General features: G+C 39.8%; 2 protein-coding genes and 1 long non-coding RNA gene across 26 annotated transcripts in view; 1 reads left to right on the top strand and 2 right to left on the bottom strand.

The window, feature by feature from the left end:
- Positions 1-1,338: 1,338 nt before the first annotated feature.
- On the bottom strand, positions 1,339-3,488 carry LOC115520777. The gene is made up of 3 exons (XR_003970864.1): positions 3,424-3,488; positions 2,696-2,869; positions 1,339-1,651 (listed from the first exon to the last, which is right to left on the bottom strand). It is a non-coding gene; the product is annotated as an uncharacterized LOC115520777 (long non-coding RNA).
- A 90-nt stretch (positions 3,489-3,578) lies between these two features.
- On the top strand, positions 3,579-51,255 carry ERAP1 (endoplasmic reticulum aminopeptidase 1). Of its 3 annotated transcripts, none has more exons than XM_030325280.1 (19): positions 3,579-3,659; positions 9,960-10,503; positions 12,262-12,400; positions 15,045-15,179; positions 21,992-22,112; positions 22,840-22,994; positions 23,342-23,455; positions 24,778-24,909; positions 29,784-29,915; positions 30,068-30,139; positions 31,931-32,085; positions 38,799-38,878; positions 40,015-40,198; positions 41,972-42,128; positions 42,778-42,962; positions 43,903-44,064; positions 44,548-44,688; positions 45,255-45,336; positions 49,597-51,255. In XM_030325280.1, exons 2-19 carry the CDS (start codon positions 9,977-9,979, stop codon positions 49,750-49,752), a joined length of 2,829 nt encoding a protein of 942 aa, XP_030181140.1. In that variant the 5' UTR covers positions 3,579-3,659; positions 9,960-9,976; the 3' UTR covers positions 49,753-51,255. The 3 variants fall into 3 exon arrangements, with proteins under 3 accessions (XP_030181140.1, XP_030181147.1, XP_030181157.1); XM_030325287.1 differs by having other exon boundaries at positions 3,580-3,631; XM_030325297.1 differs by having other exon boundaries at positions 3,616-3,659; positions 9,964-10,503.
- A 1,246-nt stretch (positions 51,256-52,501) lies between these two features.
- The window catches only part of CAST (calpastatin), a 107,157-nt gene continuing 97,708 nt past the window's right edge, over positions 52,502-61,950 (bottom strand). For all 22 annotated transcript variants that reach the window (XM_030325349.1, XM_030325393.1, XM_030325426.1 and 19 more), the window contains 6 exons: positions 61,013-61,105; positions 59,502-59,546; positions 58,983-59,078; positions 57,747-57,818; positions 54,026-54,091; positions 52,502-53,083 (listed from right to left, as the gene is read on the bottom strand). In XM_030325349.1, the coding sequence (XP_030181209.1) occupies positions 54,041-54,091; positions 57,747-57,818; positions 58,983-59,078; positions 59,502-59,546; positions 61,013-61,105 (357 nt within the window). In that variant the 3' untranslated portion in view covers positions 52,502-53,083; positions 54,026-54,040. The remainder of the gene's footprint in view (positions 53,084-54,025; positions 54,092-57,746; positions 57,819-58,982; positions 59,079-59,501; positions 59,547-61,012; positions 61,106-61,950) is intronic.

The raw sequence follows: 61,950 nt of genomic DNA, 5'->3' as shown, positions 1-61,950 counted from the left end.
GCTTCATTGGAATTTGGATTAATCAACTTCAAACAATGTATGGGAAGCAAAGAAAAAAAAAAAAAAATCTCACGTTTCCCACGGGACACAAAAGACACTACGCTACCTTCCTTCAAGTGAGTAGTGGAGTTAGTGGGTTATAAAATTGAGACTATGATTTGTTTGCTGTCTTAAAATTGCATGCAGCTGATACCCAATTCAACCAACCTTAATCCAAAACGGCTGCTTTATTGGAAAGATGTGGGATGGCCCACAAAACTGAAGAACTAGCCTCAGGAAGGAGGTAGTTTCATGCCAAGAGGGTGAAATCAGAAAATCTGCACAACAAAGGAATCTCTCAAACTCTGCCTCTAATTTCTTCTTTCCCTCTTTTGTGTGGGTTTCATATTCATAGGCAATGCCCCACAGTGGGAATTTGGCCAGGAACTCTAAGGCCATATTCTTACAGCATTGGGCTCACAAAGAAAAAGGGAAAAAAAGAGGCTTCTCGGCTAGCATCAGCCAGAATAATGCTGGGCAAAGCCTCTGAATGTCCTGGCTTTTGTCATGTGCTAATCCTTGTGAGACAGGGAAACTATAGGACTCCATGAAGAACTGCTGTTTTTGCTCCTTTTCCTGCTTTTCTTCCTGCACCCCCACCTTACATATGCCTTATAGTAAGTACAGTGTATCTCCTCCTTGTAAGGGTCAAGGAGTTAATGATTTTTTTTTTTTTTTTTGGAGTCTTCCAGCACAATAGATAGCATCTAAGGAGTGACTAGGTGAGGTCATCATTTATGTTTTCCAGACACCTTGACGCCAAGACCCTTGGCTCCAGGGGGTAAATGATTCGTGTAGGACACTTGAGCACTTGCAACCTTGTTTTGACCAGTTCCTAGGTGCCTGAGAGGACACCTACACCAGACCACAATTCTCAATAAAAACCCTAGACCTCAAGCAAAGACGAGACTCACTCTTCTTTCCTTTCTGAATCTTCAAAATGCTCTGTCTGTATCTATACCCTCTCCATATCCTCAGTAAACTCTGCTCTCACTTCCTCCTGGCTTGCATTTGATTTCTATTCTGCATGAAGACAAGGACTCTGTTGGCTCGTCCTGTGGGATGCCCTCTGGGTTCTCAGACCCAGCCAGCCTCGGTCACTTGGACCAGTCACTGTGGCCAGAGAATGGGGTTGCTATGTTCATCCTAGACTAAGACGGAGTCATGTGACTATGAATTTACCAGAAGGAGGAAAAGAATGGGTGCTGAACAGACAAAAGTGGGAAAGAAAAGCCCCTAGAGACATTTCAAAGGTAGCAAAGTGTAATACTTGATGCTTGGCAAAGTGTTTGTCACAGAGGCAAACATACATCACACTTCCAAGTGCTCCATGCCTCTTATAAGTTAGATTTACAATCAATTTTACAATTATTATTTTTTTGTCCATAAAATATTCAAAATTACTTGAGGCTTCCTCATAATTATTTTTTTATTTGCTCAGCTTCAATACAGTTTAATATTCGTGGTGAATATTGTGATTGGCTTACTCAGTACATCTTCCAACCTTGTTTCAGAATTCCTCACTCCATTGCAGTCTGGAAAGCAAATACTTCTTTGCCCAGATCTTGCTCCAGAGCTCTGGGTGTACATTAGGCTCCGCCAAACAGAAGCACTGGCAGGAGAGTAGAATTTGAAACTGAGTTTTAATTGGAAAGAGAGGCCAGGCTTGAGAGGTTGATTTTGCTGGGCAGACTGTAACATCATGACATGATTCTGAAGCCATCGGCTGGGCTAACAACTGCCCAGTTTAGCAGATGGCTTCTGAGTTGTGACAAGAGAACCAGTTTCAATGGTGGCCAGGTTCTACATTGTGGTTTTGGAATTTGTTCTTGGAAGCTCCTCCTAGTGTGTGTTCTTTAAGCCTTCCCACTGATTAGGTGCCTCATGTAAAAGCCTGCAACAAATCCTTTTTAAATTAAATACCTTGAATAGATTCTCTTCTCTGTGATTGAACCCTGACTGATACAACATACAAATTAGTCTTTAAAATGTCACTGGTCATTTTAGTTATTTTTCCTTTCTGCCTTTTTAATTACGTGCATACAAAACACAAAATGAGGTTGGCATTATTTGTTGCTTTCAATGAACAGGTGAATTGGGAAGTGATCACAGTCCCTAATGAGACAAGGTTTCCTAGATTCCTAGGGAACACCTGCTATTATTCAAAATGCCTGGTGGGAGATCTTCCATTTGCCTCTCCTGATCCACAAAGCATGCATGAGTTTACTGGACAGAAGTTCTCATGTGAGCAAACTGGATCACTCACTGACATCTGGAGGCCTTGGAGGCTATAGCTATCCGCTCACATTGCCACCACAGCTGCAGATGAAAAACATCACCTGATCCCAAAGCCCATTTCTGGTTGAATTGTAATGAAAAAACTTCCCTTGATCTCACCTTGTTTGGGGCTTGGGACAGGATGTTAATTTTGTATCACAAAATACCCTTGACTGGAGACACTATGCAGAACAAAATGTATTTTGTTCTTTTTCTAAAGGAAGAAAAATTGAGAAACAAAGGTTGAGAAATTCTGTTTGAGTGTGGTACCCCAAATTCTCAAAGGGAAAGAGACTAAACCGAGAGGAGAAAGCCTGAGTGTAGTAAAAAAAAAAAAAAAAAAAAAAAAAAAAAGTCTCAGAGGGATTGGTCCACTCACCAACTTGTAGCATTTGGTGAGCATGAAAGCTTGCGTTTTCCTGTCTTATTATTTCATTTACCCTCGATTGTTTAAAGAGGGTTTTTCTCTTTCTTTCTTCTTTCTTTGTTTCTTCCTTCCTTCCTTCCTTCTTTCCTTTTTCTTTCTTTCGACATTCCATCCAGCCTTAATATTCTAAGGGGAGCGTAGAAAATGGTCATTTGATTTGAAAAAGCAGAGGAAGCGTTTTAATATGGGGAGCAGCAAATGGGCGGGTGGGGGGGTGTTCCGAGTAGCCCCCTTGGTAGTGGTGGGGAAGTTCCAGGGAGGTATCTAACCCCTTCTTCCTCTGAGGCATCTCCTAGCATAACTCCTGTCCATTAAAAGCCCAGAAGTTTCAGCATTTCACACAACAAAGAATTGTTCTGGGTTCATTTTTCTTTCGGAGGCGGGCCAAGAGCTCCCAGTCCATTTGCAGAGACGAGATGATGGACACCAGTTGAGTCCAACCGGCGTCGAGCCCGTCCAGGCTCCGTAGAGAAGCAAGCTCGAGGCCCGCCCGGGTCACCTACGGCCGCACCAACCCTTTTTTAATGCGCCCAACCCTGGGAGTGCCAAAGGCTAACCACTGTTGCGGGGGGGGGGGGGGGGGGTTTCAAAGACACACTCAGAGAAAATGATCTGCATTCATAAAGGGGTGCTCCTTCCGCCCGATCTGCCCTGCGTTGCACCTCCTCTGTTTCCCTTACGTGCAGCACTCTTGCGAATTCCCGGCGGGGTTACGGCGGTCCCACCGCACAGGTTTCCCTCGTCGCAACTCCCGCCTCAGCCTAGGGCTCTCCCGCGCCTGCCGGGAGAGCGCAGGCAGCTGCGCACCTCGCGCCCGCCTGCCTGTGCCCCGGCCCCGCTTTCACTTTCTGTTCCGGGGTAGGCGAGGCAGGCGGCAGCGGCGCCAGGGTGAGTCGGCTCGGTTGCGGACCACCAGGTACAGCGCGCCAGTCCCCAGGACACCCCTCGGGGAGCGGGCTGCGGGGCTACAGAAGAGCAACCTCCGCGCGCCCGCCGGGGAGGCCCGAGGGCGCGGGGCGGAGGGCAGCGAGGCGCGTGGGAACGCGGGGCCGGGGGTTGTTGCGGGGCCCGGGCCCGAGTCCGCGGGGAGGGCGGCGGGCTCCGCGGCCTGCGGGTCCCGCTCGGGTCCTTCTGGGCCAGGAGAAGGCAGGGGGCGCAGGGCCGGTACTCCTACTCCGCGCGCTCTCGGCCCCCCTCTTCCTGGAAGGCGGGAGCCTCGTCGGTGCTCCGCCTCGCGGCTGGGTTCCTGCCAAACTCCAAGTCCACCCGGCTCCCAAGTAGGGCCAAGTGGAGGGGAGGGGCGGGGTGGACGCGGGTTTGGCCGAGAGGGGTCCCCTGGGGATAGTTACCGGAGAAAAGAACGTGGCTTTGGGTTAACTGCTGGGTTGGGTGTGTTGAAGGATCAGAGTGCATAAGTGTCAAGAACAGTTTTTTCCCTGCTTGTCTTGTACTGGCTCCCAGCCACTGTCTTCCCTTCACTCTGGCTCTAGCCGAGTTGTATTCAGATAAAGCTGTCCTGTTTGAGCAAATTAAAGTTGCCTGTTTGGGTGCCTCACTCGCCAGGTGGGCCTACACGTTAATTTCACGGAAGGAGAAGAAAAGACACTTCCTTAGCGTTTTCTGGAAGGTTCTTTGTGTAGGCCAGGTTCAGAAGGAAATGCTCAGTTTTCTGGTGAATGCCCAGAGAATTTGCTCTCAACTCAGGATGTGTTCACATCAAAAACAAGAACAAAAACGTTAACAAAAAAAAAAATGGCCAGTGTTGTTTCTTTTCCCAAAGATTTGGATTGTACAGATACACAGCACATTTTCAGGTGGGCCTAAACAGAAAAATTTTAATTGGTTAAAAAAAATTTTTTTTCAAGTGAATTCAGCATTTTTATTGTTACCAGCAGTGACCAACTGTTATCAAGTCTTGTTAATTAAATTGTTCAGGCATTTTGGAAGAAAGTCCCATGCCTCTTGATGATAGATTTCACATTGAGTGGTGTTCATAAAGGGAAGGGTGTAGTCACCCAGGATCAGTTGTCCCTGACTTCTTTGTGAGTGGGAAAAGTCCTGATCAGCAAAGGGAACCTAAATAGGTTTTTCTTTTCTTCTCTTCTCTTCTCTTCTCTTCTCTCTTTCTCTTCTCTTCTCGTTCTCTCTCTTCTCTTCTCTTCTCTTCTCCCCTCCCCCTCCCCTCCCCTCCCCTCCCCTCCCCTCCCCTCCACCTCCCCTCCCCTCTCCTCCCCTCTCCTGTCCTTTCCTTTCCTTTCCTTTAAATAAGGTTTCTAAAGTAACTTCCTGGCACCGAAGTAATGTTAGGTACTCTGTTACTGTTGCACTTTCATCTACAGCATTGGCTGTTGAAACATGCTTTATTTAGTAAGATCAGATGCCAAAGGAATATACTTTTTAAAACTTTAAAGAAATGCAGTAAAGTACAGGAAAGTCCTTGAAAACTTTTATCTCTGGGCTCTAAACCTGTGTGTTCATCTACCTGCTTGATATTTTCCCTTGGATGTCTCAGAGACATCGCAAATTAAACATTAAAAAGCGAACCCTTCATTCCCTCTCCTCCTTTGAAAACTGTTGCACCTCTGGTCTTCTCCATCTCAGTAAATGGCATGTATGACTAACCAGATGTTCATTATAGAAACCTGGCACCATTCTGATGTGTTCTTTATGTCACCCCCCCACTTCTGGTTCACCCCAAGTGTAGATGTTGAGTACATCCATCTCTCTGTCTCTCCCCTCCCTTCTGTCACTCCTTCCCCTTTTTCTGGTGACACCAGTAGAGTACAAGCCACTAGCTTATTTTATTGAGACTACTTTCTTTTCTTTGTTTAAAGTTTATTTATTTTGAGAGAGGGAGCACAAGCCAGGGGAGGAACAAAGAGAGAGAGAATCCCAAGCAGGTTCTGCACTGTCAGTGCAGAGCCCCATGTGGGACTTGAACTCACAAACCTTGGGATCATGACCTGAGCTGAAATCAAGAGTTGGAACCTTAACTGACTGAGCCACCCAGCCACCCCTGTTGAGACTACTATCTAACTGGTTCCTTGGCCTTTACTCATGCTCCTTTCTTGTTCCACGCAGCTTTTAAAAATGTGAACTGGATCCTAAGACCTTCTAGCTCAAAACCCAGTGGCTTCTTATTGTACTTAGGATAGGATCCCAAATCTTTAACATGTCTACAGTCCACATGGTGGTCTGGTCCCATGTGGCCCTTTTCAGGTTCACTAGCCTTTATAACCAGCACTCTCTACTGTCTGAGAGCCTGCAAATATGCTTGCTGTTTCCTCTCTGGAAAACTCTCCTTCTCCCTCTTTTCTTAGCTAGTTTGAATTTGTCCTTGAAATCTCAGCTAAAATATCCTCAGAGAGCCCCAATATAAATCAGTCTGCCCTGCTATTCTCTTTTTCATATGTGTGGGTTTTTCCTACATAGCCCTAATCATGGGGAAAAATTCCTCCCATCCCAGTTCCATAAGCTCTTTGAGGAAGAGGATGCATGCTATCTTACATTGCCAGTGTCCAGCAAAATCCTTGGCATATAATAAGCCCTCAATAAATATTTGTCAAATGAACGATTGAAAATATTTTAACACAGTCTAGGGGAGCCAGGGTGGTTCAGTGGGTTAAGTGTCCGACTTCAGCTCAGGTCATGATCTTACAGTTGGTGAGTTCAAGCCCCACATCGGGTTCTGTGCTGATAGCTCAGAGCCTGGAGCCTGTTTTGGAGTCTGTTTGTCTGTCTCTCTCTCTCTGCCTCTCCCCTGCTTGTGCTCTCTCTTTCTCTCTCTCAAAAATAAATAAACATTAAAAAAAAAAGAAGATATTTTAACTCAGTCCTTACAACAATGCTATGAGCGAGGTATTATCTCAACTTACACACAAACAAAACTGAGATTAAGTAACCTGTCCAAGGTCATACAGTAAGTATGTGGCAGAGGAGGAACTCAAAGTCAGGTTTTCTTTTTCTTTACTGTAAGTGTAATATATATCATTATCTTACTGTAAGTGTAATATATATTATCTGACAGTAAGCATTATATATTATTGATATAGCAATAGTTAGAGATATGTCCATCTGTATTCTCACATTTATGCTATCTACATTACATGTTCCATTTTGGTTTCCTGGCATTACATCCCCCTTTGAGACACAGCCATGATCTCTTTGACCCCCTCCCCTCATCGACTCAACCTTGCAAAGCCTTTGATATGAGGTCTCCCTGCCAATTCCTTCAGCAGCCTGTAGACCTTGCTGTCAGCTCAGAACCAGTTGGAAATTTTAGATTTCCTCCTGGACTTTTAGAGACCACTTGGGGACTTTTGGAGTCCTCCCATGCCCAAACCTGACACCTTCAATGCACTCTCTACCATCTTGGGGTACAGGTAACATCCACAAAGCTACTGCCATCAGAAATTCAAAATGGAAGCATCACACAAATTCCCTTTATTTCTGCTCTCCCAACTTCAGAAGGAATCCATCATTTTGCCCCTGCGCTGGAATTCTGCCTGAGGAAGTAGAAGTGGGCACTCTTTACCGCTTTGGTGTTAAACTTTACTCTTCTCGGGGCGCCTGGGTGGCGCAGTCGGTTAAGCGTCCGACTTCAGCCAGGTCACGATCTCGCGGTCCGGGAGTTCGAGCCCTGCGTCAGGCTCTGGGCTGATGGCTCAGAGCCTGGAGCCTGTTTCTGATTCTGTGTCTCCCTCTCTCTCTCTGCCCCTCCCCCGTTCATGCTCTGTCTCTCTCTGTCCCAAAAATAAATGTTGAAAAAAAAAACAAACAAACTTTACTCTTCTCCTTCAAATTGCTTCACTTCTCAATGGCTGGAAGCATCCTGTAGCTGGCTCCTACATGCACACACACACACACACACACAAAACAAGAAACACGTGAACAAACAAAAAAACCTGTTCTTAGAATGGGCGTGAACCTTTGATTGTGTCTTCTCTTGTGCCTCTGTGAGTGATTGTCTCTGCTGTGTTGGTACCCTTTCTGTGGGGAAGGCAGATTTAGGCACCTTTAAATGTGTGTTTGGGAGGGGAGCAGGATGGACGATGAGGGCCTGGGGACAGTGCATCAGTTATTACCTTGAAGTTATATCCCTCTGTGTGGGGTTCAAGGGGTGAGACCAGGGTTTGCCAAGGATTATCTAGGAGGTTCTCAACTTGGCTCTCCAGGAGAATCTCTAGATGAAGGTTTTTAAAAATTCTGATGCCCTGACCTCATCACCATAGATTTCAGTTTAATTATTCTAGACAGGGATCCAGGCACCCGTCATTTTAAAAGCCTCCTAGGTGATGTTAATATGCAGCCGGAGTTGAGAACCGCTGATACAGAGGTAGAATCCCATGTACCACATTGTAGCATTACTACTTTTCTTATGTGATCTGTATATTCAGGAGCCAGAGGAGTTTGGGGGAATTAGGATCACTTACCTGGACTCATCTGGCACGGATCCTTTCCTGGAAAACACCCATTAGAGAGGCGTCTCTATCTAAGAGAAATATGCTCAGTTCTCAGGCGTGCTTGCCTACTCTCTTAAAATTCACATTCCTTTTGTGTCCTATGACCTTTGAAATAAAGTACAAAATACAGTCTGCAGAATGACTCCCAGCGTGCTTTGAGCGTCATTTGGAGTCACTTCCCTCCTTGCCTTGTGAATAATCATTGTGCATGCAGTTCTCCTAGGGTTTCTTCTGTCCACATTGATTGCCCAGCCAGCCCTCCACTTTCTCCCTTTGTGCTTTAACTCCCGCCCTGGTTTCCTCTTCCTTCAGTGCCTTTAATGCCCTCCCTTCATTTTCAAATCCAACCCTTCCTTCCAAACCATGCTCCAATGCTGGTCTTGCAGGAAGGAATCCCAGAGTCACTGTGCAGCCAAAGTCACTCTCTCCCTTCTCCCCCAGCACTGTCTTTTATTATTATTCCTAAAATGCTCCACACTTTCTCTGTTGCATTTCATTGTGTATGAATGTTTCCTGCCTTTCCAGATTTTGAAGTCCTTGATTGTGGGATTTGTGTTGTGTATTATTTTATCCCACACAGTACTCAGCACATGGCCTTGTATGTAGCAGGCATTCAACATATATTTGTTAAATAATTGCAAGAGAGAATCCTGGGGATTGCTATGTTTATCACAGACTATTGGTGTGAACTCTTTAAGTCATTCCTGGCTAAATTAATATTAGATTAACTTTTGGTACGATGATTTGACAAAGATGCCGGCCGCTGTTATTGAAGGTTACTGTTAGGGATACTTGCCTCCCCACAGTCCTGGCCACTCAGCATCTGTGTCTCCTTCCTTTGCTTCCTCTATGTTAGTAATTCTCTACTTTGTGAGCTTGGTGGGGAGCCAGACCTGTCCCTTCCTGCAGAAGCTGTGAAATCCAGATTTTTGCTTTTTCCGCCTCCCTGATGGGCGGGCGGTGTGGATACCTGACCTCAGCTGAAAGAAGTATTGCCAAATTGCAGGGGCAGCAGAGACCTCCCATTGGCAGTGGCTGCAGCAGTGGCCAGCGTCTGATCCCTAGGCAGAAGGGTGGCTTCCTCCAGTGTGGGTCCAGTGTGGGTGGGAGTGGTCACCTGGCCAGTTTCTCTGATACGGTTCTGGTGTCCATCTTTGCCTGTTTTATATATTTACTTAAACATTTTTTTAAACATTGTTTCATTTTTGAGAGAGAGAGAGTGTGAGTGGGGAAGCGGCAGAGAGGAGACAGAATCTGAAGCAGGCTCCAGACTTCGAGCTGTCAGCAGAGCCTGATGCAGGGCTTGAACCCACTGACCACGAGATCATGACCTGAGATGAAGTCAGATGCTCAACCGACTGAGCCACCCAGGCGCCCCAATCTTTGCTGTTTTATGGGCTGGTTTCCCAAATGTCCTGACAACTCTGTGACACATTTGATGAACTACTTAGTGAGCTTGTTCTTCAACCAAGAACCCTGAATGATAGAGTTCATTTAAATTTGTAAAGCTAAATGATACTTTTTAAATAGATATTAAGATTGGTGCTAACCATAAACTTCTTTCTTCTATGAATCAGTAACATAGGGAAGGTAATTTTACTTTCTGGAAAAGACCTAAACCTTTTGAAAGTTTGTATCTGTATCTGTTAATCCTGGGTAGATACAATGTGAAATTACGCAATCTTGATAATATTTTAGTGACTCAATTTTTTTTTCCTTGGGGTGGGGGGCCTTTTATACATTTGTGCCACTAGGTAGTGTGAGCAAGAAGATGATATCTCTGTCCGTCAAATGGCCACTTGGAACCATGCTGCTTCTACTGTCCTCACTGTTGATTCTCTTAACTGTGTCAACTCCTTCCTGGTGTCAGAGCAGTGACACCTCGTCTCCAAAAGCTAGTAATGGGTCACCATTCCCTTGGGATAAAATTCGACTTCCTGAGCACATCAGCCCGGTTCATTATGATCTCATGATCCATGCAAATCTCACCACTCTGACTTTCGAGGGAACCACTCAAATAGAAATCACAGCCAGCCAGCCTACCACTACCATCATCCTGCATAGTCACCACCTGCAAATATCTAAGGCCACCCTCAGGAAGAGAGCTGGAGAGAGACTGACTGCAGAACCGTTGAGAGTCCTGGAATACCCGCTTCATGAGCAAATCGCACTTCTGGCTCCCGAGCCTCTGGTTGTTGGGCTCCTGTACACAGTTGTCATTGACTATGCTGGCACCCTTTCTGAGCATTTAAATGGATTTTATAAGAGCACCTACAGAACCAAGGAAGGGGAAGTAAGGTACTTTTTTTCTATTTTTTTAAAAACTTCAAGTGCTGCCCCCATACTAAATTTATGATTTCATATGGATTATCTCTTAAAACTCCCTTGATCATTGAATGCTTTCCCTTGTTTTGATTTTGCGTTTCATTTATACAGCTAAACATGGCCAGTAGATTCTTTTTTGTGTTTTTGGATGTCACGTTTCATTCTGTTTTAACCAGTTTTCTTTCCTTCAGCTCTGTCAAAGTACCTGTTTGTTTATTTAGTTAGATTTCTGGCATATAATAAATGTTTTTAGTTCTCTCGGTCTATGTATTAGTTTTCTACAGCTGCTGTAACAATGTATCATAAACTGAGTGCCTTAACACAACAAAAATTTATTCTCTCACAGTTCTGGAGGCCAGAAATTCAAAATCCAGGGCTACACTCTCTACATCTCTGAGAAGAATCCTTCCCTCCCTCTCTCTAGTCTGTGGTGGCCCTCCTTTGTTGGCATTTCTTGGCTTGCAGCTACATCAGTCTGGACTTGGCCTCTGCTGTCACATAGCCATTCCCCCAGCTTCCCTCTTCTTGTAAGGACACTGGTCTTATTAGGGCCCAACCTGATGGCCTCATCTTAATTTGATTACATCTGCAAAGACCCTATTTCCAAATGCAATCACATCCACAGATACTAGGGATTAAGACTTCAACATATTTTTGGAGGATGTAATTCATCCCATACAGCCTATAAGAAAAGTTTTTTTTCTCAGTTAAAACTCTATTTTTAGAGATCCTCACCTGCCTTTCTATTGTTCTGTTTTTAAGAAGGTATAATCTATTTTGGGAGATTTTATGCTGAATTTTAAAATCAAATTTTATTTGCTAGTAGATTATAGTCACTTATTCTTCTGATTCCATATTATTCTTTTGAGGTTAAAAAAAGGTCAGATGCTACCAAAAAGAATGTTTTGAAAAGTCAATTTTATCCCTATTATGGCCCCTAGTGATAACCACTACTTTTATTTTGGGGATCATCCTTCTAGACTTCTTTTTGGATATGGTTATACATAATGTAAGTGGAGCTATGTTATATTTTCTGTTGTATAAGGAATTTTATTTTAATATGTTGAGGAGATGTTTCATATGAATGACTATTCCTATACATCATTTTAATGACTTTATTAAAATGTATGTTTTGCATTGATTTAACTAATCCACCATGATGGATGTTTCCACCTTTTCAGCAATAGCAGTATCTTTGAAAATCATTTCCTTGGAATAAATGCCTATAAACAAAATTGCTAAGTTAAAGGGTCTACAGTCTTTTGATATTCCTTGCCACAATCCTCATCCCTAACCAATAATGTATCGGGGCAATCCTTTTAGAACCAAAAAGCCAACAGGTATGTCTCTTTAATTTACATTTCATTGGTTATTGAGGAAGCTGGGCAGTTTTTGATATGTTTATTGACTACTTATAGGCCCTTTCTCAGCGAATTGCCTGTTTATGACCTGCCTGCTATTCCACATGGTTGTTGCGTATACTCTTACTCATTTTTAAGTGTTCATTGTCTGTCAAGGCTATTAACCCTTTGTCAGATAACTTGCAGTTAATTTTCCCAGATTTTTACTTGTCTTTTTACTTAGTTCGTGATAACTTTTGTTGAAACATTCGTTTTAGTAGTGAAATCAATAATTGTGTGGTATCTTTAGGAATTAGAAACGAAACATACATCTATTTTGGAGTCCCTGGTGCTTTATATTATATTTCTATTTCACTCGCCATAATTTTAGAGTACTTGCATCAACACATTTTGAACCTACTGCAGCCAGAATGGCCTTTCCCTGCTTTGATGAACCTTCCTTCAAAGCAAATTTTTCCGTCAAGATCAGAAGGGAGCCAAGGCACCTGTCCATCTCCAATATGCCACTGGTGAGTCTGAACTCCTGCATATGTACTCACAGGAAACGTCTGTTGATAGGCTGTGCCTTGCATTTCCCCAGTGACAGTTATTAACATTCAGGTCACCTGTGTTATTTGGTTTATTGCATGACTTTTCTTATTTCATTCCCAAGCTATCCTTTTGTTTCAAGCAACAATTTATTTGTAGCCAAAGAAGAAACTGTCCCTAAAACTAGGAAGATTTCAACACAAGTCTCATTCCAGGTCATTGATATTGACAGGAGGGAAACTGTGTAAGGAATCAGGGCAGGTTTAAACGAGAGTGCCCTTCCCAAAGTGCTTTTGCCTTCATTTTGTCTTATGACCTTTTGAAAGGATTTTAAAGGGAACGCTTTGTCAAATAAGGCCATATTTCTAGTATATAGTTATTTTCTATAATTTCTATATATGATAAACTAATACTAGCTATATAATTTGTAACTATATGCATAAAATTGGGCTGACAGAACAAAAAAAGTAATCTTTTTGGAATATCATGGAATAAAAGGTAAGTAGTGATAGATAGCTCAGTTCCCTTTAAGGAAACCATTATCCTTCAATACCAAAGCAAATATGGACAGTGTTCCATCTGATTTTCAAAAGTGGTGAGAAAATGGCCGTGCCAAATGAATAAAGCTACTCAGTAAGTGCCCCTAACTCTAAGCTGATTCTGGCAGCTCAGAAAAACTCATCTGCAGGGCTATCATTCTGCAACTGGTGCACATCAGCTCCTAAAGCACACGCAGGCTTTGTTCAGAGAGCTCACTGTGGATGACACTCAGGTGGAACTGACTTGGCCCAGAGTCTTCAAGGGTATACCAGCTCCTTCCTGTGCTGACCAAGGAGGCAAAATCTTAGCACATAGGGACTCTGAGAGCCACAGCCAGCATCTAGGACAGTACCTTGCAACTCTAAAAATTCTGTAGAGCCCCTCCCCCACTGAATACCATAAAAATCCCTTCCTCAAACAAGATTCTGACAGCCCCCCTCAGAGGGCTGTGCTCTGTTCTGTGAAGGGCACTCTTCTGCAAATTTCTGCCAGCTAAGAACTTCTGTCTACTCCACCCACATTTGTATATGAAAACACAGGAAACAATTGTGCTGTTTTTCTGATATAAATTTGAGATAGAGAACATGGTGGTTCCAATTAACATTCCATCCCTGGGATGGGAATGTGTTCTCTAATTACAGAATCAGAGCTTTAAGAGAATAAAGCACAGAGATAAGATGGAATCAAGGGGAATACTGATGACCAAAAAAGATTGGTGGAGAAACTTGTAGGTTTTCGGGAGGTAGGCTAGGAGCTCCAGAGGCTTCACAAGGATGGTGGAGCTAAATCCATAGGTATCTAAGACCTCTAGGAGAGGAAAATCTCTAATGTAATCTTGCCTCTTGGACAGGAAAGCCCTCCCATTGGCAGAAATCTTATAGGATCAGCCTGAACTCAGGCTGCGGACCTGGAGTTTGGGGGAAGGACAATGGGGTCTCAAAGGATCATTTCAGTGGCTGGAAAAGCAAATAGACCATTGGAATATTGAATTGTTTGGGCAGTGGGCAAGATTTAATCACACTTAAAGGTTAATTAATTAACTTTAATTAATTATTAAAATTTCCTCTGCAATTTCCTAGTAAATAGCACAACTTCAGGAATGAAAATTTTGACTAGGGCAGAAGGCATTTAAAAAGAAGAGGTAATTTGGAGTTTTTTCCAGAGTAAACCTGGGTCGACTATCAGAGTCAGGACTTAAGTGAGCAAAGAGTGGCCATCACACACACATAACTGGTGGTTGGTTGGTATTAAAAAGAAGCACAAGGGCACTGAAATAGAGGTAGAAATAAGATTTCAGGAAAAATGCATGTGCTAACATGGAATTTCCCAGGCTGGTTCTCCTCTTGTTCTCATTCTCCAAGCTCACACCCCAGTGCTGTGTTGCCTGAGGTATTACACTTCCCTTTTTGGAAGCAGACCTCTTAGACTATACCGCCATCACCCCCACCCCACTGCAAGGCTTCTCCCTGATTGCACTTAAAGCTGATTCCAATGAAGCAAATCAGAGTTTGGAGGAAGCTTTGTCATGTCAGTCCCAAGCATGGGTTACTTTCAGTTTTTTTAGGAAAATAGAGGCTCTATTTAAGCTGTACGTGGTTACATGTTTTCCCACAGGAAAAAAAAAAAATTAGACATCGTATTTCTAGATAATTCTCAAACCTGTATTTATGGTCAGGTGGACTACCTCTTAGTGAAACCACCAATCTCAGGTTTGCTTTGTCCCATTCATATTATTAATCCTCATGTACCAGATATGAGTTAGTTTGCAACCATCTGGGGTATTGAAAAGAAATTTAGTGATGATAGTTGCACAACTGTAAACATAATAAAAAAACACTGAACTATATACTTCAAAATGGTGAATTTTATGATATGTGAATTATATCCCATTTAAAAAAATTGAGTAGAATGGTCTTAATATCTAAATTATAGTCAGGTATTAGAAAGAGAAATTTTAAAATAATTATATAAATATTGTGCTATGTACTTTCAATATTATGTCTGGTGGTAAGGAGATTTCTGTTTATAAACTGTTTTCAATGCATTGGATAATTGGATTATTTGCTGATTTTATGCTGATTTTAGGTTAAATCTGTGACTATTGCTGAAGGACTCATAGAAGACCATTTTGATGTCACTGTGAAGATGAGCACCTACCTGGTGGCTTTCATTATTTCAGATTTTAAGTCTGTTAGCAAGATGACCAAGAGTGGAATCAAGGTGAACCTGTGATTGTCACATAGGGTGGCCAGCTTGTCCTGATCTGACACTGTCCTGGTTTTAAAACTAGAAGCCCCACATTTTGGGCACATTCCTGAGTCTTGGCCCAACCAGGAAGGTTGGCATCCTATTGTTACAGATGCTCGTGTTTATAATGAAGTTCTAACACAAAAACATGCAGAGAGGCTTGGCCTGGCCTAGATCATAGTCCTGGCTCCACCTTTAGCAGGCATTCTGACCTTGACTCTGCTCCCTTTGGAACTTAGTTTATATTTCTTTAAAATGTGTAAGTTGGACCAGATCCTGCAGTGTTTTCTGAGGTTGCCTCTGGCTGTCGCTTCCTGCAGTTTAGAAGTAAATGTCACTGACTACCTGAGCAGAGGATTTCTGGCCTTGAGTAGGAAGTAAAATAGAGCAGTCTGCTTGGAGTATTAAATGACTCTGGGGAGAGCATTTATGCCAGCTAATACTGGAATACTGGAGAAAAGATCTTGTTTCAAGGAGTACTTGCCCCTTTTCTGGGTACCATTGCATAAGGAGCAACCTATTCAACTATATGTTGTTGGGCTCTGAATGCAAATAGGTTTTATTTTTTTTTTTTTTTTTTTTTTTGGAGAAGAGGAGCTTTAATTTGAAGATGCCTAATTTATTTATGCTGGTTTTCGCTGAGGCCTGAGTAGATAGGACTTCTGGGTTGGTGAAAGTGTGAAGATTTCAGCGAGAGTGGCTTGCCTGGAGATGGTATGGAAACTCTGTGCCTTTTCCCGTACCTTGCCCTGCACATCTCTTTCTCAGTTACATCCTTTTATAATAAGTAAAATATTCCTCTGAGTTTTGTGAGCTGCCCTAGCAAATTAATCGAACCTAAGGGGGAGGTCTTTGCAACCTCTAGTCTGTAGCCTGTGGGTCAGAAGCACAGATGGTAACCTGGACTTGTGAATATCATCTGAAGTGGGGGCGGGGACAGTTTTGTAAGACTGAACCTTTATGTTGTGGAATCTGGTGTATCTCTGGGTAGCGTCAGAATCGAGTTGGAACTGTGGGATGCTCAGGTGGTGTTGGAGAACTGCTTGGAGGTGTGGGCATAACACCCCCCCAACACACACACACACACACACACACACACACACACACACACACACACACACTGGAATTAGGTCCAAGAATTCTTTTTACCTATTAGTATTTTTAGGCCTTTTATTTCTTTAAACACATTAAACGTTTTATATTCTAGTTAACTGTCCTATCTGAAGTCTATGTGTCTCATTCTGTGATTTGTTGTTTCTGCTGGTTATTGTTTTGTTCCTGTGTGTACATTGAACTTACACTACCTGAGTTTACAGTGGGTTCTTCCACAGAGAATTTGTTTGCTCCTGGCAGATGCCTGGGAGCCCTTACCAGCCCATGAACCGCTTTAAATCAAATTATTAGCTTCAGGTTTTTGAGCCACCTGGTTATTGTGAGTCCAGTTGCTAACCAGCATGAAGATTAACTTGCTGATTCACTCAGGACTTCCCACAACCTCCCCCATATGGTACCAAGACTTGAAAAAGGCATTTTTTCCCCCTTGCAGTCTCCTTGAGGAAGGGGATGGCTATTTTTAGTTTATCTTTACAGAAAGGGTATGGTCCTATAGGGTTCAACTTTATGCATGGTGCATATTCTGTTGGGGTTTCCCCCCTTGGACGGGCTCTGGACTTTGTCTTCTATCCCCTGAGACCTTCAATGCTGTGAAAACCAAAGCTGAAGTCCATCTGTGTTAGTTTAGTGTCCTCAGGACAAAAGCTGGCTGCAGGGCTCTTCTGTCTAGGAGGGTCCTACTGTTACTCATTTTTGGCATTTAAGTTTTCTTTACTTTTCCATTATTCCATAAGAACATTTTTAAAAAGACCTTTTTGTTTATGTTATCCAGCATGTTGTAGTTTTCAGAAGGGGACTTGGTCAGAAATAGGTGGCATTAATACAAGAATTCGAACTTCCAATTTTCTTCCTAAGTGGCAACCATATTCCACAAAATGAAACTGTTGATGTCCATCTTCCATACAATTCTGGAGATGTCATAGACTCTGGATCTGGAGTTCTCTCTTGTTCATCAAGAGAGCGGACACAGGATTAAAATGAGACAGAGGCTAATATCCGGGAGGAGACCAGAACCCTGAGTAAGCGTCCTTGCTTCGTTTTTATTAGGATCAGAAGGCTTACAAGTGTGATGGCTGTGCACAAAGAGACAGTGAAACTGTGAATATTAACTCATGTGTTGGTGAGAAAAGGTGATCTTGAAGATATGCAGTGTTAGGGGTTTGGGTCAATACAAAGCAAAGTCCTGGCACTGGGCAGATGGTTGTTTATGGCAGGCATGAGGCCCAAGTTATGTTAATATGTTGATTTACATAAATTTCACCATGGCTAACAGTATGAGTGAAGAAAGGCCTAGCTTCCAAAGATTAACAAGCCAGGGTCCTTTTAATTTCCCTTTATGTGCAGTAATTATAGGGCCAGACAAGCCTCTGTCCTTCCAAAAAATGTTCTGTCTACTAGATTGGTCAAAGGATATGGTCTTATTTGAATATTTTGTTTCAAGATGTCTTCTAGGACCCCTGTCAATAATGGTCCAAATGCCCCAGTGAAGATTATGCTCAGTCTCTCCATAACAGGTTGTCCAAGGAATATTATTCCAGGGGTGGTCTGAATACTTGAGACTAGAGCAAGCTAGAACATTAGGAGTGTGAGATATGTTTGTTTTTTGAGGTATATCAAAGCTTGTGGCTGAGAAAAAGGTAAAATTGGCCTTTTAGAGATTTTGGTCTGTACATGTAAAAGCCAGTTGATTCTTACTTTGAGACAAGCAGATAGATTGCTAAGTTTGGTAACACACATAGGAGGTGCTGGGATAAGCCACCATTGAGGTCTTGGCATATAAAGCCAATGCTCTTGTTCAGTTTGGAAGGGCAGGTTAAGATTGGCTCCTCCCATGAATTCAGTGTCATTATTGCTACCAGGAATATCCAGGTCTAGGAGTGTTAAGCTGTCAAATATAGGTGGGTTAAGGAGATGAGCCCAATATGAATATTGAGCTTGGCCTGGACAAATGAGGACAAGGAGAAGAATCAGGGTTACCTGTATCGAATTCCTGTCAATGATGGAGATCATGGCCATCAGATGCGAGTCAGGGGTATATGCAATACCATTGTGTTGTAAGAGGATGCCGGCCTGGTTAGACAGGAGATTAAGGCTTCCCCATGTTATGTTGCATTTGTGGAGTGGCTTCAGGATGAGGAGTCAATGAAGAGGCTTCTTCCATCTTGAAAAAGGGGGGCTGGTGGCTGCTCATTAAGAGTCATTCTCTGGAAGTACTGGTTCATTGGAAGATATCCAGGGGTCTCCGTGGTATGGCTTCACCAACCAACAGAGAGGGGATCCATAGAGGTCCAGAATCTGAAAGAACACAAACATATCCTCCTCAACCCCAGGTGAGAAGTTTAGTGGGCCCAGTCCATGTGGGCCCCCTTTCAGGGGTTTGGTATAGCACCATAGGATGAGAGGGTTTATCTGATTTTGAAGAATGTCACTCAGCTGCTGTTAGTCTTTGAGGATTAAGATTTAAAAAGTTACGAGTAATCATAGCATGATCAAGAAGGAGCTGAGGTTGTAATGTAGATAGCCATGGGTATCTCTCCCTTTTTTGTTTTTTTAACACGTTTTTGAGCATACTATGTGCTCCTTTTACAATTTCTTGGCCTTGTGGATTATAAGGAATGGGTAATTCCAACCAAGGCTTAAGTAAAACAACTTAAAAAGGGCATGCTGTCCTGTCATTTTACCCTTTTTGTTAAAATTTTATTTATTACCTTTAACAAAAATGTATGCTCATTTTTTATATCTTTCTTACATATCTCTTACTTTTTTATATATGGAGTTACTTTCCTTATTTCCATTAGCCTTAATTATATTTAGCAGAATTTTAACTCTTAGAAACCTTAGTCTCCATTGAAAGCAAAGTAGTAACCAATTGTAAACCATCTGTTACATCAGAAATTTTTTAGGTGGCAGACTTATGGATCCATTAAGCATAAAGCATGCTTTTTAATAGATTTAAATGTCCTCAGTATTTTTGTCATAGAAACCAGAAGCACAAACCTACGGTTAGTAAGCAATGCTTTACCATTCCATTTGATCTGGAAGAGGCCTAAATGTTCAATAGATTTAATTTATCATTTAAGCAAAATGTTAAAGTTTCAGGTTACCAAAGACGCTGAAAGCTATTTTAACAATTACCCATGAAAACTATGAGACAAAGTTAACCATTACTTTAAGTCATCCTTTGGCTGACAAATTGGAAAAGAGATAACATGAACTTATTTGACCTTCAGTGAACCTTAGTAGAATAAAGTTTTATTATTTAATTTTGATAATTTAAAAGACATGTCTATCTTAATTACATTTTATCTGTGTCCTCTTAAAAGTTTACCATTGTCAATTTTTTCCCGTGGAACCAGTGATGAATTCTGAAGTGGGTGGCCCTAGTCTAAGGGGGTATTTTTTGCTCTTAGGAGGAAGAGTCGATGCTGCCTGAGGCATTGAAGAGCCAGATATGCAGGTTGCATCCCAGTTGGTGCAGGACCCTGAGGAGTGGGAAGGGAAGGCCTAAAGGGTGAGGTGCCCACAGTTGGCCTGAAGGCAGATAAAGGCATAGAGGGCAGAGAAAGAGTTCTCGTGGTCCTAAAGCCTGTTAGCTCAGATAGATGAGCAGGTACAGATTTTTGTTTTGTTTTGTTTTCCACTTGTGGCATTAGGCAGTCTATGTCAGGCCAGAGAAGACAGAGAAGTTCCCCAAGACAAAAGGAGTTTTGGCAGCTGCTTTGGAATATTCCTTAAAACCTCCATCCTGAGGTAGACTAACCAGAGACAGTTGGCTCTAATTATCGTAGTCATTGACCAAGGAAATGAATGAGGGAGAAACCCCCACGTGTAGTTAGAGTAGCCCGAGTATATTGGGAGTAACAGTGAGAGAGAGAGAGTCCCTTTTAAAAGAGACGGCCTGTGTAAAATAAGTCATACTATTTTAGTGCGTTGTTTTGCTGACAATGATTGGAAGCTGAGCTTGTTGCCTTAGTTGGGAACATTGTCCTGTACTGGACAGTTGTTCAAAAGACGCTGGAATAGCAGCGTCAAAGTTTTGCACAGCACGAGTTACACAAGCGTCATGAAACTCTTGGGCATAGACAGCATACTGGGCTGGAGTCAAAATGATTTTTATAAGAGAGCCCCAGTCCTAGGCACACATGGAATAGTGCCACAAATAGTTTCTAAAATGCAGATCGTAAAAGGGCTGTGGAGCCATACAGCTGAACTGATTTCTGCAATTCCTTTACTATTTGAAAGAGCAGGCCTTCATGGTCGTATTGCCCGACAACGGGAAACACCTGGAATTCACCGGCCTTCTGGGCTTCTTAATGCACTTTTGCATTGGGGTGAGGACTTTATCAGAACCAGTCGGTGAGGTTTCTTGAGGCTCGATATCGTCCCACCCTTTGGAGAGAGGGTGTGTATCTTCTGGCTGTAAAGGCAGTGAAGGCACAGGCTGACTATAAAAAAAGCCTAGGGTTTTCCTCTTTTTTGGGTAATTCTATATCTTTATATGCATCGTCTGAACTCAATGGGAGAAAGGCAGTATGGACAATGGACCAAGTAAGGATTACCTCAGGGGAGGACATTAGCCACCTCGGAATGCTGAGATTTTAATGTTTTCCCTACTCGCTCCCTAATATCAAGATCATAAGTTCCTTGTGATCTGATATCTGAGGCAGTGTTGCTGGGTAATCATAATTCAAGGAGTGCTTTCTGAGTGAAGATAGTGCCAGCCACCTTTCCCAATGATTGTAAAATATGAATGTACTCTTTCTGCTCTGGGGATAGGGAGTCTCCCATGATAAATCTCTCCAAAGTTCCGCGGCAGCAAATCCTAATATAGTTTCGCTTTTCTCTTAGTTCATCAGGAAGAGATTGTAATCTGGTGTGTTTTTCTTGGAGCTCTTTAGTCGGTCCATGGCATCCCGCAGTCCTTGAGTTGCACCACCTTCTGGCCATGTCAGGCCTGGGTCACCATCTGTTGTAGACTTAGGGTCTGGAGTTCTCTCTTCTCCAGCAAGAAATCGGGACGCAGGATTAAAATGTGAGAGAGGCTAACGTTTGGGAGGAGACAAGAGCCCCGAGTAAGGGTCCTTGCTGTGTTTTTATTAGAATCAGAAGGCTTAAAAGCATGATGGATGTGCACAAAGAGACAGTGAAACCATGAACATTAACTCACAGGTGTGAGGAAAAGGGGGTTTTGGTCAACACAAAGCAAAGTCCTGGTGCTGGGCAACTGGTTGTTTATGGCAGGCATGAGGGGCGTTGTCTGTTTATCCTAGCTTGCATAGGGGACAAGAGAGTGAGAGCATGCTACCTCAGGGACATCAAGGTACCTTTCTTTGCTAATAAGCTCCCCTCTGGGCAACTTTGGCCTGTTGCAGTTGGGCAGCAGCCCTGTATACCTGTTACCTAGGGCTGGGCAACAGCCCTATTTACCTGTTCACCTATTCTGGACCTTCCCTCCCATGAAAGCAGCTTTCTGATTCTGTACTAAATTGGGGTGCTTCGGCCCTGAATATCTAATCTTGGTTACCAAATCTTGGGTGCTTTCATCCTGTGGCTTCCTATTTCTTTATGCCTTGTTAACCCATGGGTACAAGCTCAGAGAATTCCTAAGTTTATTCCCCACGTGGAGAGAAGCCACTAAGGCATTTGAGTAACTAACTGTGCTTTCTCTTCAGGTTTCCATATATGCTGTGCCAGACAAGATACATCAGGCAGATTACGCACTGGATGCTGCAGTGACTCTTCTAGAGTTTTATGAGGATTATTTCAGCATTCCATATCCCTTACCCAAACAAGGTAGAAATTTTGCAAGATTATTTCAAGTTGTGGCATTTAATGACCTCAGCTATGTATTATATCCCCGAAATTGGCATTCCCATGGTATCTCAGCAGCCCTTCAAGTCTAGACCTCTGGCAGGAGAAGGTTGCTCCTTCTCACCCCTAATCTATACAGTAAATTTCTAATAATAGCAGGAGCAGATCTTGATAAGATTTCTGAGGCACATGTCATGGTGATAATTTTACGTTCTGACCTTAAAGATAAACTCAGTTGTATTAGTGGGCAGACAGCAAAGGGCAGAAGCTGCATCTTTTTCATTATTTGCACATATTTGGTAGAAATAGAGAGGATGCTCAATAAATTTTTCTTAACACATTTACACAGTGTAAGGAAAATCTGCAGTTTCCTTCTTAAATGGGCTTTTAAAACTATTATTTGTTTGAGATTTTAGGTGTATGGGAGTCGAGGGCATCCAAAGTCAAGTGTATAATTGAGGAAATTATTATTAAGAGTATCCAATCCCTGAATTCCTTGTCAGAAAGTTGGAAGAGGAGTCAGAAGGCCCGAGGCCCCAATCTGACTTTGTCATGCAATAGCAGAGCAACCCTGAATCACTGAGCCTCTTTTTCTAGGTTGTGATAAGTTCTTTTCTTTTGATCCCTACACCCATCCATTCTGAAAGTTAGTGTGTTTGGGCAATGTCTAGTTTAGGGACTGTTAATACATTTTTGTGTCCTTTCCAAGATCTTGCTGCCATTCCTGACTTTGAGAGTGGCGCTATGGAAAACTGGGGACTGACCACATACAGAGAATCTGTTCTGTTGTTTGATTCTGAAAAGTCTTCTGCATCAAATAAGCTTGGCATTACTTTGACTGTGTCCCATGAACTCGCCCACCAGGTACACAAGATAAATGATACTTTTAAAAATTGTGGTGAAACTACATCTATTTTGCTTTTATGGGACTTGAAAGACTATTCATATTGATACATGAAGTGTATCGATTCATCTTTACTTTGTCTTTTTTTCGATAGGAAAAATGATTTCTTTTAAAGCATAAGGTCCCATGTTTTAAAATGAATGTCGAAAGGTTTTTCTTCTTATTTTGATAAAAAATTCTGTAAATGTTACTTATATGCTGACATTGCACATATGAAATCTTTCCTTCTGAATGCCTTATGTCTGTAACTGTGTAGATAATCCAGTCTCTGTAGAAATGTATGAATAATCTAGTACTTTCCTTTTAGTGGTTTGGGAATCTCGTGACTATGGAATGGTGGAATGATCTTTGGCTAAATGAGGGATTTGCGAAGTTTATGGAGTTTGTGTCTGTCACTGTGACTCATCCAGAACTGAAAGTTGTAAGAAGTATTTACTTATTTTTAACAAGTTGATACTGCTGTTTTGTTCAGTGTTGCTGGTCTTTGATTATAGAATTCATGGAAATATTAATAACTCCCTGATAGCTTAGATAAGAATCTGGTTTCTAAAATGCTAGTGAACTTGAAAGGTAACACAAATACTTATTTCCTAACTGGATTGCTTATTTCCAAATATGTGATTGTTAGGAAATTATGTTAAATCTTATCCTCCCTTATTATAAAAAAGCTAGAAGTAATGACAGTCTGTCTGTTGCATATCATTTCCTCAACCATTAGGTTCCTCTCTGAAGGATTATGTACAGATTGCTTTTATTTCAATAGTATCCTGCTTGTCAAATCAAATATGATTCTACTTGTTTTAGGTAACTGAACACTTGTTTACTTATGAGCCTATACTCGGGAGTCCCAAACTTAATGCTTTGGAACCTTTACATGTTTATTTTAAAAATCAGGTGTTTAACTTGTGAAAATCGCATGTAGTAAAGCTAAAAAAGAAACTTACTTTAAAAACAAACAAAATCCCCCAACCAATCCTTTACCCCACTATAATTTTGACCTAGGCGTATATTAACTTCTCATTTTCACCTTCCTGTACACATAATTTATAGTTGTAATGTCAATATAACTATTGTACTACAATGGATCATAAATATTTTCCCATTTCCACATATGCCTTAATAATAAAAATGATGATGTGTGTATGTTATTCTGTTGAGTAATATGCCCTAAGAAATTAGATTATATTTGGAATTTGTCCTCCATTTTTTTTTTTACCACATAGTTTTAAATTTAAATTTCTATGGGGCGCCTGGGTGGCTTAGTCGGTTGAGCGTCCAACTTCAGCTCAGGTCATGATCTCACGGTCTGTGAGTTTGAGCCCCGTGTCAGGCTTTGTGCTGACAGCTCAGAGCCTGGAGCCTGCTTCGGATTCTGTGTCTCCCTCTCTCTCTGCCTCTCCCCTGCTCATGCTCTGTGTCTCTCTCTGTCAAAAATAAATAAACATTAAAAAAAATTTAAATTTCTTTGCCTTAAAATAAGATGATTGGAGATGTTGGAATCACTACACATTTTAGTTTGTTGTTTTGGCACTGTTTGACTATAGGAATGATAGTTCTATTTTTAAGTTAAGAGAAAATTGTCTTCTAAAGTGATAGGCATTTAAGATGAACAAAATCTAAAATGTTCACCTAAAATTGTTTCTAGGATGCTCTTTAGAAAACTGCAATTCTATCTAGCCCAGATAAAACATTTGTCCTTTCATATTTTTTATCTAAAAATAAATCAAGTCTTTGTCTCAATAGGAAGATTATTTCTTTGGCAAGTGTTTTGATGTGATGGAGGTAGACGCATTAAATTCTTCACACCCTGTGTCGACAGCTGTAGAGAATCCTGCTCAGATTCGGGAAATGTTTGATGAAGTTTCTTATGAAAAGGTAAAAATGGATTATAAGGGTACATTTTAGACATCAAACTTATAAAGACTTTGGTGGAGAGATGACAGAGGGTTGTGGGGTGGCTTTCCATAAGGAACAACCCAGATGGAATGCCTTTTATGCTGTCCCATGCTGGCAGGGGCTTAACTTTAAGTTAAACTTAAACTTGACTCTTTAAGGCTTAACTTGAAGTTTGGTTTGTAATCCTAAAGATTATATTATAGTCAGTTTGTCATTTACTCTGTCATAAAGTGAAAATCCATGGTCTACAATAACTTTGTCTTTTATTTATCATTCAACGAATAGGCCTTGATTGAGCATAACTGTTGTACCAGGCAAAAATCCGTGCCCCATGTAGCTTGCCTTTCACTGCTTTCAGAAATGGTTTATATTGTTGAACTGCAAAATACTGTCCTATACAGTGTGTTTAATACAGAATTGGAAATGGTTGCTAACATCTAGTGGGAAATTTTACATAAAAATCTTGATATCTGGCTTCTCTGGACAAGAAAAAAGAAAAAAAAAAAAAGGATTCTTATGACACTGGTTACATGGAACCTGGGTAATTTCCCTTGGCAATGCAACCTGGAGATAAAGTCATAGTTCCTTCTTCATGAGATCAAGGATGCTTTTCCAATTCTCTTTCCATTCCCAACTGTTTCCATTGTTTTTAACGGGCAGAGAAGGTCATTATCATTGTACTAGGCTGTTTTATTTGTAGTAAACAGAATGGTATTTCTTCGATGTTTCCATAAATAGTTCAGGGGAGATAAAAACAACACACAAGTACATAACTTGGTGGAACAAATTAGAAAACCCAAAAACAAACCCACACATACGGTTATTTTATTTTTTTTTATCTGTGAAAAAAGAGCCGAGAATATACAATGGGAAAAGGAGAGCCTCTTCAATTAATGGCTGTCCCACGGTTGTGGGACTGAGCCCTGTGTCTAGCTCTATGCTGGATGTGGTGTCTGCTTAAGATTCTATTTCTCTGCCTCCTCTCCTGCTCCCGCACTCTCTGCCTCTAAAAGAAAAAACACACACACACACACACACATTATATATTTATAATAGAACTACACGCGTAGGGCAGCTCCATTGCTCTTTGTGCAGAATTAAAAAATAGAACTACCGTGTGATTCAGCAATTCTGAGTGTTTAAAGAAAACAAAAACACGAATTCAAAGATAATACACACCTTCATACTCATTATAGCATTATTTACAATAATGAAGATAAGGAAGCAACCTAGGTGTCCATCAATGAACGAATGGATGAAAAATGTGATATGTATATACAACAGAATATTATTCACCCACAAGAAAGAATGACATTTTACCCTTTGGACAGTGTGGTTGGACCTTGAGAGCATTATGCTAAGTGAAATAAGTCAAAGACAAATACCATATGATTTTGTTTATATGTGGTATTCTTAAAAAACAAAAAACTTCACCTTTCACAGAACAGATTGGTGGTTGTCAGTGGGTGAAGGGGGTTAAAAGGGTACATATTTTTAGTTAGGAAACCTTTAAGTCACTGGGATGTAATTTACAGCATGTACTATATAGTTAATAATACTGTATTGCATTTTGGAAAGTTGCTAAGAGTACATCTTAAAAGTCCACATCAAAAGAAAAATTGTAACTCTATGTGGTAACAGATGTTAACTAGACTTATTGTAGTAGTCACTTCACAGTATATACAAATATTTAATCACTATACAGCTGAAACTGTTACATGTAAATTATACCTCCATAAAAACTTCAAATATTTGTGTTTGTTTTTTTTTTTATTTTTTTTTCAACGTTTATTTATTTATTTTTTTTGGGACAGAGAGAGACAGAGCATGAACGGGGGAGGGGCAGAGAGAGAGGGAGACACAGAATCGGAAACAGGCTCCAGGCTCTGAGCCATCAGCCCAGAGCCTGACGCGGGGCTCGAACTCCCGGACCGCGAGATCGTGACCTGGCTGAAGTCGGACGCTTAACCGACTGCGCCACCCAGGCGCCCCAAATATTTGTGTTTTTTAAAAGTTTATTTAGTTATTTTGAGAGAATGAGCAAGTGTGAGTGGGGAAGGGGCAGAGAAAGAGGGAGAGAGAGAATCCCAAGCAGGCTCTGTACTGATAGCCCCAACATGGGGCTCGAACTCAACAACTGTAAGATCATGATCTGAGCAGAAACCAAGAGTCAGAAGCTTATTAACTGATCCACCCAGGCGCCCCATCAATAAAAACTTTAAAAAGTATCCATTCTTTTGGCAGAGATATGCACTCCATGTCGATATTCAGGGATCCTGACTTTGCCTGTTATCCCCACCGTCCCCTAGAGCCACAGAAAAAGGGACAGTCTATGTCTTGAGAAGATATAAGAAATTCTCTCAGAAAAGGAGATTTTGTACTTCTTTATTTATTTATTTATTTATTTTTTTTCCAACGTTTATTTATTTTTGGGACAGAGAGAGACAGAGCATGAACGGGGGAGGGGCAGAGAGACAGGGAGACACAGAATCGGAAACAGGCTCCAGGCTCTGAGCCATCAGCCCAGAGCCTGACGCGGGGCTTGAACTCACGGACTGCGAGATCGTGACCTGGCTGAAGTCGGACGCTTAACCGACTGTGCCACCCAGGCGCCCCGATTTTGTACTTCTTAAAGGGTGATTTCTTTCTAGGAAGAAAAGGAAGTAGGAAGGGCTTTCAGGGTCAATGGAATCATTATTGCTTAGAAAAAAGATTTAAGAGAAGATAGTATATACAGGAGGTGAATAGAGGGGTTTGAGGGGAGAAGAAGGATGTTTTTGGGAATTAGAAAGTTACAATGAAAAAAAAAGGTGGAAGAAGACCAAAGCAGGAGGCATCACAATCCCAGACTTTAGCCTCTACTACAAAGCTGTAATCATCAAGACAGCATGGTATTGGCACAAAAACAGACACATAGACCAATGGAATAGAATAGAAACCCCAGAACTAGACCTACAAACGTATGGCCAACTAATCTTTGACAAAGCAGGAAAGAACATCCAATGGAAAAAAGACAGTCTCTTTAACAAATGGTGCTGGGAGAACTGGACAGCAACATGCAGAAGGTTGAAACTAGACCACTTTCTCACACCATTCACAAAAGTAAACTCAAAATGGATAAAGGACCTGAATGTGAGACAGGAAACCATCAAAACCCTAGAGGAGAAAGCAGGAAAAGACCTCTCTGACCTCAGCCGTAGCAATCTCTTACTCGACACATCCCCAAACGCAAGGAAATTAAAAGCAAAAATGAATTACTGGGACCTTATGAAGATAAAAAGCTTCTGCACAGCAAAGGAAACAACCAACAAAACTAAAAGGCAACCAACGGAATGGAAAAAGATATTTGCAAATGACATATTGGACAAAGGGCTAGTATCCAAAATCTATAAAGAGCTCACCAAACTCCACACCCGAAAAACAACGCAGTGAAGAAATGGGCAGAAAACATGAATAGACACTTCTCTAAAGAAGACATCCGGATGGCCAACAGGCACATGAAAAGATGCTCAACGTCGCTCCTCATCAGGGAAATACAAATCAAAACCACACTATCACCTCACGCCAGTCAGAGTGGCCAAAATGAACAAATCAGGAGACTATAGATGCTGGAGAGGATGTGGAAAAACGGGAACCCTCTTGCACTGTTGGTGGGAATGCAAATTGGTGCAGCCACTCTGGAAAACAGTGTGGAGGTTCCTCAAAAAATTAAAAATAGACCTACCCTATGACCCAGCAATAGCACTGCTAGGAATTTACCCAAGGGACACAGGAGTACTGATGCATAGGGGCACTTGTACCCCAATGTTGATAGCAGCACTCTCAACAATAGCCAAATTGTGGAAAGAGCCTAAACGTCCATCAACTGATGAATGAATAAAGAAATTGTGGTTTATATACACAATGGAGTACTACATGGCAATGAGAAAGAATGAAATATGGCCCTTTGTAGCAACGTGGATGGAACTGGAGAGTGTGATGCTGAGTGAAATAAGCCATACAGAGAAAGACAGATACCATATGTTTTCACTCTTATGTGGATCCTGAGAAACTTAACAGAAACCCATGGGGGAGGGAAAGGAAAAAAAAAAGAGGTTAGAGTGGGAGAGAGCCAAAGCATAAGAGACTGTTAAAAACTGAGAACAAACTGAGGGTTGATGGGGGGTGGGAGGGCGGGGAGGGTGGGTGATGGGTATTGAGGAGGGCACCTTTTGGGATGAGCACTGGGTGTTGTATGGAAACCAATTTGACAATAAATTTCATATATTGAAAAAAAAAAAAGAAAAAAAAGGTGGAGGGGAAGAAACAACCTAAACAGAAAAGTTTTTTTTACCCTTGAACGAATTCCCTCATTTATGTCCCTTATCCATTAGAGGCATTTGAGTTTGTGATCTACAATCCACATGAATGGGGGTGGAGGGGAAAAGAGCTCTTAACCCAGGAACACAGGGTATGTAGGAATTCTCTTTTCTCATTGTTACTCTTGCCTTCTATGCTCCAGCTGTCTGTGCTCCCCTCCCTTCCTTAACCGGTACCTTTGCTTCTACCTCTTGGACCTTCTGCCCCCACTGCTGCACTAGAGTGGCAGTGGGGAAGGCAGGTGGTGGTCCAGGGTTCAGTGTTGATGCTGTACCGTTTGCTGACCTGTGAGTAATGGGAATGGGCCATGATGTTAGTTTGCCCTGTGGGAGACTTGGCTGCTTAGTGGACTGAGAAAGAACAAAAACAGTCCTGTTCAATCCCCTCCCTAGACAGGTTTAGGTTTAACCTACTTTCTTTAAAAATTTTTTTTTTAAAGTGTGATTGTGGGTTAGATGATTAAACTATAACGATACTTGACATTGTCTTTTCAGGGAGCTTGTATTCTGAATATGCTAAGGGATTATCTCAGTGCTGATGCATTTAAAAGTGGTATTGTACAGTATCTCCAGAAGTATAGCTACAAAAACACAAAAAATGAGGACCTGTGGAATAGTATGGCAAGTGTGAGTATGGTTTTATTTATCTCTATTTTCGGAATCCACATGCTTATTATCATGTTTTGTTTTGTTTTTCCTATACCATATTAATCCATCTGAGCAGAATCATGAGTGTTTTCTACAGAACTGAGAATAATATGTTTATTTTTGGTTTTTAGATTTGTCCTGCCGATGACACACAAAGAATGGATGGCTTTTGCTCCAGGGGTGCACATTCATCCTCATCCTCAGTAAGTTGTTAGATCTCTACATGCTACCCCTAAGCACATATTTTGAGTCCGCATTCTTTGAAGGAAACCTCTGTGCCAAACTCTTTGAGGCCCTTCATTCTGTCATTCTTCTCTACAAAAGATTGTGTTTAAACTATACCAGACCGACAGTCTTTTATAATTTCTTTTGAGAACTATCTACACCAGGGAGTTGAATAGCATTCTTGGGTAACAGATATCACTGGTACTGATTTGTTGAGCTTCATTCTCTGTAAAGCAGTGAATGTATGGCATGTTTCTATGGTAGATGGGGTCTGTATCAGTCAGGCTATATGGATCATTTCCATAGGTCTTCATTTGTGAAACAACAAATAAGGGCAGTGAACATTCTGGAGAGCTTACTATGTGTCAGGCAAGTGCTAATAAGCACTTAGGTACATTACCTCCTTTACTTTGCAGAATAAGACCATGAGTGGGGTACTTTTACTTCTATTTTAACAGATTGGGAATATGGAATCCAAAAGCCTATGCTTAGTAAATTACAGAGTGGGGATCTGAATTTAGATTTAATTCATGTGTTTAACTGTTAAGCTGTGAAGAATTCATAATGTTTGAGTCACAAAACAATGTGAGTCTGTTTATCTGGACTTGTGGTATATTTTCCTAGGTGGTGGAGGTTAAATCCACAGATTCAACTAAATTTTATTCACCATATTTTAATTTTTTTGGCTTTTGGTTTTTAGAGATCGTTTTATTCAGTAATTTCTAGATTGTTATGTAGCATGTTTTGTCTTTTTTTACTAGCTCTTAAATATCTTTAGAAGCTTTTTTTTATTTTTGAGTGTTATCTTTCTTTTCTTTTAATATAATTTATTGTCAGATTGGCTTACATACAACACCCAGTGCTCATCCCAACAAGTGCCCTCCTCATTGCCCGTCACCCACTTTCCCCTCTCCCCAACCCCCCCATCCACCCTCAGTTTTTTCTCTGTATTTAAGAGTCTGTTGTGGTTTGCCTCCCTGCCTCTCTGTTTGTAACTATTTTTTCCCCTTCCCTTCCCCTATGGTCTTCTGTTAAGTTTCTCAAGTTCCACATATGAGTGAAAGCAGATGATATCTGTCCTTCTTTGGCTGACTTATTTCACTCAGCATAATACCTTCCAGTTCCATCCATGTTGCTGTAAATGGCATGATTTCATTTTTTCTCATTGCTAAGTACTATTCCATTGTATATATAAACCACATCTTCTTTATTCACTCATCAATTGATGGGCATTTAGGCTCTTTCCAGAAGCTTTTTTAGTATCAAAAATGTATTCTCCTTTGAATTTATGACTGTTGAGTGTGGACTATCTTGATGTTACCACTTAGGAAGTACAGGCTGTTGACTGATGATTTCCGCCTCCTCCCGCCCCGCGTTGCTTCTCTGGGAGCCAGTAATGATATATAGGTGTTGAATGCCTGGCCATTTTGTCTCCCTTCTCTGCCTTCATTCCCATGCCTGCTTTGTGCGGTGTGCCAAGCCCAAGGTATGCTTGGTAGAACCAGATACATGCTCTCAAGACATGACCTACACATGTAGATAGAGGAAGAGAATGAAAAGAAGTAATCAGTGCTCTAGTGGGAATGCTATGGCAGAAGACAGTGTGGGGAAGGGAGGAAGGAGGACAGGGTCTGATGAGCCAAGGAAGGGATGAGGAAAAAGCCTCACAGAGGTTGTCAACAGGAAGTAACCCTGTGAGCGCAAGCTTGGGTTCTCTATTAGAGTTGGGCGAGTGGTCACATGTCGGTTTTTTTCTGTGTATAAATCAGCACTGGCGTCAGGAAGGCCTTGATGTGAAAACCATGATGAACACGTGGACGCTGCAAAAAGGCTTTCCCCTGATAACCATCACGGTGAGAGGGAGGAATGTACACATGAAGCAAGAGCACTACAGGAAAGGACCTGATGACGCCTCAGAAACTGGGTAACATTCATAGAGAAAAGCTCATTTTGTTGCCTAGGTACCACCTGCCTTGTACGATGAAATCTTATTTTTCAGAGTGCTCTTAATAGATGCTGAAATATTTCAATGAAAGCTATGTATCCTATAAAGGTGATTACACAACACTGTCTTCCCAAAAGGATAACAGTGGCTTTAAACCTTGGTTCATCTCCCTAAAGCTGATTATATGTAATTATTTTGACATTCTCACATTGTGTAGTTTGATAGGATGGTAATTTCCAGTTACTGACTTGAAGTGACCACTGCTAAATTACAATAGTGCCTGGCATTTGGGTTTTCACTGAGGGCATAAACATTTAGGTGACTTCTGGGGATTATGAGAGACTCAGATCTCTTTTGGAAGTCCACGTTAGATCCTGGGACCTGTTCAGCTTTAACACTTCAGAGAGACATCAGTGGAAAGGAGATGTGGCAACTTGATTGACTCTTGATAGGCCGTATGTAAAAAAATTTATTTTGAAATAATTTCACACTTACAGAGAAGTTGCAAGAAGAACACAAAGATTCTTTACCCAGGTTAACATATATGTTAACTCTTAACCACATTTGCTTTATCATTCTCGTTCTCCTCCTCCCTCCCCTTTTCTCCTCTGTGTCTTTACAGTTATAACCCAAAGTATGTATATACAACCTAAGATAAAACCTTTCCATGTGTAATCCAAAATACCCAACAGTTAAAAAAAATATACTCTCTATATCTATATCTTTTATATGGTCTCTAAATAACATGTATTATTAAAGTATAATTAATATCCTAGTAGTTTAGGTATAAATCCTACTGATTCAATGTATTTTATGCATTACAAAATGATAACAATGATAAGTCCTGTTACCATCTGTCACTAAATAAAGGTATTACATTATTGACAATACGCTTTATGCTGTAAATTACATCCCATGACTTACTTATTTTATAACTAGAAGTTTGTATCTTTTAATCTTCTTTACCTATTTCATCCCATCTCCACCCCCTGCTTCCTTATTTATGAGTCTTTCTGTTTTGTGTGTTTTGTTTTTCAGATTACACATATAGGTGAAATCTAGTTGTATCTGTCTTTATCTGTATGACTTACTTCACTTGACATAATATGTTCTAGGTCTATGTCTGTTAATTGCATATGGGAAGAGTTCATTCTTTTTTATGGTTAATACTCCACTGTGTGTGTGTATGTATATAGGTGTATGTGTATACTATTGTATATGTATAGACATACACACACCACATCTTCTTCATCCATTTATCAATAGACACTTAGGTTGCTTCTGTATCTTGCTATGATTAAACAATACTGCAGTGAACAATACAGGCGCATGTATCTCTTCAGATGTATGTTTTCATTTTCTTTGAATAAATACCCAGAAGTGGAATTGCTGGATCCATATTGGAGTTCTATTTTTAATTTTGTGAGCAATCTACATACTATTTATGATAGTGACTGCACCAATTTACGTTCTCACCAATAGGAAAATGGAGCCTTCCATTTTCTCAACATTCTTGCCTACTCTTATTTTTTTCTTTTTTCCTTTCTTTTCTTTTCTTTTCTTTTCTTTTCTTTTCTTTTCTTTTCTTTTCTTTTCTTTTCTTTTCTTTTCATTATGGTAATAATGATTCCCCATCACCTATTTCACCCATCCCCCCACCCATCTTCCATCTGGTAAACATCAGTTTGTTCTCTATAGCTAAGAGGCTACTTTGTGGTTTCTATCTTATTTCTTTTCCTCATTTTTTGTTGTTGTTTCTTAAATTCCACATATGAGTGAAATCATATGGTATTTGTGTTTCTCTGACTGACTTACTTCACTTAGCATTATACTCCCTAGCTCCATCCACATCTTTGGAAATGGCACGATTTCATTCCTTTTTATGGCTGAGTAATGTTCATACACACACACACACGCACACACGCACACACACACACACACACACACCACATCTGTATCCATTCATCTCTTGATGGATACTTGGGCTGTTTCCCTAATTTGGCTATTGTAAATAATGCTGCTATAAACATTACGATTCATGTGTCCCTTCAAATTAGTGTCTTCATATTCCTTCGGTAGATACCCACTACTGTGATTACTGGATCATAGGGTAGTTCTATTTTTAAGTTTTTGAGGAATCTCCATACTGCGATCCACAGTGGCTGCACAAGTTTGCATTTTCACCAATAGTGCATAAAGGTTCCTTTTTCTCCACATCTTTGCCAACATTTGTTTCTTGGGTTTTTAATGCTAGCCCTTCCGACAGGTGTAAGGTGAAATCTCATTGTAGTTTTGAATTGTAATTCCCTGATAGGTGATGTTGAGCATCTTTTCATGTGTCTGTTAGCTATCTGTATGTCTTGTTTGGAGAAATGTCCGTTCATGTCTTCTCATTTTTTAATTGGATCATTTTTTGGGTGTTGAGTTATAAGTTCTTTATATATTTTGGATACTAACCCTTTATTGGATATGTCATTGGCAAATATTTCCCATTCTGTAGGTTGCGCTTTAGTTTTGTTGGTTGTTTCCTTCACCGTGAAGAACCTTTTTATTTTTATGTAGTCCCAATCATTTATTTTTGGTTTTATTTCCCTTGCCTCAGGAGACATCTAGAAAAATGTTGTTGTGGCCAACTGCCTGTGCTCTCTTCTAGGATTTTTATCTTTTCAGGTCTCACATTTACGTCTTTAATCCATTTTGAGTTTATTATTGTGTATGGTGAAAGAAAGTGGCCCAGGTCATTCTTTTGCATGTAGCTGTCCAGTTTTCCCAACACTGTTTTATACCAGTACCATACTGCTTTAATTACTCCCATTTTGTAATATAACCTGAAATCTGGCATTGTGACACCTCCAGTTCTGTTTTTCTTTTTCAAGATTTTTTTTCAAGAGGTCTTTTGTTTCATACAAATTTTAGGATTGTTTGTTCTAACTCTATGAAAAATGCAATTGGTATTTTAATTGGAATTGCATTAAATCCATAGATTGCTTTGGGTGCTGTAGACATTTTAACAGTATTCTTCCATTCCATGAGCATGGAATGTCTTTCCATTTCTTTCCATTGTCTTGAATTTCTTTCATCAGTGTTTTATATTTTCAGAGTCCAGCTCTTTCACCTGTTTAAGTTTATTCCTAGATATTTTATTGTTTCTGGTGCAATTGTAAATAGATTGTTTTCTTAATTTCACTTTCTCCTGTTTCATTATTAGTGTATAGAGGTGTAACAGATCTCTGTCCATTGATTTATATCCTGTGACTTCACTGGATTCATTTATCACTTCTAGTAAGTAGTTTTTTTTTTAGTCGAGTCTTCAGGGTTTTCTATGTATGGTATCATGTCATCTGAAAATAATGAGAGTTTTATTTCCTCCTTATCAATTTGGATGCCTTTTATTTCTTTATGTTTAATTGCTGTGGCTAGGACTTCCAGTACTATGTTGAATAAAACTGGTGAGAGTGGACATCCTTATCTTTTTCCTGACCTTAGAGAAAAAGCTCTCAGTTTTTTACCATTGAGTATGATGTTGGTTGTGGGTTTTGCACATAAGGCCTTTACTATATTGAGGCATGTTCCCTCTAGACCTACTTTGCAGATGGTTTTTATCACGGATTGATGTACTTTGCTCAGTGTTTTTTTCCGTATCTATTGAAATGATCATAGGGTTTTTTATCTTTTCTCTTATTAATGTGACATATGTTAATTTTTGTGTGAGTGTGTGAATATTGAACCACCTTTGCATCCTGGGAATAAATCTGGCTTGATGGTGGTATATGATTTTTTTTAATGTATTGTTGGATTAGGTTTGCTAATATTTTATTGAGGATATTTGCATTTATATTCATTAGAGAGATTGGCTTGTAGTTCTCTTTTTCTTATTTCTAATTATGGCCTTTTGTTTTTTTCTTAAAGAAGATTCCTTAACATTTCTTATAATGTTGGATAGTCATCATGAACTCCTTTATCTTTTGCTTGTGCTAGAAACTCTTTCTCTCTCTTTCTTTTCTGAATATTAACCTTGCTTGGTGGGTTATTTTGGCTTTAAGTTTTTCCCTTTTATCACTTTAAATATATTCTGTCACTCCCTTCTGGTCTGCAAAGTTTGTGCTGAAAAATCAGCTGATAGTCTTATGGGTTTCCCTTCTTTGTGACATTTTGTTTTTATATTGCTGCCTTTAATATTTTCTCTTTAACTGTTAACATTGTAATTATAGTATGTCTTGGTGTGAATCTCTTTGGATTCATCTTGTTTGGCAGTTTCTGTGCTTTTTGGACCTGGATGTTTATTTCCTTCCTCAGCATTGTGAAGTTTTAACCATTATTTGTTTAAATACGTTTTCTGCCCCTTTCTTTCCCTCTTCTCCTTCTGGGATCACTATAATGTGAATGTTTGTCAGTTGATGTTGCACCACAGGTCCCTTATATCCTATCCTCATTTTTAATTATTTTTTCTTTTTGCTATTCTGATTGGGTGATTTCCACTATTCTATTTTCCAGATTATTGATCTGCTCTGTATCGTCTAATCTGCTGCTGATTGTTTCTATTGTATTTTTCATTTAAGTTGTTATTCAGCTCTGTGACTTCTATCTGGTACTTTCTTACATTTTCTGAATATTTATTGAAGTTCTCACTGTGTTCTTCCATTCTTCTCCTTAGTTCAGTGAACCTCTCTATGACCATTACTTTGAACTCTTTATCAGGTAAATTATTTACCTGTATTTCATTAGAGTTTTTTTCTGGAATTTTCTCATTTTCTTTTGTTGGAATTATAATCCTCTGTTTCTTTAGTTTGTTTCATTTCATATGTATATTTCTATGAGTTAGGTGGAAGAGCTACTTCTCCTGGTCTTTAATGGACTGGCCTTACACGGGAGCATCCCCTGTGTAGATTGTGTGTGCCTAGTGGTTTTGGCTGTCCAGCGGAAGCTGAAGTGGGATGGCGGGGAGTGTCCTAGGGCAAATTGCACCAAGGTTGTCTTGGTGGGATGGCTGGAGCTGGATTGGGAATGGGCCCAGAGTTCCCAGACATTCTGTGCTGTGGCTGCCCTGGTGGAATAGCTGGAGCTGGAGTGTGCATGGGCTTGAGGTTCTGGAGCATTCTTTCCCTGGGCCACCCTGAAAACAGCTGGAGTTGGAGGGGATGCAGCCCTGGTGGAATGTCTAGACCTGGAGTGGGAACAGGTGCAGTCCATGGGGTCCTAGGCTACCCTGCCCTAAGGCTGCCAATGGCAAGATGGCTGGGGCTAGAGTGGGCATAAGCCAGGAGAGTCCCAGGGTACCATTCTGGGGCCACCCTAGCAGGACATCTGGAGCTGGTGTGGGCTAGGGTCCTTAGACTTGCTGGGGTGTCTCTAGCCAGCTGGCTATAGTGACTGAACCCCGCTCCTGTCCACAATATCATGGTTTAGGGGGAATATAAACAGTGATGCTCACCAGAGCCTATGACTGCAGAGAGTTCTAGAAATTTCCCCACTCTTTGGTAGATTCTCTAGAATTAGTCACTGGATTTTCTTCACTTATAATCTAGTTGTCCTTTAGATTTCTATTTGTCATTTCCAAGGGCAGGCAAGTCTGCCTGTGGAGCCTCTGGTAATATCCTTCCCTCACTGTGTTAGGTTGGGGTTCCTTTTATTATCTTGTCTCTGTCTCTGCCTTCTTTGTGTGGTCCCTCTGTCATTTGTTGTGCAGAAGCTATTCAGGCAGCCCTCCGTTCTTTTTCAGGAGGAGTTGTTCTATATGTAGGGATAGTTTTTTTTTTTTTAATATGAAATTTATTGTCAAATTGGTTTCCATACAACATCAGTGTTCATCCCAACAGGTGCCCTCCATATGTAGGTATAGATTTGGTGTATTCACAGGAGGAGGTGAGTTTGGTGTCTTCCTGTGCTGCCCTCTTGGATCCAGAGGAGCTTGTATTTTTTCTTAGCTGAAGGTAGTTGTACCCTGAAATAGTTCAGTGTGATATTTTCATAAAAACAAGAATGTTGACTTGTGTAAGCACAGTATAATTATCAAACTTATGAAATGAAATTGATATAATCCTTTTATCTGTAAAGTTGATTTCAGTTTTCCAGTTGTTGTAATACTATATAGCAAAAGAAACAAAAATTCTCATTCAGGATTTAATATAGGATCACATTGTATTGTCACCCATGTTCAGTTTTGTGTTTTTTTTTTTTTTCTTTGCTTCCTTAAACAGTTCCTCAACTTTTTTCTTTCTTGACCTTGGCATTTTTGAAGAGTACAGGCCGCTTTTCTTAATAGAATGTCCTCCATTTTTTATTTTCTGCTGTTTTTCATGATGAGATTCAGGTTGTGCATCATTGGCAGGAATTTTACGGAAGTGATGTTGTATTTTTAACAGAGTATTTAGGGGCCACATGATGGCAATTTATTCCATTAATAGTGGTCAGGGTTTTTAAGGTAGGACCTCTGAGTTCCAATCAGCCAACCACTGCAAAGGATGCCAGGGCTCCCTGGAGCTCACATTGCTAGCTCTACTGAGAAGTCCAAGAAGAATGAACATTGCCTGAGCTGGCACCCCTTGCAAGGCAGGAAAACAGGCTGGTGTTGTTTTGACCTCTTGGCTGTAATAGTTTTGGTACCATCTTTTAAACTAGCCGGTGTCTGGCATATGATAGATGATTTAATAACTGTTGAAGTAAGTCAACAAATAATGCATCCTTTCTTGAAGGTACCTGTGGCATGTTCCATTGACATTCATTACGAGCAAATCAGACTCAGTCCAGAGATTTTTGCTGAAGACAAAAACAGGTAACTTCTTTTTTTTTTTTTTTAATATGAAATTTATTGACAAATTGGTTTCCATACAACACCCAGTGCTCATCCCAAAAGGTGCCCTCCTCAATACCCATCACCCACCCTCCCCTCCCTCCCACCCCCCATCAACCCTCAGTTTGTTCTCAGTTTTTAACAGTCTCTTATGCTTTGGCTCTCTCCCACTCTAAGCTCTTTTTTTTGTTTTTTTTTTTTTCCTTCCCCTCCCCCATGGGTTCCTGTTAAGTTTCTCAGGATCCACATAAGAGTGAAACCATATGGTATCTGTCTTTCTCTGTATGGCTTATTTCACTTAGCATTACACTCTCCAGTTCCATCCACGTTGCTACAAAAGGCCATATTTCATTTTTTCTCATTGCCACGTAGTATTCCATTGTGTATATATACCACAATTTCTTTATCCATTCATCAGTTGATGGACATTTAGGCTCTTTCCATAATTTGGCTATTGTTGAGAGTGCTGCTATGAACATTGGGGTACAAGTGCCCCTATGCATCAGTACTCCTAAAAACAGGTAACTTCTTGTAGAAATAACCAGGATAAGTTAAGAAACTGGAAATGTGTAAGACTTAGGTACTCAGTTTGTTGTACTGTTTATCTTGGTTAAAACCTAAAGACCAGGTCAACCTTTATTCAATATATTCAATATATTCAGTAACCTTTATTGAAAGCAAATCTTTGGCTTTCAATTTTAGTGAAGATAGAAGGATCAAAATATTCTCTTGTGTCAAAAAGCCAGTAATCTTGCCAGACCAAGATTAAAGCAGTTGAATTATATAATGCTAAGTAGGAGGGCTTACTAGTGAAAATTCCCTATTATTTTGTTAACATTGCTGGATTATTTTGTATGTATAACCTGAAATGTGGCTGTATTCTTCCCCTAGATCTGTAAATCTGAAAAAAATTGGTGTCTCAAGCTAGTATTGGCTTTTACCTATTGGAATGGGCTTTTATGGTTTCTAAAATAAATGTGTTCAATATGAAACTCATTTCAGTATTAAAATTGTTCAATATTAAACTTCCCTTTAGTTTCTTTGTCCAGTCTCTGATCAGAAAAGCTTTCATCAGTGAAGAGAGAAAATGGAACTATGATTTATTTTATTTGCTCTAGATGTGCTCATTCTCCCAGAAGAGGTAGAATGGATCAAATTTAATGTTGGAATGAATGGCTATTACATTGTGCATTATGAGGATGATGGATGGAATTCTTTGAGTGGTCTTTTAAGAGGAGCACATACAACAATCAGCAGCAATGATCGGGCCAGTCTCATTAACAATGCATTTCAGCTTGTCAGGTAATACAAACTCCTCAGGGTCTTGGTTTATTTCTGAAAGCAGCTGTTAGCATTTGAATGCTTGATTTCTAAAGATGAAAATGATTACTTGCTAATTAGAAGTTGAAAGGTGTCTTCCCCTAAGTTCTTCTTACAATCCAAGGTTGCTTTTAGTCTCATGGTTAGCCATGTGTCTGTGTTTGCAGAGTAAGGTAAAGGAAGTGACCTGTATTTTAATCTTTTTTTTTTAATGTTTTTATTTTATTTTTAAGAGACCATGAGAGAGGCAGAATGTGAGCAGGGGAAGGGGAAGGGCACAGAGAGGGAGACACCGAATCCGAAGCAGACTCCAGGCTCCGAGGTGTCAGCACAGAGCCCGACACGGGGCTTGAACTCATGAACTGCGAGATCGTGACCTGAGCTGAAGTCAGACACTTAGCTGACAGAGTCACCCAGGCGCCCCTGATGTTTTTCATTAACAACTCAGACTGATGCAAAAGGGTGTAGAAAATCAGGAGATCAACATTCTGAAGAAGCCCTTTGTCCTGCAGCTTTTCTGGCCCTGCTATAATACGGGAGGTTTCTGCCCTGCTGGGTCCTTCACATTCTGGAAACCTTAGAAGACCAAGTGTCTCAGTACCAAGTTTTTGCATTGTGACTCTTTCATTAAAAATTTTCTCCCCCCAACTGCTCAAACTGGATACCTGAACTTCACAGCAGCTGTATGGAACTTGCTCATAAAATGTGGACTAACCAAATGATCTTTGAGTTGTTAAGGACAGTGTTCACTCTAATTTTTTGCCTTATGACAATGGCTTTTAAGGAAATGGTTCCTAGGCGCTCAGTCAGTTAAGTGCCCAACTCTTGGATTTTGGCTCAGGTCATGATCTCATGGTTCATTTTGTGAGATTGAGTCCTTTGTTGGGCTCTGTGCTGACAGCAAGGAGCCTCCTTAGGATTCCCTCTCTCCCTCTCTCCCTCTCCCTATCTCAAAATAAATACTTAAAAATAAATAAACTTAAAAAAAAAAAAAGGAAATGATTCCTAAACCTGAAACTCAAACTTCTCCAATATTTAGGCAGAACTGAAGTCCTAAGGGGAGTCACCCATGTGGGAAGGAATGATTCTATAGTTCTCATTTCCCATGTACCTTTGCTCTAAATGTTGAGTTCTTCATTTCTGGCTTCTCAAGGTGGCAAAAAGCAATGACGATAAGGGCAGAAGTTGTTTATCTAGCTGTTTCTGTGTTACTGAGACCATTTCCCTCTATAACATTATTGCTTAATTCTTAAAGGGTTTTGTGTTTACTTACCTAAGCATATACCCTGCCACTGAGACTTTTAACCCCTGGCCTCCATAATGAAGGGTTTACATCTATATTCAGTTTCTTTTTGAAATGGAGATAAGAATGTGTTCAATCCAGACACTCAGACTTTTGACTGAGTGGCAATCTCTGCAACCAAGATTACTGATTTTGATGAAAACTGCCATCTTACTCTGGAAGTTGAACACACAGTCCACTGTTTCACAGAGGGAGAGATGCTGACCTGTCTCCATTTTTTCTTAACCACAAGATAGCCCTGGCCCTGTTATTCGAGAAACTTCCTCCACAATGGTAAATAAGCTAGTGTTATATGTGAAAGAAAAGATACTTATATAAAGGTCACTATTATTAAGGGGGCATTAATATCTGACTAATGTTTGGCTGGGAGATGAAAATATCTTTTGAAACAAAAAATTGATTTCCTGCATTTTTTTTTTTTTAAACTGCTAACCATGGTGTCTCTTGACCAGCAATGGAAAGCTATCAATTGAAAAAGCCTTGGATTTAACCCTATACTTGAAGCATGAAACTGAAATTATGCCCGTGTTCCAAGGTTTGAATGAGCTGATACCTATGTATAAACTGATGGAGAAAAGAGATATGAAGGAAGTGGAAAATCAGTTCAAGGTAGAAGCCTTAAATAAATTGAATAGTTACATAACTGATTTGCTTTTGTGTGGGTGTCGGAAAGCATCCTTACCATTGTTCATATATGTATGTCCTCACATATATTAAGGAAAAGTAAATCAAAATTAACTCAGTGTTTAGACTAACTAGCAAAGATTTGGGTCTTACTGGCACAGACGGTGGTAAGAATTTGTACTCAATTTTTATGGATTTGTTACTCCTTTCTTTTTGCAAATACTTATTTCATTTTACTACTGCATTTTGATGGTTACTATTAAGATATGCTGAGTCCGGTACTTGAGGAAGAGGCAGAAAAGCATTATTTTTGGCAAAATGTCATGAAGTCCTTTTGTATAATTTGCTCTCAAAATTTAGTGCTGTCAACTCTCTTAGTTTGTTTCAAAAATGGCAGTTCATCCTGATTTTTAAATAGATGAAGGTATACTTACAAATGTTATGGAAATAGTAAAATCATTTTTTCTTGTTTTTGACCCTTTTATAATTAAATATAAACAGAATTACATGATTTTAAAAATAAGAGTTGGATTAAGCTTTAAAAATTAATCCCCATATCCCGAGGGTGTGTTGGTTTGTATAAAACATGAGATGGCCTGGGACCATTGTGGTGACACATGTGGCTTTCTCGCAGGCCTTTCTCATCAGGCTGCTGAGGGACCTCATTGATAATCAGACGTGGACAGATGAGGGCTCAGTCTCACAGCGAATGCTGCGGAGCCAGCTCCTCCTCCTTGCCTGCATGTGCAAGTATCAGCCGTGTGTACAGAGGGCAGAAGCCTATTTCAGAGAGTGGAAGGAAGCTGGTGGAAATTTGAGGTCTGTGTTTATAGAACAACCCATTTGCTCATATGAAGGGTATCTTTTCTGTTTTTCATCATTGGTGCTAAATGTTGGGAGGGAAAAAAAAGTATAGATAAGTCTCCTCTGCTGTACTTTTTGAGAAGATAAATTATTTTTTAAGATTTATCTATGTATCTCTCAACTTTCTTTTAAGAAATACTAGGAATTTATATATATAAATATAAATACATATATCAAATATTTGCAGATAAATATAAATATATATATCAAATATTTGCAGAGTTAAAATAGGATTAGAATAATTCCAATTTAATAGAGGCAAGGGTCAGAACGAAAACAGCTATCCTGGATAGGAACAGAGGCAGTGCCTGCCATAGAGGTAGCTCCTTTGGGCCTCCAAAGTCCCTGATGGGGTGTGTATAAATACCTGCTGACACTGTCTAAGCAAAGTAGGATCTTCCTGTATTTGGAATTGATTCTTGCTGTACTCAAGGACTGTTATATTTGGGGCTTAAATCTCTCCAGGAAATATTAAGCAAACAAAAAGTATACATGCTTCCATTTAAACAAATGCTTCCAAACAGTGCTCCCGTTGGATTCCTGACCTTTGTTCATGGATTACTTCTTGAGTCTAGTTTGCATTTCTTTCTTTTGGTTTAAAAAGTGACCACCCGTCGAGTTACCAGCATCATTAACGTATGTTAGATATGTTGGTATTTATAAAGGGGAATTTCACATAATGTTTTTGAGAACGGGACTTAAAACTGAATTTTAGATGCTTTCTTGTACTTCTTTCTTAAAATCTAACTGAAGGAAAGAGGTTATTTTTGTTGACATTTCCAGGCACATTTCTCTGATCACCAGGCCAGTTTATCAGCTTGTAATTGGTCACCATTATACATTCAAACACACTTCCTACATCTCAGACTCTCACTAGGTATGTTCTTTTCCGCAGTCTGCCCAGTGATGTAACCTTGGCGGTGTTCGCTGTGGGGGCCCAGAACCCTGAAGGATGGGATTTTCTTTATAGTAAATATCAGTCATCTTTGTCCAGTACCGAGAAAGACGAAATTGAATTTGCCCTCAGTATTAGCCAGAATGAGGGAAAGCTTCAGTGGTGAGTAATTCATTCGTGTTTACATGGCCATGAGGAATTAAATGACATCAGATGCTTCTGACGTTGTTTTTGTTCTCTTGGCCAGGAATTGCCTATTCTGCTGGGAACAGTTAAGTGGGCACACATCTAATGAGTATGGTAGTTAATTAGTGAGAAGCAGGTATTAGGAAAAATATTTAAAGGAATATATATTTGTATATTTTTAAAAGAACGTGTTTAGAAATACATACCTTTAGATATACCTTTCTTATTTATTTTCTCTTATGAACAAATGTGATTATATGAGAATGGGTGTTGTGAACACTATATAAGTGTGAATTTTTATTATGTACATCTAGCAGGTTTATTAGCACTCTAGTTACCTATTTGGTCTTTATTGTTGACGGATTGGCTTTTTTTCTTTCACGCATTATTTTATTGAAATGACTTACAACTTTTCCAAGGACTATTCGTTGTTACCATTTCTTCTCTTACTCATTTTAGGCTACTAGATGAAAGCTTTAAGGGAGATAAAATAAAAATTCAAGAGTTTCCACATATCCTTAGAGCTGTTGGCAGGAACCCGGTGGGATATCCATTGGCCTGGCAGTTTCTGAGGGAAAATTGGGATAAACTTATACAAAAGTAAGTAGTGCCAAAAATTGTGCCGTGACTAGAAAAGTCCATTAACCTGGCTGTGTTTTAGCTTTGTTTGTAAAACAACAGTGATGGTCTAAAGGGATTTTGTTTGTTTGTGTTTTTTTTTTATTGCAGATAGCACATAGAGATACTTTAAAAATATTCTTAGAAAATATAAAACTCAGAATTTAGTGCTAACTAACGAATCTGGGTAGTCCAGTTTTCCATTCCAATCCCTTTCTGCATCTGCTGACCAATTAGCCTTCCTCTGCACAGTTCAACCCACGTCTTGCTTTAACACTTCTGCTTGTTTGAACCTGCACTTGCCTAGCTCTCATAGCACTTACTAAGCCTCTAGCACTTTCTTTAGGGTACTGCCTCTTTTATTCAGCTGTTGGTGTATTTATATTTTACAATGGTATGTTAACACATTGGAGGATGCGGATCATGTCATAGATTTTTTTTCCTGCCTAACCAGTTTTTAGTTAATTCCTGTAAAATCTATATGGCACTTAAAAACATGTTAAGTGAATAAATACTTTATGATACATCTTGACAACTTCAATTTGCAGGTTTGAACTTGGCTCATTTTCTTTAACAAATATGGTAATAGGAACAACAAATCAGTTCTCCACAAGAGCACGGCTTGAGGAGGTAAACAAAACTTTTAAATTTAAGTGACAATTAGCTAATAAATATGGGGTAGGCAAAAGGGTATGAGGAGTTAGGAATGGATTTTGTCACTTAGTAGATGTTCTTTTCAGATGCTGTGGTGTTTTGGACACCAACCAAAATCAGTTACAATAAATTATTGAAAACTATGCCTCTTTGTCAACATGTTAAGAAGTCTTAGCTCTGCCATTAAAATTTTTAGGGCTTAAAAATTACTGGAAGCATTTAATCTCTGTTTATTCAGATGTTAAAAGTGATCATTAGAGATATAAATGCCCTATGTGATCATCTAGCTGTTAGGAAATCTGGAATCTTGGTTCTCCACTATCTAGATTCATGATTTTCTTGTTACTTATTTATATGCCATGTACTTGCAGAAAGAATTTTAGGCAACTTGTAATGTCCATATATAACAGAAATGTTAAATACCAGAAAGCTGCATGATTGACAGAAAGAGGTAACTGTATGAGGGATTTATGCTGAGAATAATTTATTGCAACTGTAAATGTATCACCACTTCGTAGCAGTCAAGACAAAAAATGAGAAAACCATAGGAGTTATTCCTATTGTCTGGTAAGAGAGAACCTGAAATGTAGAAGTTTTCCACAAAAGCAAACTTTTCTTCTGGCCTTAAACTTTGAGGAAGTGGATGTCTAGGTCATTGTTGTGTGGTGTTCCTTCTCTAATAATGTTTTCTAAAGGTGTAGAACAAATTTTACATGGCTTTAAAAATATGTTGCCTTTAGATAAAATCTGAGAACCTAATACTATTTTTTTTTTTAGGAATACTTCCATTGTATAGTCTGGTTACACCATGATACAGCTTGATACAGGGAGAATGCTTTGAAAATCAAAAGAACTGTTGCATCCCTGATTTTCTCTAGTTTTCAGTAGTTTCATGCAGGCTTGTAAAATTGCACACAATTCAGGATTGAACTCTAGTGAGGTCTACAGCAGAGCTACTCTATGTGATGACTGAAGACCAGTCAGGGGCTGTTAGTAGCAAGACAGCTGTCCATAGACCAGATCTATAGCAACAAAACATTTCATTCATTCACTTGCTTATTCAAGTCTTTTCTCATTTCTTTAAAGACATTACATTTTTATTACAAGGCAAACATGGTTTTAGTTTCTGGGGCTATGATGGCGAACAGAGTAGACAAAGTCTTGGCCCTCATAGAGCTTAAATTCTACTGGGGAATCAGTTACAGACAGATCAACCTATGTCAGGTGGTTACATGCTCTTAAGATGAATAATGCAAGGTAAGGAGAGAGTGGGTACGGGATGGAGCTTTGTTCTATGGAATGATTAGGAGACCTTTGAGCAGAAACTGAAGGAAATGTAGTTGTCGTGTGCAAAAGAAACATCAGGTGCAAAGGCCCTGAGGTAGAGCATGGAAATGACATCTTGGATGTCATCAGAAGGGAAAGTGTCTTACTGACAGGTAAAATGTGGGAGTTAGTTTGAGCCCTTCTCAGTCCTGACATCCAACTCCTCCCTGAGTCTTGTTGGCTCGGCTTTCAGCATATACATTGTATCCGTGCACTTGTCTGCTTTTACTCCACCCCAAGCCTTTCTTATCTCTGGCCTGGCCTATGGCTATAGCCTCCTGCGTGTCTTCCCAATTTGCCAATACCAAGTCATTTTCCACATTTAATACTGAAAATCAACCCATGACTGACTCCTCCATGAACTCTTACCTATTCAGCTTGGAATAAATCCCAAGACTTTCCTTTGCATGTGCACAAGACCATGATGACTGGGCTCTTGCCCACCTCTCCAGCCCATTTTCACATGCTTTTCTGTGTCACCCTCATACAACAACACTTGAGTCACTCAGCCACTTCCTGTTCCAGGGCTACCAGGTGTTTATTTTGTCTCTAAGCCTCTAAACTTCTTTCTTTTTCAATGTTTATTTAATTTTGAGAGAAAGTAAGAGAGCAGGGGAGGGGCAGAGAGAGGGAGACAGAAAATCTGAAGCCCGACATGGGGCTTGAACTCATGAACCATGAGATCAAGACCTGAGCTGAAGTTGGACACTTAACTGAGCCACCCAGGTGCCCCAAGCCTCTAAACTTCTTACCTCTGCCTGGCTTGCTCTTTCCCTAACTTGGATAAAGGAGCCAGTGGAAAGGCTCATTTTATCCTGTAGAGGTCTCAGATCACATGTCACCTTCCCAGACTACTCTGTCTAAAGCAGGCCACCCCCTTCCCCAGTTACTATCGTAGCCTCAGTGTGTTTTGTCCACGGTGGTATATTTAAAGTAATCATAGTTTACCGCTTATTGTTTTCCCAGCCAGAGTGTAAGCTCCCAGAGGACAGGCTGCTTGCCTGGTTCATTACCTCCTCCTCAGTGTCTAACACAGTAATTCAGCCAGAGGGATGAATAAGTGCCAAACAGTCATGAAAAAAGGGATGAGGTTGAGTCCCTGATACAAGCTGGGTTTTAGGGGCTGCACTTTACTCACATTATATAACTACATCCTCACCTGTGCTTTGCAAGGCAAAGAGCATCCTCTTGCTACCAAAGTGAAAACTGAGTCCCAGACAAGTTAAGTTGTTTACTAAGGATCAAACAAGTTAGTAGGATAAAACTGTTTCTTTCTGTCTCTATATCACACCACTTATTGCACAGAACATGTTCTCAAGGAGGCAGGTTTGAATCAAATGCTCAGTTGAGAGGATGCATTTCTCAAGGTAGATGAAGATAGGAGAGAGAATCTTGGGTCAAAAGAGTTGAAGGGCAAGGGTTAGCAGCTGGCTTCGTTTATAGGTCTTACAGTTTTTTGTTTTGTTTTCTTAGTGGTACTATCATGAAGGGCTCCTTCAGGATTATTTTAAATAATTTGAAAATAGTTAAATAACTTATATTAAATAATTAGTAAAATTAATGATGTGATAGGACTGTTGTAAAGTGCCTGGAGTCATTCTTTTAACTGAGTATGAATCTTGAGTTCTGAAAGGATGTAACAGTAGGCTGAGCTCCAACTGAATGCAGGCCCATGAGGCATGCTGAGTGTTTTCTAGGTTGCTACAGCAGAGGGCAGGCCTTCAGCTCGTTGAAAAGTTGTATTGAGGTACCAATTTTAAAACAAACCTGAATCATTTAATATTGGAATTTGATCTTTCAAAAGCCTATTCTTATTCCCAAATTTATAATACGGTATTACAACACAGATTTTTTTTAAATGTTTATTTTTGAGAGAGACATCTCAGTCAGAGAGAGCGTGAGCAGAGGAGGGGCAGAGAAAGGGGGGCAGAGGATCTGAAGCAGGCTCTGCACTGACAGCAGCAAGTCCCATATGGGACTCAAACCCAGGAACCATAAAATCATGACCTGAGAGGAAGTTGGATACTCAACCAACTGCCACCCAGACGCCCCTACAACATGGATTTTTAAGAAAATAACTGTCTGGAATCCATGCTTAATAAATACTGCATCTTGACCTAGACTTACCTCCTGTCTACAGAGTCAAAAACTTACGGATTAATGCTGTGAAAACATAAAGGACAAGGTTAAGAACCTTTTAAAGGTGAAAGAGAGTACTGCAATAGTCAGTGCTGTTGCAAAGCCAGACTGTTCCTCATGTGAGCTTAAAGGAGTCGATACCCAGCCATGAAACAGGGAAGGTATTTTTGAGGAGACAGCGGTGTCTTATCTGTTTGAAACCATGGACAACTTTGTGTGGATTTTATCTTGGAGGAACAATACATGAATTGCGGATTAGTGTAAAAAATTTGGCGGTTTGGGAGATTTCCACCATAACCTTCTTGTTTCTGTAATGACCTACAAGGCCAGGCCCAAGGAGAAAGACTGCACTTGTGGGGTTCAAATTGTTTTCCTTGGCAAAGAAGATACTCTGCACATTTAGCTTTTTAGATATGTTAAAAAAAAACAAAAAACAAAAACTAAGCTTGCATTGGTGTGTATATAACAATATATATTAAATAAACACACTCAAACCTTAATTATAAAACGGTATACAGTGAAGTCTTTTAGAATCTGGCAACTGGGAATAAATAAAACTGCAGAGAAAAATGCAGAATTTGACATCATGATGCATGAGCTCATTTCGTAGAGCTTAAATTTCTGTGTACACAATTCTACCCAGACACGGGGCACTGCCTTCTATGTATAATTTGGGCAAATGCTGCAATTTTGGCTTGTTTTAACTAGCCTGAAAGTTTATTTGTGTAATACAATAAAACAGATTTTTAAAATTTGATTTTTCCTTACAAGGTAAAAGGATTCTTCAGCTCCTTGAAAGAAAACAGTTCTCAGCTCCGTTGTGTCCAGCAAACAATTGAAACCATTGAGGAAAACATTCGTTGGATGGATAAGAATTTTGATAAAATCAGTGTGTGGCTCCAAAGCGAGAAGCTTGCACTGCTCTAACAGTTTGTTCCTTGGTGGTTCCTGTGGTAACATTATGCTAAAATTTTGTCAGATGTGATTATTTTCAAACCAGAGATGGCTCTTTTGGCTTCTGAAGATATTTTTCCATTTCCTTCTTACTCATTTGACTATTCCTGTGACAAGACGGGCTACTAAATTGTTCATCGATGGGTTACTGCTACCATGTATTTTATTGACAGGTGTCACCCTGCAATCTAAACCCAAGCGGTGGGTTCCTTACTGTAGAGGAGTAGCTTATTTCTACCGTTTTATGTCCTATACTTAAGCCTTGTGCTTTCTAAACCCCTGTTCCCCATGTGTGTGTCATCCATAAGCTGTTTTGTCACTCTCCTTTAAAGACCTGTGCATAGTGAGGACTGCTGAACAGTGAATCCCTGGATCAGTGACTAAGCATGTTCCACCTTTCCCTTCCCTGCCACATGTCCAGGGGCTGACATTTAGGCACATGTCATCAGGCTTGTTTGCTGACTTCTGTCAGTCTCCCAGGAGGGCAGATGGGAGCTGTGGTAGGGGAGAATAGATGGGGGTGTTTTATTGCCCTGGTGCCCTTGCAGGTTGCCTCGGGTGGCCTCCACCAAAGCTTGGCTCCTGAGAAGCGGCCTTCTTTTTACCCAGCCTTCTCCACCTCTGCCTTGTAGTAACATTCCTCCTCTCATCCCTCCAGGATGAGGGGAGGGTGAAGTGGGAGTCTGGCTTTTCATAGTCCTAGCAGTACTTGTGGGTTCCTTACATCCATCCCCATACCTTTGTTTAAAAAACAAACCTTTTTAGAGAACTCTTCTTAATCCTAATTTGAGTGTATGGTCTATTTCCTCAAGGACCCTGAGTGATACAGTGTCCCTCTGAAAAAAGCAGAGTACATTCAGGTCTAGAGGAGAAAGCTTTCATTTGAAGTTGAACCTGGGAGCTGTTGATACTTAGGTAGGTGATGCTTCCTCTCTCTGCTCCATATTTGGCCTAGTTTATAATTCCCCAAAACCTTGTTACTGGCACTGCCACTAAGTCATGGCAGAGTCTCCAATAAATAATGTGAAACTGAAATTATTTATATTAGCTTAAGTGTGGCAGTGAGTTGTCTTTGAAGGCCTTTATGAGTTTAACATACTATAAAATTTAAAAGAATATATGAAAAATGTCAATGTGTTCTAATATATTGTGGAATAGAGTGACATGAATGTGTTTACAATTCTCTTTTTATATGTATTGCATAGTCTAATGGTTTGAGAAATAAAACCAGGAATCACTGGTAATTTCCACCCCCAGGTATTAACCTTCTAAAAGACATACAAAGCCAAGATTTTAATGTAAAATACTTTTAATTGTTTTGTATTTTGACTTAAACATGGAAATAGTGGTTTTCATTTTGGTCACCTGAGGAACTTATGTTAATTTGCTTCTGGAGAAGTCCATTTTCTAAATAACAATATTGCTACAACAATGTGCAAATACCTTTTTGGAAATAAAAATTCTATTTACTTCTAAGCAGACATTTGCAATCATTTCCTCCTAATTAGGTAAAAGAAGACTCAGACTCTGTAGCTTAGTCTCATCATTAATTACCAGTAAGCGCCCAAGTCTTGAAGACATTGCTAATGAACAAAAAGGCATATTCAGGGTACCTTTAATGTTTACTTTTACAAGCATTTCTTAAATCTCTGGATTTAAAAATATTTCTGTATATGCAGGGAAATTAGTAATACTGCAGCCATTTCCCTGCAAACACATCTGTCAATGTCAAAGATTTCATTTTGAAAAAAAAAGAAAAACTTTATACTACCTAATTAGAAGACTTAGAAATACAGTTGAAATTCCACAGGAGCAGTGTTCATTATTTTCTTGTCAGTGCTTTGAAAAGGTCTGTTTACTCTCCCCAGCACTGGCTTATATTTCCCAGATTTAGAGTAATAGAATAATGCCCGCATCTCTCATGGGATAGATACGCAGCATTTAAAGGGGGCTAAGCATGATATCCTATATGTATGTGCATGACTTTTCATGAGAATTTTGGAAAAGTTAGCAATATCATTTTATGCCCCATTATAGGTACTGTTGTTGTTTTTCCTCCCCCCACTTTCTGGACAGTATTGGTGATATTTCTCATTTTTAGAGAAGTCGGCTAAGTTCTAATAAGAACTTAAAACATATGCTAAGGAAGGCTGTGCTTTCTGAAATGAATTCCAAATCAGTTTTATGACATGTACCTGATATCTTTTCCTGCATCCAGTACCAAGAAATAAAGATGAAATTATTTATCAAAATCCCCTCAAGGATATCAGTGCTATGTTCATAAACAATTCATTCCAAAAGATGTGAGAAACCAAAGTTGTATGACATCAGAACCTAGTTCTTGAATTGCTGTGGGAGAAAATCAGGTTTTTAAATTTCAGATAGCTTTTTTTTTTTTTTAAAGTAGATGTTTTTATCTTTGGTAAACCTACCTTCCTTAAAGCCAGATGGTACACAGTGCACAGACTAAAGTGGCAATGGTCTAAGCAGATAATTGCTGCTCTGCTTATATGTAGCAAAATGGAAAGCATAGCTTAACACAGTAACCCAAGTGAGTTCAAGGCATATGAATATTCTAAGGATATTTTCTTATTTTTGGAGCTTGCTATGTGGTGACATATAGTCTGCATTTTGCTTTTCTGACTTGATTCTAGTCTTACTATGTTTTGTGCTGGCTCTAAGGTGTAGAAGTCCTAACCTCTGGCAAAAAAAGAGCACTGGGTGCAGCATGTCCTGGTCTGTCCAGGTTAATTTATTAGCAGCCCAAGAGGAGATATGTGCCCACTGTACAATATTTTATGTTTGACTTATAAACATTAACCCAAAGAAACATCAAATACAGTTCTAAAGCCCAAGAGGAGATGGGTAATGAGAAATCAGAACATTAAACACGTTCAAAGCATTGTTTTCCAAATGCTAACAATAAAAGAAGTAAGTGCAAATGGAAAATACTAATGAGATTTACAGGCACTGTGTGTAGAATGTGCAAAAGTCTGCAAAGGTTTTTCCTTTTATATGTTGTTTTAAGAAACTATCAAATATATCTCTTAGAAATATAGAGTTCCCGTCTCTCCCAACTGAAGGCAATTTTTAAAAATTCAAAGTTTATCAATACTCAGTACAGTTACACAGATGAACCAGACAAATTCATTTTCTTTCTGAGAAAAGAATAACCAATGTGTAGGATGTCAAGAGTCAACAAATAACACTGTCTAGAAACCACCCAGAAAAATTTTCTGTTGTTCAAAGCCTTTTGTCCTTCAAAAGTCACCATTCACCAGCTGAAGATTGTATAGGCAGATACCTTGAAAAATTCAAAGAAAAGAAATCCAGTGAATAATACATAATTTTCTTGTTATAGGCATAGTAAATGTAACATTTACTAATAATGCTATGTAACAGATAGCAACAAGGAATCTCCTATGAGTAAACATGAAAATGATTTTAGAAAATTCTAGAATTTAGAAAACAGAAAACTTTAACTTGGGGAAAAATCTTTGGAACAGTTCTAATGAGTATACCTCCCTTGTTATCCGAAACAAAAGTAGACCGTGGTGAGAGAGAGTAACCCAATCTAACCTACATTTTTATTTTCTTTAGGATTTGGTCAGCCAGTGGTCATAAGCTTTAATGGCTTAGATTAACACCTATTCTTATATATAGGAAACATATAAGAAATAGAAGGGCTCTCAAGGTACATCTCCTGATTGCCTTATCCAAACAAGTTCTTCAGTCACCATCAGAATTAAATAAAGTACTTGACTTTTGCAAAACTAAGATGAACAAAAGTGGTCAATCATTTCCTTTGCTTTTGTTTCAAAAAAAACCCTGTAGTTTCCTCTAGACATAAGAGGTACTTGTGTTCCCCTCACCCATGTGTTGGTATTTTGGTAATATCAGTATCATAAGGACATTTCACTGTATGATGTAACAGGCTAACTGGGTAACCTGCAGTCACAAGCATCTGGGTTTCAAAGAGTCGACTAGACTTAGGTGGTCATTTTTAAGAGCCTAGTCTGATATATTAAAGAGCTCTTAATTATAAGATTACTGTTTTTAAACATTCCAGGAGCATATTATTCCATTTATTGCTTTTCGGTGAATTAACCTATTGACAATGCTATGTGCATTTTATGCCAATAGTATGAAAAGAACATGAATAAGAAGTGGGTTTAGTTTCCCTTGCCTATGAACAGGTCTGTAACAAGGTCCAGTTGTCTTCATTTACAACAAACCCTGAACTTACCAAATAGTGTGAACTTTAACTTGTATTTTTTTCATCAGCTTTTAGCTTGGAAGTTTCATCCTTTGCCTAAAAGGGAAAGCAGAACCATTACTGAACCCCTCCTTTCCTGGATTAAGTATCAAAAAGCAGATCAATCATAAGATTCTTATGAGTAGATGGGCTTTTCAAAATTAAAGGGTCAAAAGATGACAAAATGGAGGAAAATTAAATGGGCCTTTCTAAGGATTTTTCATTTAGCCCAAACTATGAACTGTTGACCTTCAAGTTTGTAAACTAAAAATAACCTTAGGTGATTTTAAATTTTTTACTCTCATTTTTTTTTTTTTTTGAAGGCTAGGGTTAATTGAAGAAGAACACAGGTATTATTGGATGGTATTCATTCATTTTACAGTGATTGCTTCTCTCTTAATTGGGGGCACTGCTAAATATGGAGTTATTAAACTTCGTTTTGACCATGTACTTTGTATAACTGAAATTAAATATGTGTTTGCTTATTTAACCTATTTGAGATGTAAGTTCATGAGCAGCTAATCATCAATCTGGTTTCCTATATCTTTTATGGGTTTCACTTTTTTTTGAGGTTATAAATTGACATATAAGCTGAATTTACACTTTAACATTATTCTAAATTTTACTATGTATTTGCCTTTCCAGTGAGATTTGTACTTTCGTAAGTTTCCTGTTACTAATTAGCAACCTTTATTTTCAGCTTGAAGAAGTTGCTTTCACATTTCTTGTAAGGCTGGTTTAGTGCTGATGAACTCCTTTAGCTTTTCCTCATCTGGAAAACTTGCTCTCCTTTTATTCTGAATGACAGCTTTGTTAGGTAGAGCATTCTTCATTGAAGTTTTTTTATTTCAGCACTTTGAACAGGTCCTGCTACTCCCTCAGGCCTGCACAGTTTCTGCTGACAATCTGCTGATAGAGACCACTGGTTTTCTTTTGCTGTGTGGAAGATTCTCTCGTCTTTAACTTGGGATTTTTAAATTACAATGTTACTTGGTGTAGGTGTCTTTAGATTCATCTTTTGGGGGGATCTTATGGGCTTCCTGGATCTGAATTTGTTTCCTTTCCCAGGTTAGGGAAGGTTTCAGCCATCATTTCAAGTAAGTCTGCTGCCCCTTTCTTTACCTCTTTTTCACCTGGGACCCCTATACTGTTAATGTTTGCCCATATGATGTTGTCCTAGAAGTCCTTCAACCTATCTTCACTTTTTTTTTTCCATTCTTTTTTCTTTTTACTGTTATGATTGGATGAGTTCCACTGCTGTCTTTATGTTCACTAATCCTTTCTTATGCTTCACCGACTGTTCAATTTTTCAGTTCACATATTGTATTCTTTGGCTCTGTGACTTTTCTTTGGTGCTTTGTCATTACTCTCATCTCTTAAGTTTTCACTGTGTTCATCCACTCCTCTCCCAAATTTTGTGACCATCTTTGTAATAACTATTATGTTGACTGCTTCATCAGGTAAATCATTTAGCTCCATTCTGTTAAGGGTGTTTTTGTTTTTCCTGAGGTTTGATCTTTTATTTGGAACCTATTCATCTATGCTTCCATTTTCCTTAACTCTGTATTGGTTTCTATGCCTTAAATAGACACCTCTCCTAGTCTCGCAGGAATGTCCCCACGTAGGAGATAAACCCTTTTGTTCAACCCTGCTGTAGCTCTTGGATGTCTCTCAAACCTCTGTGATAGGCTGCTTGGACAATTTTATTTTTAGTGGCTCCTAGTATTTGAGGGTGTGCCAAGATCTGTCAAGGTCACAAAAGGGAGTATCTCTGTCAGCACCTAGATTGAAGCCGATTAGAAGCCAATTCCTTACATAGAACTCTTTAAACAATGCACACATATACAGGCTGGTGAAACCACAAACTAAGTCCTGCTGACTGCCAGAGCCCAGTCATCTAGAGGGGTCCCTTGGGTGACAGTCACAAAAACTGGGTTTTCAGATGAGTGTATTAAACTGCTTTCCAGGAGATGCTGATGACCTGAAGTGAGGAAGAGGGAGACGGGAAAGATGGTGTCCACCAGCCTCTGTCCTAGAAAGTATTTAAGCAGGCCCCTAGGTGAGTGTTAAATAAGATGCCTGATCCTCAGAGGCCAATGCATAACATAAGCCATTACACCTTTCACAGAAATTCTGGGTGCTTTTCAATTGGTTGGACTCTGGAGCAGGTGTGTCTGTGGTCTCAAGCCCTTTAAGAATAGTTCTCAGATCACTAAAGCCTTGTGGGTTTTGTGGACACAAGCCCTATTGGTTTTCAAAGCTAGATATTTGTGGGATTCTCTCTGATGCAGGTCTTAAAAGGTAGGATGCCAAATATGGGGTTTAAACTCTTTGCTCCTCAGGAAGAAGCTATGGGGTTTGAGTTACCTTTTGATTATGGGTCATGGTGCCTACAGTTGGGTTTACAGTGAGATTGTGTTCCTGTCCCCACATTGCTTCCATTTGGGCTGCTCTCATCTGCTAGGTAAGTAAGTCACCCTGTAACTTTTTTAAGATTTTATTTTTAAGTAATCATTACATCCAAGGTGGAGCTCAAACTCACAAACCCAAGATCAACAGTCACATGCTTCACTGACTGAGGCAGCCAGGTGCCTCTGGACACTGTAACTTCTCTTCATTAGTCTTACTACATAATTTTTCAAGTTGCTCTAGAAAGTAGAACTAATAGTTCTCCCTCCAGGTGGCATCTAATGAAAATTCTGGATATAAAAACCCTAAGGTCTTCTCCAATTTTGTATACTGCTTCTGTGTTCTAAAATTTATACAAACCACATTCCCTGGTGTTACCCTCCCCTCCCCACAATGAATTTGCTATGACTTTTATAGTGAATCATATATCATAATAAGTTGTTGACTTTTTTTCTTAATGGTATATAAAGTAATTGTTTAGTTTATAACTGGCCATTTAGATTTGGTAAAATACAGTATATGAATCTGTCTTGCCAATGTGTTATCCACAAGTAGAAAATGTGCAGTAGGCAATTTCAAGTAGTGGTATGAGTCTTTGGAGAGGAGAAGGTGCAAAAAAAAATTCACCCTTCCCAATATTTGCTATAGGTGTTTGAAGGTTGGTGAAGGGATGGAAGGAATGGGACTATAGGCAGAAGGGCTTCTAAGTTTGAGAATTGCTTTTAAAATGGCAAAAGAACTGGAATATGTTTACAATACAAAGGAAAAGTAGATTAAAAGGTTGAAGATACTAGAGAGAGGTGATTATTGACCCCTCAGAAAGAAGGGCCAAATCAGGGCAAGCGGGGGAGAGGATTTGTCTTTGGGTAGGTGGGAAGGGACCTTAGGGATTTTGTGCAAGGTGGCCTCATTTTTCTCTCTAAAGTTGAAGGCAAGGCTATCTGCAGACAGTGGTGGGAAGTGGCTGAACGAGGGTTTTGGGAGGGGAGGGATCCTACCCTGATTATCGGCTAGCACAGATGGCTGGTATCACAAACTGTACAATTACGGTGGGGTCTTCCATAGTTTGTGTGATAAAGGGGGAAATGCAAGAAACTTGAATTGTGTTAAGAATGATCATTTAGATTTCTAAAGTCCCACATACTTTTATAAAGTAAGTTCCTATTTTAATATCAACTTCTTTACCAAGATATGCTACAGGATAGATAGTGCTTAAACTATTATTTTATTCTAAATAGATTCCAGTTAGAAACTAAATTGACTGAAAGGATAAATCCCACTCCATGTATTTAGTGCTTTTTACCTTTGCAGAATCCTTTGCTTTACCCCCATTCTTGGGTGCTTTGGAGCTGGGAGCAGTTGTCTTGACTTTGTCCTAAAGCAAAGGAAACGTCATAAGGTTATTGTTATCATCAGTCCCTCTAACAGTTAACTCTGGGCTGCAATCAAATCAAGTGTAATTAAAAAATGGAAAACTTTGAATATACATAGAAGTGTTTAAGTTGGGAAGTAAAAACGCTTAAAAATACAGTGGAAAATGTGGGTCACAGTGATGTTCTGCCAATTTCCATGAGGAATTTTGGTCATCAAAACAGAGCTTGCTTCTATCAGGACTAGGTTTTATGTGCCAATAGAGCAAGAATGAGATACTGTTTTCAGTGTTATGGAAAACAACTTTAACAATGAAATCATTAGAGAAAGTTCCATTCACCAAAAGGCATTATTTATCCAGGAATGAGAAATAGGATGCTGAGGTGGTCTAGAAATTAAATCACCCAATATGGGGAGGACTGAAAATTCAGTGATGGGGAGAGGTGTTTAATAAGAGCAAAACAACAGCAAACAGATCTGTAGTTACCAATTCTTCTGAAAATAACAATGAAGGGCATTAATTCACTTTTCCTTCTATTTGACTTAGATATGCCACACACCTGTTGTACTACGTATTTTTCTCATTCATCTTTAATCACATGTTTTGAGTACCTGCTGTGTCCCAGGAATTTTGCTAATGCTGACCACGGCTGCTTTGTAAAGTGCACAGCTCACTGGTACAAATACACAGGCAAAGACCTTCCCCCCCAGGTGCAGGAGAGCATGGAGGAGAGGCCCCTGACCTTGGCCTGGGAAGGGAGAAGCAGTAAGAGCTAATGCTTGAACTGGGTCCAGAGGGAGGGAGTCAGCCAGCTGGGCAGGGTAGAAAGGAGAGGGAATCCCAGAGGGCAACAGCCATGAGAAGGTACAGTGCAGGGAGGGACTGCTCTCATTTTAAATGAACACAAACAAAAATAAATAAACGAACACAGACAAAGCATTAGTGTCGAACTCATTAGTGTGGAAATCAAACATGGTGGCTATGGAGATTATAGAGCAACATAGAAAACATTTACGAAATAATATTGAGAATGTTTTACATATGCACTTGAATTACTACTATATTAAACAGATACATATGGAAAAAGATGGCATCATTGAATTCATTATGTAGCCTACAACTCTATGTATTCACACAAAGAAAGGCCATATTAAAGTAGCATAGTACCTTCTCTGCTGTCTTCTCTGAGGTTTCTGTGGGTGTAGGACAGCTGTCAAAATCACCTGAGAGGGCATCGATGGGGTCTTTGTCAGCTGCAGATTTCTGAGATATTAACAGAAATAACCATCAGTGAAGGAGCACAAGGCAAAAATACCATAAGGGACATTTTTCCACATCACTAAAAATATTAAAAGAAAAAGGAAACCTTGCTGGCATTCTTTTCCTAAGAAACTAATGTACAATAAAGGAGATATTAAAACATGAAAATCCTTACACATTTACTTTCTCCTCTTTTATACATGTTTGCTTAGTATTCTGAGCCTCAATTTTTCTATCTGAAACATGGAACTGTGAGGGCTAACCAAGAGAAATCACACACACCCATTCATACATGTATGTCTTCACATCATTCCAAGCACAGGGTAGCCATTCAATAAATTTCAGATTTCTAAAATGTAAACTAAAGTTCAGCTAGAGTGAAAAAAAAAACCTTTCCTTATAGGAATATGCTGCTATGATATTTACCTTTGAGTCCTTGGGTTGCTGTGTAGGTGGCTTTACGGGTTTGCCCTTAAAAATAAGGCAGGTTATTGGTTAAACATAGATCTTAGTAAAAGTTTACTTAGGTGCAGCCAGTAATTGTAAAATCTATTGTCTAGTGATCTGAGATACAACAGAGTATTGCTTTGCAGTAACTGATAAACCTCAAGAAAGAGTCTGGTTGTGGAAGAGAAGGGAAGGAAACAATTATTAAGGAACTTTCTGCCATCATATGTTAAAATGCTACTTAGAATATTATTAAAAATAACCTGTGTTTTTCTTTCTTATTTATAAAAGATTACACTTTGGAATGATTTGAGGGGCTGGAATGGCATATAGAGATTTTTTTTTTCCAGGATTACAAGTACAACTCAGCAGGGACTTTACCCATCTACAAAGGCAAGGGTTTTAATACCTTTCCCACAGAATACAAGCAGGGTAAGGCAGTATTAGCAAGGCAGGGAGGCTTCTAGCACGATGCAGAATTGCTATCTTCGGGAATACTGAATGCAAGCAAGGAGAATGGATTTCTGTAATAAGAGACACTGAAGGTAACACTCTTCAAACCAGGGCATCCTCAAACCCACCAAATGAATCAGTATAGAAAGAGAAGGATGTAACCTGGGCTTCCTTGTTTCTCTTTGAACAGGCCTGGAAAGGTTCTTCGTCATATAACTGACTTGCAATGAGGAGCCAAAAGGGAAGGATACAGGCCCAGCTGACCTAAGAAAATCTGGCTTTATGTTAGAAACAGAAGGCCAACGGCTTCTTTTTTTTCTGATTTTTTTTTTTTTAATATCTATTTATTATTTTGAGAGAGAGACTGAATGTAAGCAGGGGAGGGACAGAGAGAGAGGGAGACACAGAATCCGAAGCAGGCTCCAGGCTCTGAGCTGTCAGCACAGAGCCCGATACGGGGCTGGAACCCATGGACCAAGAGATCATGACCTGAACCACCCAGGCACCCCAAAAACTTGATAGAGCATATCTAGATATAGAAATAGGACTTGTGGTGGGGAATATAGTATTGCCTGTCCTTACTCTGAATAGTGCTGGTGGTAGTGTAGAGGAAGACCCCAAGTCATGGAAGGGCCTTATTTATCTGCCCTATTAAATCAGTCCAGTACCAGCTGAAGTCAGACGCTCAACCGACTGAGCCACCCAGGCACCCCACAACTATCATTTTTATAGCGTTTTCTTGCAAAGAAAATTCATCTGTGTACTGCCCTGGAATCACTGTTCAGCACTGGTGAGTGACTGAACATTATTCATCTCTATGCCACAGCACCCAGCACAGTGAACATCATATGGTATTGGTTCAGATGAATATTCAACAGAATTCTAGACAACCTGTTCATCAGAAACACATTAAAAGCACTCAGTTGTGTTACAATTTTATGCTATTGTTAAAGTGCACCTCCTATTCATTTCAACTGATATCTGAATTTAAGAAGGTTTGTGATATATATCCAACCTAGACATTTGCCTTCATTTACCTCATCATCATTATCCAGGAGGTGTCTATATTCAGGGGGGATGGTGTCATCTCTTTCTCCCAGCTTGTCTCTATGTTCAGCTTTAGCTTTTTCCTGCAAACATGGAATAGATACAATATTTTCTCCTTCACTTACACAACACTTGTAGCACTCAGTGTTTATTGTACTTTACTGAGGCAAAACAGAATTTTTATTTTCCAAGTAACAACAAAACGGATGACTTCAACAGACTTCAACAATAGTTGATGGAAAACAAAGTAAACTCAGGTGCTTCTCTAGGTCAATCCACACCTAGATTGTGTGAGTTTCTACCTTGTATTTTAAAATAAATGATGAAATATTTATCCTTAGAAACGATGAAAAGAGATAAAGCCCAATGGTATAAACTATCTTTTGTCTTTATGTGAATTTCACTTTTTAAATAAAAAGATCAAGTCTTCGGACCTTGATATTTAGAGGTAAAATACTTACAACTTGGACATGCATGAGCAAACCTTGAGGGGCCAGCACAAGCAGCAAATGGCATAGCAGGGAGTACCTTTAACCCTCCCCGAATCCTCACCTGACTGGGGCATGTCTGGAACTGGTTCAGTGACATTCACTCCCCACCACCCCCCAGCCACCAGTAGGAGAGAACAGGCTTTATTTTTCTGCATCATTATCATTTCATTTTTCAAATACAGGTGAAGTTCACATCAATATTCCTGTAACACTGGTGGAATTAAGACTTCAGGATCCTTTGAAATGCCCTGGGACATTCTGGGACATGGATTTGGGTGGCTAGTTACTTCCAGATTTCAAGGTGAAGGGGTCATTTAGTACTGTATATTGTTAGGCAGGAATAAGCATTTACTCTTGTTCTAGAAGGTGGGTGGGGCTAACAGTGTGTGCCTTGCTGACATGCCTCTCCACAGTGCTTACTCCTGGCTTAGTGCTTC

The sequence above is a fragment of the Lynx canadensis genome, chromosome A1, assembly GCF_007474595.2.
Source record: "Lynx canadensis isolate LIC74 chromosome A1, mLynCan4.pri.v2, whole genome shotgun sequence".
NCBI classification, from domain to species: domain Eukaryota; kingdom Metazoa; phylum Chordata; class Mammalia; order Carnivora; family Felidae; genus Lynx; species Lynx canadensis.
Note: the sequence above shows the minus strand (reverse complement) of the source record. Positions and strands in the feature narration are given on the sequence as shown.

Bases quoted from the DNA above. Each gene is read 5' to 3' on its own strand.
- ERAP1 (XM_030325280.1), top strand. From the start codon at position 9,977: ATGATATCTCTGTCCGTCAAATGGCCACTTGGAACCATGCTGCTTCTA. The intron at 29,916-30,067 runs GTGAGTATGGTT...TTTGGTTTTTAG, and splicing joins TGTGGAATAGTATGGCAAGT to ATTTGTCCTGCCGATGACAC. The intron at 45,337-49,596 runs GTAAACAAAACT...TTTCCTTACAAG, and splicing joins CAAGAGCACGGCTTGAGGAG to GTAAAAGGATTCTTCAGCTC.